This window comes from Stegostoma tigrinum, chromosome 1, assembly GCF_030684315.1.
Source record: "Stegostoma tigrinum isolate sSteTig4 chromosome 1, sSteTig4.hap1, whole genome shotgun sequence".
NCBI lineage: Eukaryota > Metazoa > Chordata > Chondrichthyes > Orectolobiformes > Stegostomatidae > Stegostoma > Stegostoma tigrinum.
In genome coordinates, this window is record NC_081354.1 from 15,475,418 (window position 1) to 15,547,506 (window position 72,089).

Consider the following 72,089-nt stretch of genomic DNA (forward strand, 5'->3'; position numbering starts at 1 on the left):
AGATGCATAAATGGGTCTTCAGGCTGGCAGAATGAGACAAGTGAGGTTCCACAAGGGTAAATACTAGGCCTTCAATCTTTTACAATTTATTAGAATTGGTTAGGATGAGGGAATTGCAAGCATAGGAGCTAAGTTTGAAGATGGCTCAAAGATAAGTAGGTAAGTATGTTGTGAAGATGACATCGCAAGGGTGGAGACAGACGATTAGTACGTGAGTGTTAAAAATCTGGCAGATGGAATATAATATGGGAAAATGTAAAGTTGTTCAATTCAGAAGAAAAAAACTAAAAAGCCACAGGCAGTCCTGATCCCCACTTTGGGAATCTCTGTTATAAGGTTTCTGAAGTTGTTAGGTGGCAGTGCTAAGTTTTTAAGTTCAATTTATTTTGTTGTGGGTACAAATGCAGCACTTTTCTGTCACCCATGGAGAGACTTACAGCATGCTGTTGTTCTGTGACCTTATTTTCAGAATGATATAACTGGCCCAGCCATTTGCCATGATTCTGAACCGGCAGCACATCACTGTCTTGCCACAGCTAGGGACTTTCACACACTAATCACAATGTGCCAATTAAGCTCACCATTATTTCCGCAGCAAACACTGGCTCAATGTGATTTGCAACACTACAGAAATCTGGGAAGGCAGAAATCTCTTCCTTATCCACAACAAACGTTTTCAGATAACACTGTTTAACATTGGATCAGACATTTAGTTGAATAATTGTTTGCATGTTTAACATGCTATAAAAGCAATAAGATTGATGTGGATTAATTAGTGAATGAATACTGGTACATGGAATACAATACAAAGATGTCAGAGCTGAGACTCAGGCAGGTCATAGAGCTGACAGCTGCCTTGTTAAAATGATAATGTACCAGTACCTAATAAAATATGTACGAGTTTTGGGGGAAAAAATGAATAAAATGAACAATACTTTGTGAAATGCCCATGACCTGCTCAGGACAATCTCACAACAGATGGAAACACTGTAATTGCCCATAATTTGGGAAGAACTCCCAGAGACACTGGGTGCCCTGTTTTATTGTGCATTTCAGATCTAACTCTCTTTAGTCTCTCAAAGTAATAGTTCCCAAGTCCAGACAACATTCTGCAGGAGCTTCTCACCCACAGCTTGACCGAGGTACATTTTAGGCTGAATCTTATGAGGTGCAGCGATCACAGTCAGATTGCCACACTGATCCTTTATATTTACCCTTCTGTAGAGACCTGGATTCCTGGCTCAAACCTCTGAAGACAGTCTCTGAAGAAACATGGAGCATATCTGATCTGCAAGACTTCCAGTGCAATGCAGAACCAGGACTGGAGGCTAAACCATGATCCTTTATCACGCCAGGAACTACCATACTCTGGGATTTGAAAGTCCAAAGGGCTCATTGAGAAACTATTGAGAGAATGTAAATAAGGTAACTGGGCAAGGGAGTAAGGTGGTGAGAAGGGTAGCAATTGGGTAAGGGATATGGCTAGCATATAAATGGGTAAGAGGGTTAAGGATGGTAGGAGAATGAGGGGATTATGGGGGCTAGGAAAGTGGGTGAGAAGGTAGGATAGATCAAGTAATGGGGGTGTTGGGCTGATCAGGTTGTGGGAGGGGTGGGTGTCAGGTGTATCGGGGCAATTAGGTGTCAGGAGACAGGTCATCTGTTTAGGGGAAGGCAGTGTGAGTAATGGGGCGAAAGGGATGTGGTCAGTTTGAATGACTGGGCATCAGTAGTATCATTAGCCAAGAGTTCAGAGTAAATGCTAACCCTAATCCTTCTAGATCTTTCTTAAATAACTGTTAAGGCAATTAAGTCCAAACCACTCAGAGTTTCTGACTCTAACTCAGTGCTGGAACCTTGTGGAGGCTTCCTGATGTAGCGAGTCTTTTAGAAGTTTATACTTCCTGGGCAATGATTACATGACCAGTGCTTCCAGACATCCGAGGGGCTCCTGTATTATATCTGTCAGGGCACGACTAATCTCTGACTGGCTAAAGACCAGAAGATCTGGGCTACAGTCTTCACAATGGATTGGGACTTCTGCTCTGTCCCAGCTATGCCACCTTACTGACGTGTATCGAGCACCATCATGATGTATGTTTCTGACATTAAACCCATTACTCTACATGTTGTGTCAATGATATCATCTTTCCAGGAATTCTGCTCATGTTCCGTCAAGGTTACAGAAGGAGTTATAGAACCTTTGCCCGATTTACGCAGGGCAATGAGTGTAATTTCAAACAAGGCACACTGCCATAGCGACTGATGCCACTTAGTTCCAGACCTGTGTCCATTAATTGAGAATTCAACTTGCTGTCAGGTTCATTCTATTTTGGTCAAGAAGATTGAGTGCAATGGTAATAAATGGTCATAACACCCTCTTAGTTTGCTGTCTGTGTGGTCCTGAATCATACTGACTTCATTCTGATCCCCAGGGTCTCTGCTGTGCCATCTAAGGTAGATGGAGCTGCAGTCATCGTTAGGTTAGAGAGAAAGAATTTGCGTTTATATTGCACCCCTTCACAAATTCAGGAAGCCCCAGAGTTTTGCTTTTGAGCAACCAATAAAGTACCTTTGAGATGCAGTCCCAGTTGTAACAGAACAGGTATCGCTGAGATAACAAAGTGTAGAGCTGGATGAACACAGCAGGCCAGGCAGCATCATTGGAGCAGGAAGGCTGACGTTTTGGGCCTGGACCCTTAACTGGACCAAGATCGCAGAATCAGCAGTGAGATACTGATTATTAGTTCTAAGCTTTGCTTGAGGGATAGGTATTGACTAGGTTATCAGGAGAACTCTGCCGTATTTCCTCAAATAGTATTTTGAGATCATTCAAGTCCAATTGAAAAAGCTGATGGAGACTCAGTTTATCATTACATCCAAAAGATTGTACTGAAGAATCATTCTTCAGTGGGAGTTTGTACACTTAGAACCCCTGGAAACATCATTCAAACAGAGTTAGCTTATTTTAAACTACCTGTGTTTGAGTTCTTGGAAAACCTGTCCATCATCACTAATGGAAGGTAGTGCTCGTGCAACTGAGCTAATTATGTAAAGGCCTGAGTGAATGATCTAGGTTCAATATGAGTTCAAATCCCACCACAGCAACAAATGGAATTTAAAATTTAATTAATAAAGCCTGGAATTAAAAGTTTGTTTCAATAATAATGACCACGTCACTATCACTGATTATGCCCTTAAGAAGGAAATCTGCTATCCTTACCTTAGCTGGCTTAAAATAACTCCAGAACCACAACAGTGCAATTAACTCTTACCTACCCTCTGAAATGGTCTAGAAAGTCACTTCATTTAAAGGTAGTTAGGAATGGACAACAAACACTGGTCTTACCACTGACACCCATGTCTCATAAAAGAAAAAGCATTGAACTAGTAATAATTGTCGCAATGTCCACAATGCTTCATACCTTTTCCCTCTGGCAGCAGCATAATGAAGAGGCTGGGGTAGCTTGCCAGCTAGCAGCAGCTAAACAACAGCTGCTTTGTTTTATTAATTCATGGGATGTGGGCATCACTGGCTAGGCCAGCATTTATTGCCCATCCCTAATTATCCTGGAGTCAACGAGCAGATTATTCCACTACAACTGTCACTCGACAGGACTTTCAATGACACTTTCCATCAATTGATGACTGAGACTAGACGGTGGCCAGGTTGGATTTGGCCATTTTTGTGCAGAGGGCATGCCAAGGCAATTTTCCATATTAAGATAATAAAATGTGAGGCTGGATGAACACAGCAGGCTCAGCAGCATCTCAGGAGCACAAAAGCTGACATTTCGGGCCTAGACCCTTCATCAGAGAGGGGGATGGGGTGAAGGTTCTGGAATAAATAGGGAGAGGGGGGGAGGTGGACCGAAGATGGAGAGAAAAGAAGATAGGTGGAGAGGAGAGTTTCGGTGGGAAGGTAGGGAGGGGATAGGTCAGTCCAGGGAAGACGGACAGGTCAAGGAGGTGGGATGAGGTTAGTAGGTCGGAGATGGAGGTGCGGCTTGGGGTGGGAGGAAGGGATGGGTGAGAGGAAGAACCGGTTAGGGAGGCAGAGACAGGTTGGACTGGTTTTGGGATGCAGTGGGTGGAGTGGAAGAGCTGGGCTGGTTTTGGGATGCGGTGGGGGAAGGGGAGATTTTGAAGCTGGTGAAGTCCACATTGATACCATTGGGCTGCAGGGCTCCCAAGCGGAATTTGAGTTGCTGTTCCTGCAACCTTCGGGTGGCATCATTGTGGCACTGCAGGAGGCCCATGATGGACATGTCATCTAAAGAATGGGAGGGGGAGTGGAAATGGTTTGCGACTGGGAGGTGCAGTTGTTTATTGCGAACCGAGCGGAGGTGTTCTGCAAAGCGGTCCCAAGCCTCCGCTTGGTTTCCCCAATGTAGAGGAAGCCACACCGGGTACAGTGGATGCAGTATACCACATTGGCAGATGTGCAGGTGAACCTCTGCTTAATGTGGAAAGTCAGCTTGGGGCCTGGGATAGGGGTGAGGGAGGAGGTGTGGGGGAAAGTGTTGCATTTCCTGCGGTTGCAGGGGAAGGTGCCGGGTGTGGTGGGGTTGGAGGGCAGTGTGGAGCGAACAAGGGAGTCACGGAGAGAGTGGTCTCTCTGGAAAGCAGACAGGGGTGGGGATGGAAAAATGTCTTGGGTGGTGGGGTCGGATTGTAGATGGCGGAAGTGTCGGAGGATGAGTCGGATTGTTTGCTACACTCCAGTATTGTAGCTGAACTGGAACAGCTTGGAAGCTGATTGCGCCAGGATTTATCTCCAGGCATGCTGGTAAAGGTAAGGGTGGGAAATTTCCTAGGCCATGAGGGTACAGATAGTTCAGTTCAATTCTGCCTGCAATGCCTTGAGGGTGATCAGCTTTGAGCTGCTAGATCTGTTCAAAGTCTGCACTTAATTAGCACTATAGTATTGCTACACAATTTGTCAAGGGTATGTATTCAATGTGAAGCCGGTACTTCATCTCCGCAATAACTGTGTAATTGTTTCTCCTACCAAAATAACGATGGTCAAATACGTCTGCAACTGGCAGATTGATGGGAATAAGGTAAACTCTAGTCTTCTCCCTTGTTAGCTCCACAATCACCACTTTCTGCAAACCTAAGTTAGCAGCTATGTCCTTTAGGACTCAGCAAGCTCAGTTTGTATTTGTGCGAACAAGCCACACTTGGTGATGGACATTGAAATTTTCCACCCAGTGCCCCTGTTCTGCCAGTTTGGGGACAGTGAAAGCTGGTTAGCAACAAGGGGTTTTCTCACCTGTGCTTCACCTGATGCAATGAGAACAGTTTTGAGGACTCCAATGACAGCACCTTTCCAACTGTATACAACTGTGCCACTGCCTCTGTCCTGTCAATGGGACAGAGCATAGCTAGGGATTGTGATAGTGTTGTCGGGGAGATTATCAGTCAAGTATGATTCTGAATAACATATTGAACTATTCCTAGACTTGTCTGCTGGATAGCACAATCAATTTTGGCACAAGCCCCTAAATGTTGGTACGGATGGACTTTGTACGATTGACCGGACTATTCTGGACTTTGTTGTACTTCAAATGATGCAAAGATTGTCTCTCTGGTTTCATTGCTTCCTGTGGGTTTTGTAGCAGTTTGGATAAAACTGAGCGACTAGCTGGAACATTTCAGAGCACAGTTATGAGTCAAATTGCTGTGGGTCCCAAGTTACATGTAGGCCAGTCTAGGTAAGGAGAGCACATTTCCTTCCCTAAGTGGCATTAGTGAACAATGTGGGCTTTTGTGATAATCAACCGTGGCCACGCACTCACAGTTGGGCCAACTTTTTTAATTCTAGATTTTATTTAGGCAAGGTTTGCCATTTGCCATGGTGCCATTCCCAAGAATACAAGTCCAGAGTTCTGAGTTACTCATTCAATGAAATCACCATCAAGCTATTGCTTCCCCCGGCAGTCTGCTGAGGTGCAATAGCTCTAAAGTATATTGCCCTTGTGACAATGCTCCCTTATTCCCTTCTTGATACAGTAGCTCAATGGTAAAGCTTTTCCATTAACTGAAAGTTTAAACCGCCTGTGCAGGTATTTTCTTTTAGTTTTGCTATGACCTGGAGTAATTGAAAAGCAATTGCATCATTTATGTTAAACTGTGGTCCAGAACCAAAAATCAGATCAGAAACATCCCTGGGCAATTTAACCTCATGACATTTCATGATGGATGTATCACTAACATGTCAAAAATGTAAATACAGAATAGATGGTAGTGGTGGTAAATAAGCATGAATAAAGATGTTATTGGATAAAGCGTTTGCTTGTACTGGAGACACGCTCCTCTCCAGCCTATCTGTTTGCAATATAAACATTTTTGGCCCACACAGGACTACCTATCCTTTAACATACTCATTGTCCAAGCTCAATCCACAATGAACAGCAATGAATTTGTAGCTCCCAAGTCAGTTAATCTGTACACAGCAGAGAATAAGGGCATTCTGCTCAAATTAAACATTGTTGCCCCTGTCTTGTGGCCTGAGACAGGCACATGGATAAGCAATTGATTAGGGCATAGGCCTGTCCCCCAGCCACATAGCAGGTTGGGCCAACACTCAATTGGTTGGGAAGGTTCATTTCAGATAATAAAATGTGAGGCTGGATGAACACAGCAGGCCAAGCAGCATCTCAGGAGCACAAAAGCTGACGTTTCGGGCCTAGACCCTTCATCAGAGAGGGGGATGGGGGGAGGGAACTGGAATAAATAGGGAGAGAGGGGGAGGCGGACCGAAGATGGAGAGTAAAGAAGATAGGTGGAGAAGGTGTGGGTGGGGAGGTAGGGAGGGGATAGGTCAGAGAGATGGGACTGGCAACCTCCTGCTGTGAGTTCAGGTCTCACTTCAATCTTGAACTGAGGTACCTGTGAGCATTGCAGACCTAGATTTTGAAACCTACGTGAGCTATGCAATACATGCATTGTATAGGTTCTGACTAGTATATCCAGGCCTTGACAGAACACAGTCGTCCTTGAAATGACCATGGAAAAATTGATAAAGCCCCAAAATTGGAACATATTGAATATATTTCGGAGTCATAAGGAGTTCTCCTTCTATGACAGGCCACTACCTTCTTCTATCTTCCCTTCCCACTCAGCATTGCCTTCCCTTGTCCAAACGTGGCTCTGCATTTTAACATAGAGAGAATTGGTGAGTCTCTGGTGCATCGTTCCCTCTACAGAAGATTCCAGTGTTATTCTCAATGTCTTTTGGCCCTTTAACATTATTTTCCCAGTCTTGCCAAAACATTAACAACAACTTGCGGTTCTACAGCCCCTCACGTTCTGCCTCTCCTTTCTGCTTCATTCATATTTCCATCCCAGGCTTGGAATCCACTGACGTTTATATTCATTCCAAGCCACTTCACAGGAACATAATTAGACAACATTTCACACTGAGCCACAGAATGTTAGGACAGGACAGAGTTCGATTTTAAGGAGTGTCATAGAAGAGAAAAGGAAGGTACGGGAGTGGGGTGGGAGCCCAGAAATAAATAGAGGGAGGGGTTGGGTCTGAGGATAGGGTAGATGAAATGGAAATAAGTAGATACAGGTAGGGGGTCATTGTGGTTGATCAGTGGGAAGGGTGGGGCGGATAGGTGAGTCTGAAGATGGATGCGTTATAGGAGGAGAGATTTTGGAGTTGGTGAAGTCAATATTCAGGACATTGGTATAAGCTCCCAGGGCAAATTATGAATGTGTTGTTCCTCGAGTTTGTGTTTGGCCTCACTTTGACGGTGGAAGAGGCCAAGGATGGACGTGTCACCAGGGGTTGGGCAGGGTAGTCAAATTACATGGCAACTGAAGGTAGGGTCAGTTGGTATGTGCAGAGAGCAGGTGCTTTGTGAACCAGTCCCCAAGCCTACTTTTGGTCTCCCCAATATAGAGGAGACCACATCAGGAGCAACGGATACAGTAGATGAGGTTAGATGAAGTGCAGGTGAATCTCTGCTGGATTTAGAAGGACTGTTTGAGTCCTCGGACGGAGATGAGAGGGGAATTGTGGAGGCAGGCATAGCACCTACTGTGGTTGCAGGGAAAGGTGCTGCGTGTGGTGGAGGGGTTGTTGGGGAGTTTGGAGTTGACGAGGGAGTCGTGGAGTGAACGGTCCCTCAGAAAGAAGGGAGGGGTGGGGAGGGAAATATCTAATTGGTGGTGGGATCTGAACTTAGTGGCGGGAATGTTGGCAAATGATGCACTATCTTCGTAAGTTGCTGGGGTGGTATGTGAGCACCAAGGGGACTCTATCCTTCTTGTTGTTGGGGGCCATTTGCACTGCATTACCTACCTATTAACTTTTACCTACACCCTAATCTCCACAACTGTTATCTCCACCATTACTTATTGCATTAAACTCCTACTATCTTGCCTATTATGCTGACCCACTCATCCCCATTTTTATCATTTCCCTACTGCCCATCCGATTATTCTCACACTGCTAGCAACCCAAATATCTATCCCATTATCCACACCTCTATATCCACACCCTATTACTCATATCCAATCTCCATACCTTATTATCTGCAGCCTATCATCCAAACCTTAGTTTCCACATCTATCATCCACACACCATCACCTGTACCCCATTACCCATATCTCTATATCCATACCCCATTATCCAGACCCTTTATTCAGTTATCAATACTCAATTATCTGCACTCCATTATGCATAAACTAGTATCGATACTTATTATTTACACTCCATATTCAAGTTCCTACTTAATATTTCATTATCTACATTCCAAATCCACATTCCATTATCTGGATTTGATACCTAGTCTCCATTGTCCATTTTCCATACTATATTCTCAATTATGTAGAACCAATTTTCATACTCCATTATCCACAATCCATTTTCCATTCCCCATTATCCACACTCTATTGTCCACACACCTTTATCTGTACCCAATTATCTGCATCCCATTATCTGTGCTAACAACAATAGCCCATTATACATAATCCATAATCCATTCACAACAACATAATTTTCCAAATTCTGTTATCCATGCCTCATTAACCACATTCCATTGTCCTCAGTCCATTGTCCTCCGTCCACTATCAACAATCCAGTGTCCACACTCAATTATCTATATTTCATTACTTACCATCACTTCCATCCACGTTCCTTTCTGCGCATCCATTATCCACACTTGATTTTCCACACTCTGTTATCCACATCCCATTGTCCTCGCTCCTTTAACCAAACTTCACAAAATGCACTCCAGTACGCTCATTCCATTGTCCAAATTCCATTCACCACACACCATTCTATTCTCCAAATCCCACTCTCCATCCTTCACTATCTACCCTTTGCTGTTCATATCCCATATTCCACACTCGAATATCAGCTAGCCTATTTGCTGGATCAAGTTCTTGAAAAAATAATACCCACTTTTCCAGATGGCTTTGATTAATTGTATTCCATTTTCATTTCTTAGTGAGTGCAGCATTGTTATTCTTCTTTTGATACTAATTTCATTTTCACATTTGGGGCGTTGTACATTAGACTCAAATTTGATGACTGTTGATTACCAGTCAGTGATTGCACTGCATTTATGGCAGATGAAGGGTTTATTTAAATATAACTAACCAGGAAATCTAAAGGTAAGGCCTAGCCTACAAATAGGATCTTTTAGTATGCATTTTCCCTACCTTGGAAATGCAAGATGTTGTTTGAGACCATTCAACAAATCCTTCATGACCCTGACTCTACATAGTGAATAAATGAGCCTGCTGTATTTTTCAGGCTTTAAAAAGAATGACAGATTGATTAACTAGTTTTCTTCAAATTTGCTACAAAACATTAGCTTCATTTAGATGAGATCCATGCTACTTACTTGCAAGCAAAGCTGTCACTTTGTGTTTTCTGTTTTCCTGGATACAATCTCTCCCAACTCAGTACAAAGGAAGCTTTGAGTCATTAAATTCTTTCTATTCATACTGATTAGGTACATGCTTTTTCCTTAGAGTTCAAAGCAAGGATCATTACCAGCACTGTTTTTTATTTAAAATCTCAAACACATTGCCCAAGAATTCATTAACAGTGGCAGTCTACACTGGAGCTGATCTACAATGAACCAGTGGGTCACACAGTATTAGTGATAATGGGAACTGCAGATGCTGGAGAATCCAAGATAATGAAATGTGAGGTTGGATGAACACAGCAGGCCCAGCAGCATCTCAGGAGCACAAAAGCTGACGTTTCGGGCCTAGACCCTCTGATGAAGGGTCTAGGCCCGAAATGTCAGCTTTTGTGCTCCTGACATGCTGCTGGGCCTGCTGTGTTCATCCAGCCTCACATTTCATTATCTTGGTCACACAGTTTTGATGTGTTGCTGAGTTGAATAGATTGCCAACAGGAAGAGGACAACTCACTTCAATGCCTTCAACTTAAAGTGCAAGGGCTGAAAAAATATGCAATGTTCCTCTTCCTATTCACTACCATTACTCCTAAGGTAATGATACGCAAGCATAGATGTAGTAGAGGATAAGGACAGCTTGAATTTGACACTTTTTCTGGTCAAATAGCTTTCCTATTCAGGCTGCTATGTGAAAAATAGTGAGATTGCATCCCAAGCATCAGTCAACATCAGTCATCCTGTTTAAAAGAGGAATTGTGAAGAAAATATAGGAATGGAGGACAAGGATAAGGCTAGATGTAGAAAACGTCACAGTAACTCCTCTCCCGCTGGAGAGAGACGTATAAATGAAGGCAAAATTTCATGATGACTTGGATATTGCTTTAAAATGACAGGGTTGAAAATCACATACCCAAATCACTCTTTCTTTTATTGTTTAACCTGTTAAATGGTCCCATATTAATTTCCTGAAATATTCAGTTTAATACTCTGCAAGATTTTTTATGAGCCGCTAAATAAAGATGATGGATGATCCATATGATACACGTCCTCTAATTTGATTAAACTGTTTTAGAAACACCAGACACTTCGTTAAAGGCCATGAATTGTCCAAAGTATAAAGTAAGGCATTTTTGAATGCATTATTTCTTATTAGCATGGTTTTTTAAATTTAATAGCCTTCACTCCACAATTTGGCAGTTTATTTTGCTTTTTCACATTCTACATATACAACATAATTTGCGTAAAACTCATTGCTTTTTTGACTGGGTAAAGCAATGTTAAATATTGACAGGTCACTATAATCACTATGCTCTGCTTAAAACATAATGCATTGTGGTAAGCCTAGACTGCATCATGTCCCAATGTTCTGCTCAACATACTATCTATAGTGGTCGACACAGGCTGCATCATGTGTCAATGTATCTAGCTTGCGGATTCAGAACATCAACCAGCAACCTTTTGTACAGTGCCTAAATTGGCATTTTCATAGATGGGTTTTGATTGAGACTGTCCATGATCTCAGGGAATATCACAGCAATGTCACCTCCCTATATAAACCTCCAATCTACATATACTTTCATAGTTTGAATCAAGAGATACATCAGAAAAGCCTTCCCTGTTCTTACGTGAGTCTCCTTCCTGGATCAGACATACAGGTGATTGCATGAAGGCGGAAATCTGCTCAAGTCTGGGATAACTGTGTACTCTATGAAAGTCACAAATTATTTGCTGCATTTACTCATTCAGCCTCCAAAGGATTATTTGTTTTTCAGGCAATTCTTGTGAAAATTTGCACCCTCAAGTTGGACAAAGTAAGCTCTGAGGAGAAAAGAGTAGCCCGGAACAGTCATCCAGCAAAATTTCTGACCTGCAGAGCACCTAACAAGTAATTCATAGAGTTGCGCTGGTCCATAATATTTCTGTTGGGAAATGCTGGACAAAATTCCTCCAGCAATATTGATATTCTGGTCCCTAATATCCAGTGCAGTTCCAGCATTACATTAACAGGATTGCATCTTTGGACAATGCAGGTTAGCAATCATTTTAATCTTCTTGTACTTCACTCATGATCTAAAATGCAAGCCAGATTCTGAAGAGGCTTGACAAGATAAGCACTGAGGAATGGATGGAAAATTTAGACCTCAGCTTCAGGATAGAGAGTTGCGATTTGAGGACTCATACGATGAGGACCCTTTTCATGGAGAGATTGTGGTTGCTCCCTTGTTAAACAGTTGTAAAGCTGGGATTGATAGATTTTGGGTCTCGGAGAATCAAGGGATGTGGGGTGCAGGTGGGAAACTGGATTTGAGGCAAAAGAACGCATGAGATTTTATTGAATGGTGGAACAGGCTGGAGGGTCTGAATGGTCTCCTCATGCCCCTATTCTTAGATTCTTAAGTAACCAATGAAAGGCAAATCCCATTTTGTACCAGATGATTTCCACTCTTTTTTTTTGGTATGAAGGTGTGAGGTAGTGAGTGTGGATGACCCAGAAGACCTGTGGTGGGGAGGCAATGGGATGAGGGTTGTTCGAGAAATATTTTCCTCTCACACAACACTTCTAGCAGCCTCAGTCCTGTGCACAGCTCAGAAAGCAAGCACTTTTTGATTTCATATCAGGTTTAAACCAGTGTCCAGCTGTAGAATGCATACTCAACTACAAGCCTGCCAAAGCCTTTGACCTCTTGATTACAGAAGCCTTTTCAGCAAACGCCTGGGTCTGTCACATCTCTTCAATGCACCCTGAACATTAAATGTTACCTAAAATGATTAATTGGAAGTTAATAAAATCCATCAGCAAAACAATGGGAAGGCAATGAGCTATGCAATCATTGAAATAGTAAATGAAATGATGTAAGCTGCTTCCATGTCCCTTATTGACAGTGATTGAGGTGTGGTGGGTCTGACTGACTCAGCTGTATTTTCTGGCTGGACAGTCAGCCCCCCAGAGCTTCACAGAATCTCTTGATGATCTTTAACCAAGGCAACTTCATGTAACAGAAGGCAGCAAATTGTATTGATTTAGAGGAGTAAATGTGCTCCGAAACAAAGCCCCAGATACATGTTTCAGAGCAGTTGTCAGCCAACCAGACAAGCAACAGTGGCAACCGGGGGTGTGTGTCTGCAAACAAGATTATTCTAAAAAGGATTTAGAATGTTGTTTTAACTAGATTTCACGGATTCAGAAATTAATGGTTGCTTAATAACGAGAGCTTGTCACCAAAGAATACGTTAGCCCCTTTTAACCAAATTAAATGCATATATTTGCCTAAAGGGGGCTGAGCTAAAAGGGAGGCTTGACACTTTATTTTTAACTCTAGTTTGTTTTGTTGCCTGGGTCACTGTGGCGTTTTTGACCACCAAGGCCCCAGCTGGCATGTGAAAGGTGGTAAGAGTCAGGCATGTGTGAATCCGAGCCTGGGCCTTGCCACAGTGAAGGCCCAGGCTATTCATCACTAGCTGGTGACTGACAGTGACTGATGGGATAGGCTCGGGTCTGGCACTTCACCAGCACAAGAATCATACGAGGCAGGGAGCAGACTGACAGCTGGAGCGCTGTGTCAAGTGGTGTAGAGACCAGAGCTATTAATAATCTGTGCCACATGATCCGCAGCACGGGGAACAATGATTTAGACTTTGGTTGGAATAAAGATTTTACATTTAGTGTCAGTGACAACTACAGTGCTTGATATATAAAGCTGATCTATTAATCAGATCTATGGAAACAGATTAGAGGGTGACGTCTTCGACTGTGAGTACGTGATCTTTTTGAATTAATGCTTGTTTATTTTTTAATATTAGAAATATTAAAGAGCTACTCTGTTTGTTCCAGGAGAAATCCATTCTTTACTTAACAGCTTCCAGCCTCCAAATTCCTTATGCTATTTTGTATCAATTTAACATGACCTGTGACCAACTATAATGATTATCCAGAGCTCAGTAATCCTTTAAGGATGCATAAGTACAAATGAGCCAGTCTGCAAAATTGAATTTTATTGGTCGGTGGGGTTAAAACTTAGGAATAATTCATTGCAATAGGATCAATCTGAGTAATAAACAGTGACTATCATTATTGACGAGAATCATGTGTTGTTACAGATAGCTAACCATGTAAACGACTTAAATGCACACCATCTGATCTGAGCTATACGGAATGAGTGGCTAACAAACATATTTTATTCTTCTCTATGAAATGATTCCACTGCTAGACCATGTAGAGGCAATTCAGAAAGTTAGAATTTATATCTGAATGTAAAAGCCAAACAATTTTGTACCCACTATTTTCTTGGACAAAAATACAAAGGGTTATGTAACTAAGGCAGACAGATGGAAGTTGTGATATGAATCAACTATTACCTATTTGAACAGTGGGAAAATCTTGAAATGCTGAATGGTTGCTCCTGTTCCTGTGTTCCTGAAGCAGCCACCTGCATGCTGATATGATTTAATCTGGTCAATCATACCTTGTGCTTATAGTTGTCTTGTGATCTGATGTGGATATTTAACACCTAGGCTCTGCTTCTCTTGAATTGGGAGAATTGTAGTTGGGAAACTTTGCACCATGCAGGACCCTCCAAGCTACACCGCCTCACCCACTCTATCCCCATGCACTCCATTCTGTGTTGCCACCATGTGCCTTCCCAAGACACATTCTGGTGCCATCCCCAGTCTCCATTTCTGCAGATACAGAGAGGCAATTCACACTTGTTGGTTGGGTTTAAGAGTATGGAGTGGAATGTGGAGGGGGAACAGACAGATAAGAAGGATGGAAAGATGAGGGGCACAGCTGGGCTGGGACATGGTGCCTAATTGGTAGATTGTTGGAAATAGGGTGGGAATGAAGTGTCGGGAATCTGAGCTGCACTCAGGAAAATGAGCCCTGCATACACTTTGCAACAAAAAGTAAGTTACGCATCTCTGGGTATACCGAACTTGGAATGATTTCTCCAGCCAGACATACCCGACCCTCTCAATTGCTACTGTCCTCATGCTCACACCTCACAGATATTAAGATACCTGACCATCAACATCTAGGTCTCCAGTTACTGACTGCCATCATCTCCACCCTGGATGCGAGATCACACTTGAGAATATTCTGAGATTGTGGAAGTCACTAGATAAAAACAAATCATTCTATCCTCTGTTTGGGTCCTTTCGGAAGAGTGTCAATTGGACTGGAGGGGACTGATTGCAAATGGCACGAGATGTTTCTTGCCATGCCCTTTGGGACATTACCAATCCAATTCATCCTGCGAAATTGTGGAAAATCACCCACATCCGCTGTCAACAACTGAAAAGTCCAATCTTTTACTTAATGTCTATTTTTACACAAGGCTCCCTTGACTTCGCTGTGTGGGGAATATTACTCATTCTAAAATTGATCATTTGATGGAGTGGATTGATGCAGCTTTCCAAAGTGATACATTGTCATTTTTATTAAAATTACATTGATGGTCATTCAATCAATAATAGGGAGGGGGTTTACAATTAATTAAATGTCTTGCTTCTCAGAATACAGTGACAACTCTTCAGCACCTCTACACTCCAGCAGTACATTGACGTTCAAACTCACACTCATGAGCATAATACAACCATTAATCAACAAGCACAAAATACATGACAATCATTTTGTTCCCTTCCAACTAATTTCAGGAACAGTGAGAAGAGGGCAACTTAAAATGTCAGTTCACACTTCTGTAAAATAGTTGTATTAGATAGAGCTAGCAACAGAACTTGCAGGCTACAGTGTATGCTTCAATGCTTTTCTTTGTTCAATCAGATACTTGTCTTTTATGTAAACTTTATGCTGCAATATTACATATGAATTTTGCAAACTTAGAAATGTATTTATTTTTCAATGACTGTTTCATTCAGAGCAAAGGATATCTCCCACTTGGTAAATGGTTACTGGAATAAAAATAGAAAGTGCTGCAAATATTTGGCAGGTCTGGCAGCATCTGCAGAGAGAAAGATACAGCTAATGTTTCAAGTTAAATGTTTCAAATGTAATTCTGTCAAAGAATCATTTTTGACTTGAAACATTAACTTTTTTGTTCTCTGACAGATCTGCTGAAATTCACCAGCACTTTCTGTTTGTTTTTCAAATTTCCAGCATCCACAGTACTTTGCTTTTTATTTTAGATAATCACTGGGCACTAAGCATGTCAGACGTACTTCATAAAAAATCAGCCCTAATGGCATTACTCATTGTATTTAACATGTAACAGCATAGCGAAGGATCTTGCACATTTCCAGTGCTGCAAGCTATAATCGACTACTTTTGTGTGCCTTATGGATCTTTGCTCCTGTTTTTCTTGTGAAGTCTTGACTGTTTTCTTCTGTGTGTTTTTTTGCACAGATTCAAAAATGAGTTTGGAAAAAATGAAAACTGATGAACACTGACAGGTAACTTTTAAATGTATCCCTATTGCTTAGGGATGAGAGGGAACTCCTGTGGACTCAAGCCAAGAGAATTAAAATCGGGAGGGTTTAATAAGCAATTGAGGAAGTTGTTTTCTTCAGTTGTGAATTAGGCGAGGAAGACTTAAATGTTTCCCGGCTATTCTATTTGTCCTCCTGTCTGGGTTCCATTCTTTACCCTTTGTAAACTTCGCTTTATCCGACCCTCTGTTGCAAATATCCCATTCCAAACCCAGTCCCATTTTCCCATACTTCCTTGACATGAATTTATTCCCTACCTCCCAAAGCTTCCAATGTAACATTCCTATCCTTACATTTAAGTGGCTCTGTATCCTTGCCCATCTCTGTATCTTTTCTTCAGCCTCACAAACACCTCACAGACTTCTCCTTAGTCCTACTGTGCCTTCCTGCAGACTTCTTCATATTTCCTTCACCCCATCATTGCAACTCTATCTTCAGTCAACCAGCCCACAAAATTTTCTCCTTAAGCCTCTTTACTTTCTTTTCCTCTTTTAAGCTCTACCTAAGAACCACTTATGTTAGCCACTCCTCATATCTCCTTGCTGGTCCGGGTGTAAGGCTTTTCATAAGTCAGTAAAGTTTTTATAAAATCAAGTGCAAAAAAAATCGCTAGTCATTGTTGCTTGTTTACCACAGGCATCACATCCATTCTCCATTTGAGCCCTCTGCCAAAAAATTCTCCTCACCGACCTCCCCCAGTGCTACTCTGTAGGTGAGGTGATAGTTGATTGTTTGGTGTCCTGTGAAGGTGTGACGGAGCTGTGAGATTCAGATAATTTGATAAAGCATTCCCAGGTTTTGCTCCTGCAGTTAATGATAGCACCTGAACCCCACTAATAGCAGACTTGCCAAGGTCAGTCCATTGCCAACTGTGAGATATTAGGAGGAAAAAAAGTGAGACAGATTGCAGTCTTATTGAATTGAGGTATGTTTATACATTTCGATGAAACGCACAAAATCACACAAATGTTGCTGGAAGGAGCTGAAGTCTGACAGAACTATGATTGTATTCCAAGTCTGGTAAACACTTTATATAAGCCAGGAATTGTTATTCAGCTGCTTCCGTTTTCCCTGCTTTTTAAAGCTCTGCCCAGAGATTGCTCCTTGCAGTTTTTCCGTTAGGCTTCAAAATTATTAACCATAAGTTGATATACCCAGCTTTCTTGTGGTACTGGTCTGTGTGCATACGTAGACACATTCGTCTGTTGTATATGTTATATATGCCAGCAAAACACATGTACACATATGTGCTTCTCTACGACAGTGCTGCAGAGGATACATCAGAGAGGAATGATAGTCCAGTAGCAGTTTATTAAAACATCTGCATTTGATTATATTTGTCAATTTTTTTAATGTCTCCTCTATCTAGATACATTACTAGCGTTTTCATTATTTATCTCAGGGCATTTTAACTCATTTTTATGTGCACTGTGATAAACATTTATAAATATGTTATTGTTATTTGGGAATTTGGATTCTAAAGTCGGGGTAAATGAATTGGTGTTTTTTGTTAATGAAAGAGACTTCTTTGAGAGGTCAGAAGGCAATTTGCAAATAGTGAAATAAAGACAGCTTTTCAAAGAAAGTATTTAACTTGAGCTACATAACTAGCAAGGTTTTTGTGAGATTAATTGCTGAATCTTTCACTAAACTGGTAATTATGATCAGAAGAAAAGAATAGATAATGAGAGTCACAACCAGGTTTGAGTTAAGAAGTGAAGATTCCATCCAGCAGAAGGACAGTCAATTTTATTGAAGTCTCCTGGCTATCAGAACTGCAAGGCAGTCTCTGAGCTGGAAAGAAATGCTTCAACTATTTTAGCAGGTCAAGTAGACAGTGACTCTTAAAGTTCAGATTAGAAATGTCTGAGAGTTTGCCAGTGCCAATGTACTTTGGGGCAAGACAGTGATGAAATCAATTAGATCTGGTGAATATGCAGCAAGCCCAAAATGAAACACTTGTAGCCTTGTCAGGTTAGTAGAATTTTTTTAAAAAGTAAGGTAAGAGTGATACCTCAGTGAGATTGAATGTCTGTAAAGGATATAGCCGGGCAAAAAGGATTTTTTTTTCTATTTGCTGTTTAAGTGATCGTGTTTCCAAATTGTCTTCCATATATTTGTAAATATTTCATGTAATAAGTTTTTTTTTCTGTTAAGAGCACCCTGGCCATCTTCTGTAGCTCAGTCCACTGACTGACCACCACAGTAACCAATGACAAAAAATAAAAGCCATAGCTTATCAAGTTGCATACTATTTTGCAGAATACCTCTGCAAAAATGTACCCAAGCTTCCAGTTGCTTGCCCCTTCAACACACTACTGTGTTCCCTGGCTAACACTTCTGTGACGGGGCTATTGCAGTGCTCCAGCAAAACTCAAAGCAAGCTGGAAGAACAGCAGCACATTTTCCGCTTGGGGAGCCTGCAACTTTTAGAACTTAATATCAAATTTAATAATTTTAGGGCCTGAAATCTTCCTCTGTCCATTACACTCCCCACTTGTCATTAAATGGGTTGCTTTCAATATAGCCAAACCATTTTCATTCATTTATGGTGTGCATTATCAGCTTTTCTTTATCCCCCAGCATACCATTAGCAATCTCAGTTTGTGTAACTGCCTTTCTCTCCCTCTGGGCTCTGTCTCCACCTATCCTCTCACTCCTTCCCCATCTCCCCCACTCCCTAAATTCAGCTTATATGCCATATTCTACCACCAACTACTAGTTCTGATGAAAGCTCAGTGTATCCAAAACACTCACTATGCTTTCTCCCCACTAATGCTGCCAGGAAAGCCGAGCTCCTCCAACATTTTCTGTTTTTCATTCACTCTGGAATCTGACTTATCCAGTGTTATCATCAGCTGGGATCATAATGCAGTCCCATTGTACAAAGCCTCTGCAAACTTATTTTTCTCTGTTTAGAATACATTTCTTGATTTAAGTTAGGGTTTTTCCCTGTCAGCATGGATTCTCCAACATAAAGTTTTATAGATTCATGCTGAAAGACTCCAATTTCTGAAAATATGGCTCCTTTCCAATTGGCTGTAAATGGAACTTTGTCTTGGTATTTCCCCTGCAGCTAACATCTCGTAGTGAACTGGTTAAAATCAATAAAGCCAGCATGGAGCAGAGACTGAATCTTGAATTTCCAGGGGAGTGTCACTTATACATGCACTGCCTGGGTAGATCACAAACATAGTGGATCTCCCTCATTTTCATCACAGTGAAATAATTTTCAGAGACCTTTCTGGGTTAACTTCACATAAAGTAGCTGAGTGCTGACCTGAGACTGAACTTGATGGGAATCAAGTACAAGGGTGCAGAGATAAACCTAACTGATGTATTATAGAATTAAACCATTAAACAAATAATGATTTTGCCAAGTTTTCATTCAGATTACAGCCAGAATGCTGTGGGGATCCCGTAAATTTTGCTGATGAGGTAAAAAAACAGTTCTGACATATCAATTTTCACATCTGGAGAAAGTGCTTGTAAAATGGGCTTTATTGAGATCATGCAATGCCTAAATAAATAAATCCAGACTTGTACAATTCATTTACGCAATGTATTCAGTTAACAGGTATTCATTAAACAGGTAAATAAATAATACTGCAGATGTTGGAAATCTGAAACAAACACAGAAACTACTGGAGAAACTCAGCAGGTCTGGCGTCAGCTGTGGATAGAAAAATGAATTAATGCTTTGAGTTCAATATGACTCTTTTTCAGAATACTCAAATAATACTGAGTCTGCTTTGTGTCTAATATCAGACAATAACGGGCATTTTCAGATTTGTGTAGCCATAGGTCTGAGAGATGGTGTATCTTGACATAACTTGGGAGTTGATTGAATATTAACTGGGTTGAATTATATGCAGGTCTTTGGCATTAACTAGGGATTTGCTTGAGCTTCTTAAAACAGATGTAGACTAAAATTTGGAATGAGTTATTCTGTAAAGAAATGCCAATAGACATTAATAGAAAGTGGTTGTTTAATGTTAAAGGATACAATCTAAGAAAAACATGGAACAGATGTTAAAATGGGGGAGATGGTGGCGTGCTGAGAATATCACTGGCTAGTAATCCAGAAGTTCGGACTCCTGGGTTCAAATCTCAGCATTTGTAAAATTTAATTGTAGGATGTGAGTGTCACTGGCTGGCCAACATTTATTCACTGCCCTTAGCTGCCCTTGAGAAGGAGGTGATGAGCTGCCTCCTTGAAGTGCAGCAGTCCACCTTCTGTGGATTGATTCTTAGTGCCATTATGGAGGGAATTCCAGGATGTTGACGTGGTGACAGAGAAGGAACAGTGATATATTTCCAAGTCAGGATGGTGAGTTGCTAGGAGACAAATTTGAAGGATCTTTGATGAATTTCTGCAGTGTACCTTGTCAATAGTACATACGGCTGCTACTGAGTGTCAGTGGTGGAGGGAGTGGATGTTTGTGGATGTGGTGCCAATCAAGTGGGCTGCTTTGTCCTGGATGGTGTCAAGCTTCTTGAGTGTTGTTAGAGCTGCACTTATCCAGGCAAGTTGATGATGGAACTTAATTTCCAGTTGATAAATCTGGAATTAAAAGCCACTGTTAGGAACAGTGATCATGAGGGCCGGCATCAATTGTCCAGGGGTGGAGAAACATCAGATTCGCTAATATCATTTAGGGAGGGAAATGTACTGACCTTACCTGGTCTGACCTACATGTGACTCCAGACCCCACAACAATGCGGTTGACTCTTAACTGCTCTCTGTAATGGCTTGAACAAGCCAAACAATTCAAGTGTAATTAGGGGTGGATAACTTGGCCTTGTCAACTGCTGCCAGATTCTGTGAAAGAATTTTTAAAATTCCCAGGGGAAGAATGACAAAATTGCACATGGATTGTTTGGGACTATCCTCTGTGGTTCTCAGGGTGTGAACAATTTAACCAGAGGAGGAATGAAGTAGAGATGTGGACACAGATTACAGCCTTACTAAAACAGAAGCAAGGAGTGTCCTGTTCTTGTTATGTTCTACATGGAATAAAATCTGCAATAAATTATTTTGAGATGATGCCCAATAGGTAGATAGTGGTAAACATTTGGACCCCCTACTGGAATCCTTAGATGAACTCTGCGAGAAAGATGACCTGTTAAATACCTATGAGGCATGATCAGACTGTGACAGATTTCAGAAAACAGATGGTCATTCCATAGAAGAATACATCATATGCTTGAACACATTGCATCAACTAGCACAAAAATTAACTGAGGATCTTGGATCATTACAATTGCTTCATTTGTTGGATGGAGGTAATGTATTTCTTAAAAACATTTCTAGCTGGTGTGTGGTTCTCAGCGAAAGTTTGGAGTTTATTCTGAGGTGTCACACAAGGGGCAACCAGCTTTGTCACATCGATGGATGTGTGCTGAAAAAGTCTTGTCAGATTGGACTTAAAAGGCTGAAATGAGGGTTGCAGTTGCTAGTGGATTGAAGAGCAACCGAATGATACAGGTGTTAACACAGACTAGCCCAGAAGTGGAACTGTAATCTAGAAAATCATTGCTTCTTATTCACAGGTGTCTCAATTGACAATAACAGCTGCATTTCTGTGAAGTGATAATTTTCACAAAAAAGTCATATTGAAACCACCAAATGAGACCTCACTTGGCTGAAGCTTAGATTAATTAAGGTTGTGTTGAAATTGCATCAAAAATTAGTGAGAATGCAGCCAGAGAGTTTTATGAATAACTCCTCAGCACTAGAGAACCTTACCTGTGAGGAATGATTGGATTGTGGTGCTGTTTTCTTTGGAGCTCAGGAAGCTGAGCAGACACTGAAGTTGTGTGTGTTAACTTGAGGGGCTTGGGTAGAACAGGAAAAAAGTATCTTTCCTTTAGCAGTGAATTCCAAAAACTGGGATATTGATTTTAAATAATAGGTAGAAGCATTAGAAGCAAGTTGAGAAGTAATTTTTTTCATTTGGTAGGTAGTGAAGGTTTGGGATTCATTGTCTGAAAATATGGCAAAGTCGGAAACCCTCACTGTATTTTAAAAGCACTTGAGTATACACCTTCACAGCCACAAACCGAGAGCTGGGTGATGGGATTAAACCAGTTAGCTCTTTCTTTTGTCAATATGGGTCAAATGTCTGTTTTCATTGACATAAATCTGAACATTTCTATGCTGAAAAATGATGCTGCCTTTGTTTCAATGATGAATTTTGGTAGTGTGTTCCAGAAATTGCAAAATTTCTCCTGCTGTCTGGATTAACCTAAGTTTACTCTACACTAAAACCCTCGCTGACTGAAGCCATTTTTTAAACCTATTCTGTCGTATCTCTTGATAATTTTGGTCAGCTGATAAATCATCTCTTCTGTCATAATTTTCTTCAGCGGAGAGCGGCGGGAGCCGGGCAGAAGTGAAGTCGGAGCCGAGAAGCAGTTGGGAAGGTAAGCGACCGTTATTTAAGCACTTACCTCGAAGCCCCATGTCTGACACAGTAGGGCCTCCCTCCTCCTCTAACCTAATTAAAAGTCCACAGACTCGCAGCAGGAAGAGCGGGAGCGTCGATCAGAGACCTACAGGTGGGTGAGTCTCTGCTTTAAAGATTAGCAAATACCTACCTTGACCGTCGGAGCCCTCCATTCCTGTTCCAGCAGCAGAAGGAGCGGGACCTCTAACCGCGAAGGACTCTCGTGTGTTATTAAGGTAAGGCTTTTCAAGTTATATCCTTGTGTATTATGTAATTTATTAAAAGTTTAATTGCTTAATTGAAAAAGAGTGTAGCAGAGAAGTACTAGAAGGCATTTAATACATAAGTTGTAAAAGTTAACTAAATAAGTAGTAATGGCTGGACAGGTGATGTGCTGTAGCTGTATGATGTGGGAGCTGGCTGATCCCATTGTGAATGGCAGAGACCACATCTGCAGCAAGTGCTGGTTGCTGGAAGAACTCCGGATCAGAGTAACTGATCTGGAATCTGAGCTTCAAACTCTGCGGCACATCCAGGAGGGGAGAGTTACCTGGACACTTCGTTTCAGGAGGCAGTCACACCCAGTAGATTAAATAACTCAAATTCAGAAAGTGTTCAAGGACAAGGTGTGACTGTAAGTGAGACAGGCAGGGGGATTCAGAGTTCAGGAGTGCAGGAGCCTCAGCCCTTGACCTTGAGCAACAGGTATGAGATTCTTGCTCCCTGTACGGTTGAGGAAAAGGACTGTGGACAGGATGAGCCAGCTGACCACGGCACCATGGTACAGAATGTCATTCAAGAGGGGTGGAGCAAAAAGACAGGTAGTTGTTATAGGGGATTCTATCATTAGAGAGACAGATAGTATCCTATGCAAGCCAGATCGGGAGTCCCGCATGGTGTGTTGCCTGCCCGGTGCCAGGGTGCGGGACATCTCCGACCGGGTTGAAAGGATATTGGAGCGGGAGGGGGAGGATCCAGTTGTTGGGTCCACATTGGGACTAACAACATAGGCAAAGCTAGGGTAGAGGACCTGTTCAGGGATTATGAAGCACTAGGAAAGAAATTGAAGTACAGGTCCTCAAGGGTCATTATCTCCGGATTACTGCCCGAGCCACGTGCCAATTGGCATAGGGAAAAGAAAGTTAGGGAAGTAAACACGTGGCTAAGGGATTGATGTGGGAAAGAGGGATTCCATTTCATGGGGCATTGGCATCAATTTTGGAACCGGGGGGATCTGTACCGTTGGGACGGTCTCCACCCGAACCGATCTGGAACCAGTGTTCTAGCGAATAGGATAAATAGGTGGTCAGTAGGACTTTAAACTAGTGAGTCAGGCGGAAGGGAAAGTGAAAGAGACAGGGAGTATGGAGTTAAATGGAAAGATAAGCAACAGGATAGCACGTGTACAGGTGGATTTAGGCTCGAGGCAGACTAGGAATACAGCAAAAAGGAAGGATAGCTCAAGACATCTTGGGATTTCCAACCTCTCTAATAATGATAAGAAAGCTAGCATGAAGACACTTTATCTAAATGCTTGTAGTATTTGCAACAAAGTAGATGAATTAGCAGCAGAAATCCTCTTGAATGATTATGATGTGGTAGGCATCACAGAGACGTGGTTGCAGGGAGTTCAGGACTGGCAGTTAAACATCCAAGGATTCACAACATATCGAAAAGACAGGGAGGTGGGCAGAGGGGGTGGGGTTGCCTTGTTAGTTAAGAATGGAATTAAATCTACGGCACTAAATGACATAGGGTCAGAAGATGTGGAGTCTGTGTGGGTGGAATTGAGAAACCACAAAGGCAAAAAAACTATAATGGGAATTATGTACAGACCTCCTAACAGTGATCAGGACCAGGGGCGCAAGATGCACCAAGAAATAAATAGGGCATGTCAGAAAGGCAAGGTCATGGTGATCATGGGGGACTTCAATATGCAGGTGGATTGGGTGAATAATGTTGCCGGTGGATCCAAAGAAAGGGAATTCATGGAATGTTTGCAGGATAGCTTTTTGGAACAGCTTGTGATGGAGCCCACAAGGGAGCAGGCTATTCTGGACTTAGTGCTATGTAATAAGCCAGACTTTATAAAAGACCTTAAAGTAAGGGAACACTTAGGAGGCAGCGATCATAATATGGTAGAGTTCAGTCTCAGTTTGAAAGAGAGAAGACAAAATCGGATGTAATGGTGTTACAGTTAAATAAAGGTAATTACAGGTGCATGAGAGGAATTCACGAAAATCGACTGGAAGCAGATCCTAGCGGGGAAGACAGTAGACCAACAATGGCAGGAGTTTCTGGGTGTAATTGAGGACACAGTACAGAGGTTCATCCCAAAGAAAAGAAAGATTATCCGGGGTGGGATTAGACAGCCATGGCTGACAAAGGAAGTCAGGAAATATATCAAAGAAAAAGAGACAGCCTATAAAGTGGCCAAGAGCACTGGGAAATCAGAAGATTGGGAAGGCTACAAAAACAGACAGAGGATAACAAAGAGAGCAATAAGGAAGGAGAAGATCAAATATGAAGGTAGGCTAGCTAGCAATATTAGAAATGATAGTAAAAGCTTCTTTCAATACATAAGAAACAAACGAGAGGCAAAAGTAGATATTGGGCCGCTCCAAATTGAAGCTGGAAGGCAAGTGATGGGAGATAAGGAAATAGCTGAAGAACTTAATAAGTACTTTGCATCAGTCTTCACAGTGGGAGACATGAGTAGTATGCCAACAGTTAGGGAGAGCCAGGGGGCAGAGTTGAGTACGGTAGGCATTACAAAAGAGAAAGTGCTAGAAAAGCTAAAGGGTCTAAAAATTGATAAATCTCCTGACCCCGATGCGCTTCGTCCTAGAGTTCTGAGGGAGGTGGCTGAGGAAATAGCGGAGGCTTTGGTCGTGATCTTTCAAAAGTCACTGGAGTCAGGGTAAGTCCCAGATGATTGGAAAATTGCTGTTGTAACTCCCTTGTTTAAGAAAGGATCAAGGCAAAATATGGAAAATTATAGGCCGATTAGCCTAACCTCGGTAGTTGGTAAAATTCTAGAATCCATTGTCAAGGATGAGATTTCTAAATTCCCGGAAGCACAGGGTCAGATTAAAACAAGTCAGCATGGTTTTAGTAAGGGGAGGTCGTGCCTGACAGACCTGTTAGAATTCTTTGAAGACGTAACAAGTATGTTAGACCAGGGAAACCCAGTAGATGTTATCTATCTAGATTTCCAAAAGGCCTTTGATACAGTGCCTCACGGGAGGCTGCCGAGCAAGGTGAGGGCCCATGGTTTTCGAGGTGAGCTACTGCCTTAGATTGAGGATTGGCTATCTGACAGAAGGCAGAGAGTTGGGATAAAAGGCTCTTTCTCGGAATAGCAACTGGTGACGAGTGGTGTCCCGCAGGGTTCTGTGTTGGGGCCACAGCTGTTCACCTTATATAGTAATGCTCTGGATGAAGGGACTGGGGCCATTCTGGTGAGGTTTGCCGATGATACGAAGATAGGTGGACAGGCAGGTAGTACTGAGGAGGTGGGGAAGCTGCAGAAAGACTTAGACAGTTTAGGAGAGTGGTCCAGGAAATGGTTGATGAAATTCAATGTGAGTAAATGTGAGGTTTTGCATTTTGGAAAAAAGAATACAGGCATGGACTCTTTTCTGAACGGTGAGAAAATTCGCAAATCAGAAGTGCAAAGGGATCTGGGAGTGTTGGTCCAGGATCCTCTCAAGGTTAACTTGCAGGTAGAGTCCGTAATTAAGAAAGCGAATGTAATGTCGTTTATCTCAAGAGGGTTGGAATATAAAAGCAGCGATGTGCTTCTGAGGCTTTATAAGGCTCTAGTTAGGTTAGTCCTCATTTAGAATACTGTGTCCAATTTTGGGCCCCACACCTCAGGAAGGGCATACTAACCCTGGAGCATGTCCAGCGGAGATTCACACGGATGATCCCTGGAATGGTAGGTTTAGCGTATGATGAACGGCTAAGGATCCTGGGATTTTACCCATTAGAGTTTAGAAGGTTGAGGGGAGATCTAATAGAAACTTACAAGATAATATATGGTTCAGAAGAGGTGGACGCTCGGAAGTTGTTTCCGTTAGGCGGGGAGACTAGGACCCGTGGGCACAGCCTTAAAATTAGAGGGGGTAAATTTAAAACTGAAATGAGACGACATTTCTTCAGCCAGAGAGTGGTGGGCTTGTGGAATTCATTGCCACGGAGTGCAGTGGAGGCCGGGACGTTGGATGCCTTCAAGGCAGAAATCAACAAATTCTTGATCTCAGAACGAATCAAGGGCTACGGGGAGAGTGCAGGGAAGTGGTGTTGAAATGCCCATCAGCCATGATTTAAATGGCGGAGTGGACTTGATGGGCCGAATGGCCTTACTTCCACTCCTATGTCTTATGGTCTTATGGTCTTATAATGCAGACAGGCTGAATTTCAAGGCATTCTTCACTTTTGTACTTCCTGAGGGTAAAGCATTAGGTGGGAAGATACCAATAACGAGAAACAATATTTGCCTCCAGTAGAAAAGAGATTCGGAGCAGAAAGGGATTGATGTATACATCCCTGTTGCACTGGGTGATTATTCTTGTTGGAGTTGAAATGATGTCCATTTTGTTTGCTTAGAGACTTTTGCCCTTCACCAAACTCATCAACATGAAACGTGTTATAACAAGGTGTAAAGCTGGATGAACACAGCAGGCCAAGCAGCATCAGAGGAGCAGGAAAGCAAATGTTTCGGATCTGGACCCTTCTTCTGAAAGGTTTCTGAAGAAGGGACCAGACCCGAAACATCAACTTTTCTGCTCCTCTGATGCTGCTTGGCTTGCTGTGTTCATCCTGTTATCTCAGATTCTCCAGCATTGGCAGTTCCTGCTGTCTCTAACATGAGATGTTTTGGTATTTTTTAGTATTTATACAGAAAACGTGAGCAGCATGGATTTTTAATCAGTGACTTTTATTTAATGGGAATGTACATTTCTGTGCAGGTGACTTTGCCCATTTTGAGTGACTAATTCTGGTTCAACAAAGAGTGCAGGAGGGCATACTAGAAGCCGTAACAGTCATACCAAAAGATAAAACGTCAACCACTGAAGCGACAAAACAGGAATACTTGAACATTAAACAGCAAAAACAGTATGTAATAGCAATGTGATCCCACATCACAAATGGTAGCCTGTAGCCAATTCACTCCAAAATATTTAGAAATGGCTAAAACCATTGGATATGGCAGAAGCTATGTGCCCTAACAACATTCCAGCAATTGTACTAAGGCACCATGCCCCAGAATGAGCTAACCACGATAACCACTTAACCAAAAGAACTGCAGATGCTGTAAATCAGGAACAAAAATAAAGTTGCTGGAAAAGCTCAGAAGGTCTGGCAGCATCTTGAAGGAGAGAACAGAGTTAACGTTTTGGGTCCAGTGACCCTTCCTCTGAACTGATGGTGGCTGGGAAAACATCAGTTTATATGCAGAAAATAGGGAGGTGGGTGGGATAGGGAGTAAACAATACGATAGAGCCCAAAGAGAGAGAAAGACAGTGGGACAGACAAAGGAGCTGTGAACGAAAACTTTGTCTATCCAACTGTCTTTCTCTCTCTTTGGGCTCTGTCCTATTGTTTATTCCCATCCCCACCAACCTCCCTATTTTCTGCATATAAACTGATGTTTTCCCAGCCACCGTCAGTTTAGAGGAAGGATCACCGGACCGGAAACGTTAACTCTGTTTTCTCCTTCGCAGCTACTGCCAGACCTGCTGCGCTTTTCCAGCAGCTTTGTTTTTGTAACCACTTAACCAACCTGTTCCAGTATAGCTACGATACTGGCATTTACCAGACAACATGAAAAATAGCCCGCACATGTCCTGTCTAATAAAAGCAGAAAATATCCAGCTTGTCCAATTACAAACCTGTCATTCTACTCTTGATCACCTGTAAATTGATGGAATGGGTCATTACTGTTGTCCCAAGTGGCACTTGATTAGCAATAACCTGTTCTCTGATACACACTTTAGTTTCTGCCATGGCCACTCAACTCCTCGCCTCATTATAACTGGATTCAAATATGGACCAAAAGATGAACTCCAGACATGAGGTGAGAGAAACTAACCTTGCCATCAAGGCAACATTTGACCAAGTATGGCATTAAGGAGCCCAAGAAAAATGATGAGAAGCAGATGGAAAACTCTGCTGTTTGGAATCATACCATGACGTACCATATTACAAAGGATATTGGTTGTGTTGTTGGAGGTCAATCTTCTCAGTCCTGGGACATTTCTGAAAGACCCCCTCAGGGTAGTGTGTTAGGTCCAACTATGGTCAGCTACTTTATCAATGACCTTCCTTCTATCATAAAGTCGGAGATATTCACTGAAGATTGCATAATGTTCAACACCATTCCCAGATACCAAAGCAGTCTGTGTCAATATACAGCAAGACATGGACAACGACTGGTTTGGGGCTGATAACTGGCAAATAAGTTCCAAAATGCAAGTTCAAGATAGAATGACCATTTTGTACATGTGGTGATCTGAGCACCTTCACTTGACATTCAAAGGCATTACCATCACTAAATTCCTATTTATCACCAAGCTGGGGTTTATCATTGACAAGAAACTTACCTGACCTGGCCACATAAATACTTTGGCTACAAGAGCAGGGAAAAAACTTGGAATTCTGTGACAAGTAGCTCACCAACTGTCAGCCAAAACCCATCCACAAGTTACAAATCGGTAATGTATTTGATTACTCTCCACTTGACTGGATGAGTGCAGCTCCAACAATACTGAAGAAGCTCAGTAACATTCAGGACAAAACAGCCCACTTGACTGGCATCTAATCCACAATATTCAGCATTCACTTCCTTCACTCCCAATGCACAATCGCAGCAGGGTGTACCATCTATAAGATACACTGCAGTATCTCACTTAGACTCCCTTCTAACCCACCTCCTCTGCCGTCTAGAAGTACAGAGGTAGCAGGTACATGGGAGTTCGACCATTTGTGGGATCCCCTCCAAATCACATACTATCTCAGCTTGGAACCGTATCACATTCCTTCACTGCCACTGGTTCAAAATCCTCAAAGATCAGCACTGCATGTGTACCTATCCATCAAAGATTGCAGTTGTTCAAGAAAGTAGCTCACCAACAACTTCTCATGGGCAGCTAGCAGTGGACAATAAGTGATCCTTGATGCTCCCATGCCCAGAGTTAGCTCAACAATGAGCCATCCTAATTGATCAGCAACACATCCGCCATCTTAAATATTCATCCTTTCCACCGGCCATGCATAGCAACTAGTGTTGACCAAAAACAAGATTCATGACAGCAACTTGTCAAGACTCCTTTGAACATTCCTTACAAACCCATAACCTCTACCACCTAGGGCAACGGCCGTGGATGCACTTAACACATTTAACCTGCAGGCTCAACCCCAAGCAGCACACCATTCTGATTTTGAACTTCATCGCTATTCCTTTACTGTCACTGTGTCAATAATATGCGATGCCCCTCACCAAAACCACTCTACATGCACCTACACTACATGACTAGTTTAAGCAGGTGGCTCACTCCTACCTTTGAGGGCAGTGAAGGATGTGAAATAAATGTTGGCCTAACTAGCTCTTATCCTATGGAAGATTAGACAAATGGAAAGTGGAGAGATTGAACACCATGCGTAATTAATCCACTGCCATAAACTAGGCTGTGGAAAATCATGGGGATCTACTAAATGGCAAAATGACTCAAAATTTTATAAATTAATAAGTTTGCTTCTAAAGGAAAGGAGAATTGGCGTGTGAAACAAAAATGTGTTTGGGTTGAGAGGCTGTAAGATAAATACTTGAGTATCAACCGGTAACAAGTGAAAACAAGCAACTGAAACATGGCTGACCTTTATTAAACTGCCAGAAAACCACTTAACCTGCTGGACAGGGCCTCTAAGGACACCTGCTGAAGCAGGCTAAACAAATAGCGATTCTTAACTGAAGAACACTTGGTTTCTTTCAGCCAAGCTCCCATCTGTTAACAGCCTTTTGTCTGAACTGTGTTCAGCTGCAGCAGCAGGCAGGATTGAGCTTTGAGCTGCCTTTTCTGTGAAGTCCTCTTTAGCATATTCCTCCCTTCCTTTAATGCCCTGATTTATTCATTGGTTTCACCCCTTCTCCCCTCCCCCGCGATGCTTTCGGAGTGCCTTCTTGTCTCCAGTACTCTGAGGGTCATGTCTTTTCAGTCACTTGCACAATACCTGGTGCCTGCATCTGTTTCCACATCAAATCAGGCATATTGTGATCACATCCTGCCTGAGAATTGTTCCCCCTTTTGCTAGGCATTGTCGCCAATTTCATGCCATGTATCGCTCCATGTTTTGTGCTTCATGAAGCTGTCATGGGCATAAAAGTTGCCTGACCAGGGTCGTAGTCAAAGGGGTGGGAATGAAACATCAGCGAAATGTTTATCGGGCCACCCACACTACAGTCCAGGAATTAATGGTAGCCAGCAGGCTTCATTATGCAGCCTGTAAGAGTCAACAGTTTTACAAGACCAATAAAGCTTCCTCTATACAAGACTTAAGAGCGTGGAAAGGCACTGCCTTTCACTTGGTCATGTACCGCCTGAGTACAGATACTACTTCTCATCTCAGCCGCAAACCTGAAGAGCGGGATTAGGCCTGATAACCTCCCAAATATTATTTTAAACCAATGCAGTTGGAATATCTTATTAACATGATCATTTATTTTTACAAGAGTTGGTTGGGTCAGATTGTGGGAGGGTTGCGGGGGGGAGAGCGCGCAAGGAGATTGTGATTAGTTACTTGCAGGAAGCCTTTTGACTGACATGAGACAGCTTTGTCCTGTGTATGTTAAACAATTACATGGACATCTGTCACACATAGTTAACTTTGCATTGCTGCATTTCAGTTTGGCAAGCTTATAGCAGCCCTCACTGATAAACTAGCTGGCAGTCAGCAAAAAGTGCAGCATAGCGAAGCAGGAATCATAAAACCCAGTGCCGTCCACCAATATCCAAGTTCATTCAGTGCAATGAAACCATGCGGAGGAGCTTTATTCCTGGGTAATTATCTGGAAACCTATAAGACAATAAAGCATCTGGTGGTCTTTCTTCCATGATACAATTTTTCTCAATATTGTGACAGGGAAAAGTATTGTATTCTTCCCTGGGTGGCTGATGCAGGCAGGGAATAAAAGCAAGGTTCAAAAAAGAGCAAATAAATGAATTTATATCTATCGCTTCTTTTTCTTTGGTTAATTCCACCAATATTGTTCTGGGTGACTTCTTCACTAGTTTTCAACTTGTGATTCTCACTGTGATCTCCTGAATAAATCTTTGTTTCCCTCTTTCCCTTCTCCTCCTCCCAAACAGACAATTGTGCAGTGTTTTTCTGAAAGGTAGTAATGCTTTGAAAGCATGGGTGAAAAATTGGAAAAACAAGAGTACAGAATGGGATATTTCAGAACCATTCAGCGATTAACAGCATCAATTCAACTTTTAATTGTGTGTGTATGTATTTGAAAGGCATCACTGAATCTCTTTAAAAATTATTACACAGAACCCACTCATAGAGTTTCGTTGGGAGACACCCATTGAAATGCATGTTTAAAATGGAGACAGGAACAAGCACATTATAAAAAGCTCATATGGGATCTCTGTAGAAACCACAAATAGCACTTTCTACATGTGCTTGGCATGCAATAGAATTATCATTGCTGAGTCACTCACTATTCACATGCTGGGGGTAACCGTTGGCCAGAAATTGAATTGGACCAGCTGTATAAATAGGATGGCTAACAAGTGTAGATCAGAGGTTGCAAATTCTGTAGCCATTAATTTACCTCCTGACTACCTGCCTACCATCTAAAAGGCACAAATCAGGAGTGCGATGAAATATTCCCCATTTGCCTGGGTGGGTTCCAGCAACACCCAAGAAACTTGGCACCATCCAAGACAAAGCAGGCCATTTGATTGACCCCACAACAGGCATCCAATCCCTCCACCACTGACACACAGTGGCAGCAACCTATACCTTCTACAAGATGCATGATAGTAATCCACCAAGACTCCTCCGACAACAAGCTCCAAACCCACAAGATTTACTATTCCAAAGGACAAGAGCAATAAATGCATGGGAATATACCATCTTCAGGTTTGACTCCAAGTCACACAATATTCTGATTTGGAACTATAGTCATGTTTCTTTCACTGTCACTGAATCAAAATTCTGGAACTCTCTTCCTAGCAGCGCTGTGGGTGACCTACTCCCCAAGGACTGCAATAACTGAATACGGCAGTTCACCACCACCACCTTCCCCAGTCAATTAAGTATGAGAAATTATTCTAGTACAACAAGCAATTCCTATGTCCCATGAACACCTTTTAAAAAACTCAAATGTGAAAATGGATGAGACTGACTCAGAAGGGAGTTGGAGTAAGATATCCTCTACAATTGGATTCTGAAAGAAACTTGATTTACAGTGTCCTCCGTATACAGGAACTACTTCTGATTTACTCAACAAATGAGCTTACGATTTCTCGAGTTTTGATATGATGAAATCACTGAAACTGCAGATGGGGAGGTTGTGGAATGGCAGAAGGAAAAGCAATAAACTAAAATTGCCCACCTGTAATTCCTCTTAAATCTTAATAAAAATCAATCTTGTTGATTGTGATAATTACAATTAATGGGAATGCCTGTAATTTGCACTTTGATGATAGCATCGTAAACCATACTCACAAAACTGCCGCAGCTTTTAAAACATTTACCTGATCCTGCAATCAATGTCAATTGTTTGATATGGTGCCCTATATAAGGGTATTGAGATTATACTATGGGCTATCAGGATGCAAATGATTAATGCATCCCACTCTTTTTCTTTGACAGGGCAGCCTCTACATTTGAAATAAGGATTTCTGTAAAACTGCCTTATGCATTTTTGGATTTAACCCATGGATTCCATCCAGATCCATGCTGTTTGATAGATAAAGGGAGGCCACGTCCTCTTATTCCAGCACATAAGTCAGTTAGACTCGACATTCTTTGCACAGGGGAATTGCTGATAACCTGCCAGCATTGACTTGAGTGACAAAATTACTGTGGATCTATCCGGAATGCTATAGCTGTTACTCAAATGCTCTAAATCTGAAACTGATCCTCTGTGAGATTGGCAATACCAAATCTGCAGACTGTCTTACATTTCTTTCCTTTCAATTGATGCTAAAATCGGGAAAAGAAAGAAGCTGCCAATTCACCATCGCTGGGCTCGGTTGGCACAATTGTCAAAGACAAACTTTACTCCTTTACTGTTCTGAGGAAGGGTCACCGGACCTGAAACGTTAACTGTTTTTTCCTTCACAGATGCTGCAGGACTTGCTGAGCTTTTCCAGCAATTTCTGTTTTTGTTATCCCTTGTACCTCGCTTAGTGTTGGGGAATCCATAGAGCTTCAGGAAGATACCCTCAGGTTTGTCAAAGTAAAGTGATGTGGTGGCATTTTACTGAGTATCCAAATTTGAGATAGGAACAAAAGGCTTTTGTTTTGCCTCATGACTTTATCATGAGAACATTCGCAACAATATAAATTTTTGATGAGCATTGACTGTTCAAATTCAGGAAACACTGAATGAAAATTGAATCAAGGCCCTCAAAAAACACATCAGAAATAACAAAAAATGTTATTAAATGCAATTCTTTCATAAGATGCATTCAATTGGGTTACCAATAATATGAACTGGAACTGAGCATGATTGTGAGCTGTATCATTCTTTTCCATTGATACAGATTAATATAATGCAGATACCAAGGAACTTACAGTAGAGTTGTAGTGTCACTATTTCAGGATTCAGGTCTCACCTTCTCTAGATTTGTCTCATAACATAACAGGTTGAGTAAAAATAATTATAATGTAGGTACTTAATTCATGGAGGGAGAGCACTGGGGAAATTGTCTGACATATACTTTTCCAACTATGTTGCTCATTGAAACTGAAATGGCTCTTATCAACAACGGAAGAGAAATTGCAGACCAGGGGGTGGGGTAGAATTGAGACAATGACCTGTCCTCAGGCTATGACGTGGAAGTTCCAGTTTTGAACTGGTGTGGACAAGATCAGAGATCAGACAACACCGGGTTATAGTCCAACATGTTAATTTGAAAACACAAGCTTTCGGAGCGTAGCCTCTTTGTTAGGTCCTGATGAAGGGGCTATGCTCTGAAAGCTTGTGATTTCAAATCAACCTGTTGGTCTGTAACCTGGTGTCGTCTGACTTCTGACCTTGTACTCAGGCCAAACATTTCAAATTGTTTTGTTGAATGCAACATGAATAGAGAAACTGAAGTCTGTATAAGGTGTCTCCTATTCAAGAGAAAAGTTAGAACAATTTATTTTTCTCTTAGAGGGTTGTGAATCTGTGGAATTTATTTTTTCCCATAGCTGGGTGGTGGTGAAGCCATTGAATACCCTTTAAAGCAGTAGTAGATAGATTCTTGACTACCTGATGTCCATTAGTGATTGGAGGTGGGTGGGCCTGTGGAGATGAAGCAGCATTCAGATCAGTCACAATCCTATTAAAGGGGGAAGCAGGTCGGAGAGGCCAAACAGCCTAATCCTGCTGCTAATCTGCATTGTTGCATTTTACCAATTCTGGAAACTGACAGCGGGCTTCGAGGAACAGAAGGGTGTGCAGTTCTAACAGTAGGTTAGCAACCAGAAGTGTGCTCCTTGTTTCTCTCTCCTGCAGAGTCTGCCTGACCTACTGAGTGTTTCTCTTTTATTGCTGAAGGCTATGGGAAGAGGGCTAGCTGAAGAGTTGTGGAAGGATGCTTGTGTGGAGCAGAAACCAGTTGGGCTGAATGGCTTGCATCAGTGCAATGTAATTCTATGTAATGTCATGTCCGACTGCCTTGTTAAAACACAACTGCATTGTAGAACTTGTGTGGTATTCCCACAGTGTGCTTTCAACATAGTAGGATGTCCCAATGTGATTCACAGGAGCCCTATCAAACCCAGTCTGTAATAGAAATATTACAGTACCTTAAATCAAATGACAACCAGATCTACGACTCATTTACATGTCTTAAAAAGCAAGCCATTGTGAAGACTGCTTTAAGAATCCTGGAACCTCGCAATAAAGAATTTGGTCTTTTTTTCTTTCCTTTTCTTTAACTTTCTGTTATGAACAAACCAAAAGCTTCCTGGCCTCTTGCTATTCACAAGCTTCTGCACATTCTCAGATATTTTCGGTTTTGTGCATAAGTTGCAATTGGCCTCTCTCTAAATTACATCACCAATAAATTCTGTACGAGTAGTGAGCCAGAACTCCCACAAACTGTCTGATGAAAGGTAATTGTGCTGGTCTCTTTCAATGGCATTTGATGCCTTCAGTAAATTTGAGTTTATCTTGCGCTCTGGTGATAGAGAATGCAGCAAAATGAGATGAAGCCTGGGTGTTTGAATGGAAGTCCTTAATCAGATGCATCTTCTTAGTTTTTCAAGTGCCTATCATATCACACAACTGCTCTTGAAGAGCCCTCCATTTACCCTCTCCCCCTAATTAAATGTGCACTTCATTAATGTAAATTGGGGGTTTAATGCTCTTGTTGAAATTCTGAAGAAAGTGCTGTAGGCTTGCGAAATGCTTGAGCATCATTGCAAATTAGATTAGGGACTGAGAAAGGCAGTAAAATTAGAATGATAATGGCTGATAGGGCTTCTGACAGGCATGACTATTCAGAGATCAATGCAAAGGAGAGCAGCTCCTATGGTCTAAGAAAGACAGAGTAACGTCAGCCTACAGATGTTGCTTTTGGAAGTACTTTAAATTAGTTTAATTTGGTAAATTGTGGAGATTTAAAGGACATTAGCTGGCTAGATACAAGACAGAGATACATCTAATCTCTTTTATTGAAACAGAAAACAGATTGGACAAATACATATACCAACTAGACCAAATGGCTTTAATTTAAAACTTAGTTAAGGAGAAATGGAACCCAATAAAATGCACTGTTCTATAGATATTTCACTGGTTTAAAAACATAGATTGACTGGATAGTAACATTAACACAGAAACTAAGGCAAGTTAAACATATTGATTGATTTGCACTATTGACTCATATTAATAACTGTTAATAATTCACAGTGGAACTATGGCTACAGTGTGTTTTTCTAAACTGCTGCCATTCTGTGCTTCAATAGTTGGTTGGGGTGTTGTGGATCACCATCATTTATTCAAGCTGTAAAGTAGCTTAAGCACATAAGAACATTAACGTTTGGGTTCCAATACCAGATTGACCCTTTATTCATAAAGTGCAAATGGTTGGAAGTAGAACAGATTGGTTGCTAGCGATTCCCTTTTATGTGCAGTTTAGTGTCCTTGATTTCTCCCCTTTCTTCCTTTAATCTGACATCAGTGGCTTAATAAATTTGCTCACTGAGTAAACAGGCCAGTGCAGGCCCTTTTTAACATAGAGTCAAGGGAAAGGGCGACATTAAAAGGTTTGCTCTGAGAATTAAACAACTTAAGAATGAATGAAAACACTGGCGCTGAATGGTGTTGTGTGCCAAACCATTTTGCATAACACCCGTGCTTTCTGCTTTACCGTCTGCTTCCAAACATTGCACAGATTGCACCTGTACACGAAAAAGAAGAATGCAAAGACTTATTCTCCCTTTCAAATTGCATGACCTTGCTTCAGCTAACAAATAACATTTCTTTAAAATAGGCACAGTTTAAGCTTAAGCCTTTCATGTTTTGGCTCTCGTACCTTTGATTAAAAACTTTACAAAAGCTAACATGACAATTTCAGCTTTCTTTTATTAACCGCTCGTATAATACACTTAAAAGCCAAAAATGAATATTAAAAATTTGTTTCCAAATACTTTGTGATGAAAGGAAACTTACTAGGCCCAATTCCCCACTCTCAAATGTGAACAGTTGATGTGAAGTAGCTGAAACTTAGACAGGCTTATTCAGAAGACATTGCGCCATAGATCCATGTAGCCAAGCTATTGATGGAAAGGCTGAAATCTGACGGTGTCTGGGGCTTCACAGAAGTCTCTGCCTGTTTGTAAAGGGCTTTGAGGGTGGAGGGGAGGAGGAATGGAGTGGGAATTCCAACTAAATAAATGATCAAATATTAAAATTGACCAAAGATAAGCCCTGAAATTAATTATGATGGACAGAAGTTGTAACTTTCATTTATGATCTTTTTTCCTTCAGTGAAAGCTGGCACTATGGCTACCAGCAACATCAATGCCCCAAGTAGCAAATTGTACCATTCTCCTAAACCCTGCATTCCAGTTGGACCAGCTATCACCCTCATCTTGGGCTAAGGTGGAAGAAGAAGATGAACAAGGGAAGGTATGAGGATCAGTAGTGTGGGAAGAGGACAGTGCTGGTTTCACTCTGAGACTTTGCAGGTTGTTCAAGGTGGCAGCAAGAGGATGCTCAAGCTGTGGAGAGATTCTTTTCTTAGGTTAAGGAAACAGTGCCTATGGCTCATGAAGTAACCAAGTGATTTATTCAGCAGTTCTCCAGAAACATCTGGTTATTTCCAGATCAAATTGCAGAGCTTCATAATACAGAGTGAGGGCATTCAGCCCGTCAAGACTGCCAACTTTCTGCTGGATTAATTCAAAACTAATCTCACTATCACTCTAGTGTCCTGTATCTTCCATTTAAAAAAAATAAATTCTTTAAAGATGCAATGATTCAACCCCATGATATAATAATCTTCATTTAAGATAACATGACAAATGTTAGTAAATTATTGACAAAGTTAAATTGATAATGCCTCAATGATTAAAAACAGTTCTTCCTTATCCTTACCCTGCCTAAAGTCACAGTTTAAAAGCAAATTCTCAATTAAATCTTTGTGGCAAATCCCAATTCTGTTTTGTTGGAATCAGAACGATTTCATATTCTGAATCCTGATCACTTTGAACATTTGCAGTGTGTTAAGATGCAACCGTAAAAGGTGGAGAAAAGCAGTATGCACCAAAACAATCAGATACAGAAGACTGGCTCAGTGCTAACACCAAGTTTTGCCTCATGCAACCATGTTCTCTCCCTGCCCATTCCATCAACGAGCTGAGGAGCAGTCAACGGAAAGGAAATAAAAACCAAAAGAACTGCAGATGCTGTAAATCAGGAACAAAACTTGCTGGAAAAGCTCAGCAGGTCTGGCAGCATCTGTGGAGGAGAAAACAGAATTAATGTTTCGAGTCCGGTGACCCTTCCTCAGAACTGATCAAATCTGAGGAAGGGTCACTGGACTCGAAACATTAATTCTGTTTTCTCCTCCACAGATGCTGCCAGACCTGCTGAGCTTTTCCAGCAACTTTGTTTTTGAACCGAGAAAATCTGATTATATTGTTGTTTCTATGCTCCTGTAGGTCTGTTGGGGAAGGCTGATTCAGAAAATGGAAAATACAAAACCGAAGTAAAGGACTGTGTAATTGTAACATTGAGTGTACACTATGAAGTGCCATACAAATGTGGTGACAACCGACAGCAGTGTGAAATTTATCTCATGCCACCCTGGCATCAGGTCAAGCTCAAGTCTGGCCTCCCATTTCAGTACTGACATAACTTTACCCAGATATTCAACTTGATTTGCAAATGCTATAAAACCATATTTTGTTTATTTTTTGCAAAGAATTCTTGACTTGCTGTTGGATAATGATTGCTGTAAGACACACAAAAATAGCTGACATTTCTTTCTAACTCCAACAGTTACAGTTACAGAGAGAATGACAAGACTTCGACAGAAGGTTAACAAGAGTCAAATATTATTTCAAGATTTAGATCTGAGTCTTCAATATTTGCCAAGAGGTAAACTTGTAGGTTTCTTTTTTTATTCATTTGTGGGATGTGAGTGTTGCTGGCTGGCTGGCCAGCATTTGTTGCCCACCCCTAGTTGCCCTTTAGAAGGTGATGGTGAGCTGCCTTTTTGACCTGCTGCAGTCCTCTTGGTTGACCCACAATGCTATGTAGGGAGGGAATTCCAGGATTTTGATCTAGTGACAGTGAAAGAACAGCGATATATTTCCAAGCCAGGATGGTGAGTGACTTGGAGGGGAACTTGGAGGTGGTGGTGTTCCCATGTATCTGTTACCATTGTCCTTCTAGATGGAAGTGGTTGTGGATATGGAAGGTGCTGGCTGAGGATCTTTGGTGGATTTCTGCAGTTCATCTGTAGATAGTATACACTACTACTATTGAGCATCGGTGGTAGAGGAAGCAAATGCTTGTCGATATAGTGCCAATCATGCGGGCTGTTTGTCCTGGATGATGTGGAGTTTCTTGAGTGTCACTGGGGCTACACTCATCCAGGCAAGTGGGGAGTATTCTGTCACACTCCTGACTTGTGCCTTGTAGATGGTGGACAGGCTTTGAGTCGTCAGGAGGTGAGTTACTCGCCACAGTATTCCAAGATTCTGGCCTGCTCTTGTAGCCACTCTGTTAACGTGGTGAGTTCAGTTGAGTTTCTGGTCAATGGTAACCCCCAAAATGTTGATAGTAGGGGATTCAGTGATGGTAACACCATTGAATGTCAATGTCTCTTATTGGTGATGGTCATAGCCTGGCATTGGTGTGACACAAATGTCACTTGCCACATGTCAGCCTAAGCCTGGATATTGTCCATATCCTTTTGCACGTGAACATGGACTGCTTCGGTATCTAAGGAGTCACGCATGGTGCTGAACATTGTGCAGTCATCAGCAAACATCTCCACTTTTGACCTTATATTGGAGGGAGGGTCATTGATGAAGCAGCTGAAGATGGTTGGAGCTACCCACCACCCTGAGGTCCATCTTACATTACAAGCAACAGTTCCCAACCTTTTTATTGTCAAGGGATATTTCAGTGAGACAATAATTCTACTGCATGTCTATTTAGTTCAACTGGATTGATTTCTCGCAAATGTCATTTATTTACATTTACTATGGTTATGGCCTTTTTGGAGAACTTTGCAACATAGTGCATACAACAAACTAAAAGAAGGATCAAAAGCATTAATGTTTCAAATCCAAACATAAAAATCATATTCAACAGTGAGCATAGAAACATTTTCAAAATCTGCTTGACTAAAATGTTTCTAACTATTCATGAATAGTAGTTCAGAACAAATCATAGAGTTAATTGCAATTTGTCAGGTTAGTGGGAAAGTTGTGTGTGTGCAGACCCTTTAGATTTGGCGAGGAACTGATAAGCGGGCCACCATGAGTTTGCTCCACCAACAAGCACTCCTCTTGTTGTTTTTCATGTACGCAAATGTAAAAAAATTGCAAGCTTGTAATTGGATGTGGTCGCAAATGGCAAGAGCACAGAAATACCATCATCAGAGATTGTTGGATATTCATATGCTGCACTTGGCCAAAACATGTACAAAGACACCTCTGCAAACTTTAGCTTTGCTATGCAATTTATCCATAGCTCTGCATGTTCCTTTTTCTGTGAGCATCAGCTTTTGTGATGAATCAAAAGCAGTGAGCGAAATGGATCATCTAACCAGTCATCATCTTCCATATTTGTCGAGGGGGAAGAAGAATTTGAACTTCCTCTTGCAGTGATTTGTGATTTTTGAGTATGAGGCTGGACACCTTGACAGCTACGTCTGCTGCTGATCGATAGATCTCAAGTGACCCCCCTGCCACTGTCCGTTTCCAAAGGCCTTGTGGTCACCTGCCTCTTGAAGTATGAAAATTAAATGACAAGTGGGTTGGAGGTGTAGCATCAAAGGAAGTCATAATGGGAAAAGTAAAGAAATAAAAAGATATTTATTTTTGTTTTGTTTTCCTCCACAGGTGCTGCCGCACCTGCTGAACTTTTCCAGCAACTTTGTTTTTGTTCCTGATCTACAGCATCCGCAGTTCTTTCATTTTTTAAAAAATAAAAGATGTGTCTAGATGAGGTGCGAATGCCACAATGATGAACAGCTCGATAAAAAATCCCAGAGAAAAATGAGTAAGACTAACACCTGCAAAACAAAAGCAAACAAAATGGGGGCAGGTTTTATGAGCTGAATTATTAAACTCAAGGTTGATCTAGCAGGTTGTAAAGCACCTAAATGAACCAGTTGGTACTGTTTAAGTTTTTGCTGAGCTTCCTTGAAATATTGCAGGAAGGCCTGTACAGAGATGCAAACATAGGTGAAAGGCGAAACATAAAATTGACAATTAACTAAAAGCTCACGGTCATGTCTGTCAGTTGAACAGAGGTATTTGGCAAAGCGATCACCCCACCTTCATTTGATCTATTCTGTAGAACAAATTACTGTATGAGCATTATCAAGAACAGTATACTGTTAAGGATGCTTCATGTTTAATATTTTTTGAGGGCTTGAGTTTGGAGGATTGTGGAGATGCCTAGATATATTTTTAAAAGGTCAATGCAGAGGTATATTGGAAGTTATTTTTTATACAATGCATTTCTTGGAAACCATATGGTTCCAGATAATTACTTGGTGTGGTTATTTGAACTCAGTTTAGGGAAAAGACAATTCTGCTGTGTTAATTTGTTCAGCACATGGTTCTACTGCCTAAACCCCACAGTTATAAGAGATGTTCATGAGCTCAGAAGGTTATACCTCTCATTCACGTCCTCGGTATGTAATTCTTCTTGAAATCTTTGCTCAGTTTTATCTTCTGGTCTATCTTCACTGATGACAGGGGTGTTTTCCAGACCTGACAATTGTGTATAAATTGCAGATTTCAAGGCATTAAGAAAGTTAAGAAATCTTTAATCTCTTTTCAAACCTCTGACCATCACAGCGCTGATTCAGCCCTGACTGTACCCTTAGCAATACCTAGGTCTCCTCAATATTTCTCTAATTTGTTTGTCGGCCAGTCTTTTTAAACGCTTTTGCAGTATTATTGTATTATTAAAGCTTCAATAAAGCTTTCAAATTCTATTTAATGATGTTCTGTACTTATTAACTGTTTGCAACCTTTTAAGTTCTGATTCACTAAAATACTGTCCCTGTACTGCTGCCTGGGTTTATCCCACATTTTTAAATGACCTTAACCAATATAAAGGGGAGATTATTTGGTGAAATGAATCTTCTCTCCTTTCTCCAAGGCCTTTATGGCATGTTATAAGGTGCACTGAGTGAAGGCCTAGAAAGTGGCTCTTTTTAGAATTTTCTACAGTCGATGACGTGGGAGTTTTTTTTATTGGAACATTTTTAATTAAGAAAAATTAGAGATATATTTTTGACTAAAATCTCCAAATGTAAGTCAAATATAAAAGGGGATACGAATACTTTCTTTGTGGGTTGCTGCTGAAAAGTTAAATGTCTTTTGGTGCAATGCAATAGATTATTTGCAGTATAAGAGCTTCACCTTCTTTATGCCTTTTACCTTAGCATTGATTTGACTTCCTTCAAATATTTAGCTTGACCTCTATTCTCCAGATTCAGCTACTAACATGCTGGACAAATAGAGGTTGTTACCAACTCAGGTTGCTGGCTGCTGGCAGAAATAGCAGGCAACTAGCCTGGGTATTCACTATTCTGTTCCTCGTTAAATATTGAAACACTTACCTGCAACAAGTGGGAGCTGTTGGCTGCTTTTTGTTGGCTCTCTTATTTGAGGGTGCCCTGAAGGCCGGTGGCAGGGAGGGCGGTGGGGGGGGGGGGGGGGGGGGGAGTCTCTTTTCCAGAACCTTCACTTGACTTTCAATTATATGGCCATTGCTGAACAGAGGGATTCTTTTCACAATCAGTGAATTCCTCACATTGTCAACCAGGCTTGGCCTTATTTTAAGTGAGATTAGATTCCCTACAGTGTGGGAACAGGCCCTTCGGTCCAACAAGCCCACACCGCCCCTTGAAGCATCCCACCCAGGCCCATCCACCTATAACCCACACATCCCTGAACACTACCGGCAATTTCGCATGGCCAATCCACCTAGCCTGCACATCTTTGGACTGTGGGAGAAAACCGGAGCACTGGAGGAAACCCACGCTGACACGGGGAGAATGTGCAAACTCTTCACTGACAATCGCCCGAGGCTGGAATCGAACCAGGGTCCCTGGTGCTGTGAGGCTGCAGTGCTAACCGCAGAGCCACCGTACCACCCAAAACCCGTGAGTGTTTTATTGAAAAGTTAAATATATTTTTAAGTAAATTTGGAATTGTGGTCCGTCATTATGACAATGTAGATGTGATACTCTTCCTTTCCAACCCTGACCCCACATCTCCATCCCCTAGTCTCACCACAACCATACTCTTATGACTTTCTCTTTTCAGGTCAAACATGGGTACAAGGGTGTGAAATGCAAGAGGAGCAGGACACTAATGAAGAAACATTGTCGCTCAATCTCAGAGCTCAGATACCGCACACCATGTGAACTTTCATGGGAAATCTTCAGGCAGGACCTGTAGGTCATGAACCATTGGGTAGTGGTGGTTTCCGAACACAGCAGAGGGAGACGGTGCTGTAAGATTCAATTTTAAAGAGATTGCAGGCAATACTAAAAGACAGGAATCCTTTAGCTTCAATATTTACATCCAGTTGTTCCCTTTCTCACCAATTATTGTTCGCTGAAGGAATGTGGTTGGATTTGCAGCTATCAGCAGCATTTAAGTGTGAGCATTCATCAGGTTAGAATATTTTCAGCAAGTGCTGCTCAGTCAAAAGAAAATTCCATTGGCATCTCTCACCAAGAGTACAGTCTAAATCACACACTCAGCAAGTCTGTAATGCCAGTGATGTCATTTTTAAATAGCTTATCAATCAAGAGAGGAAATTCATTATTTAAAATAACCTATAATGATTTTGTAAAGTATATTAAAATTTGTTTGATTTTAGCCATCAATTATAATCATTTTAGGGGCCATTTTCTCAATCTGATTGCTATTGGTGTAATGCTGTCTCCCTTGGCTATTATTTGATCTTGCTCTATCTTCAGAGACCAGGCTGCTTGTATAAAAGTTAAGAGCTGCCAGGCAGGCAGAAGTTTGCAAAGGCGTGAGGGAATATGGCAAATAGCAATACCCACCAACCTAAAGGGGGCGCCAGTGAGGATTAAAAGAAGCATAGGATGAGGTCGGGGGCAAATAGACTTCACCACAACTGAGCAGGTTAAAGCAAAGTCAGGAGTGTGAAGCCAAAATGTGAGCTGAGGGTCCAGGCTGTAAAACATCTGGCTGATTCTGAGATCCTGCTCAGAAAGGGAAATAAAGCCCCTGGTAAATGAGTGAAGCTTGTATTTTGGAAGCTGAAAATAATACCCTTGAATGTTGACCTGGACCAAGTTATAACACTTCTAAAGACTGGTTTTCAGAGAAATAGTTTACCATCTGTCCTGTCAATTAAGTAGCCAAGAGCTGGGCTGAGGGATCGAGTGAGCTGTCGAGTTTGTCTATGTGGAAGTTGGACCCATCGTGCTGGAAAATTGTGGGAATGTTAGTGAATAATGACACATTACTGCTGTGAAGCAATGAAAGAAAATGAAAATGTTCCTCCCAATGATCAACCGTTCAATCATTCGGCTTTGCTTTGATTAAAGCTGGTCATATGGAATGGTCTGAAAGGAAGTGAAGAGATACCAACTGAAAGCTGTGACTGAATTGATTGCTAGTGGCCAGTACATTGGGCCAAAATGGGCTTCGGATCTGGAAACCTGGATGAATTTCAGGCCCTCAACACCTCCCAACTGGCACTGAGTCACTCCTGCTGTTTTAAAATGCTAGCGCCCTAAGGAGGCAAGCTCATTGTCCAATTCGTGGCACTCTATAAGCATTTCCACAAAGCAGGATAAAGCCAGAAAGTGCATGTTTGGCAGTACCTGTGGTGAGAGAAGCAGAGCTTGATTAACAGAGTTGAATATCAGTATTCTTCAGGAGCTGCAGGATACCAGTGCCAAAGGCAAGTAGCAGATATGATAGGACCTTGCACTGCCTTGCAGCCCCTCAGAAGGCTAACAATTTTAAAGACAAAGAAATGTGGTATGTCACCAAAATAAAGTCTAAAAAAACAAAACTATTTAACCAAAAACAATTGAGAAAGCAAACTTTCAGATCGCCCTAAGATTTGACAAACCTAAGAGTTGGTGCGGACCAGAATCTTTGGAATCACCAAACTGAACATTGAAAATCCTGTCCCTGCTCTCCACAATCTCTTAACAAGCTCATTGGAGAGCTCAGTGGGCCATTCATTGGAGGCTAATGGGATCCCTGTATCCTCCTTGCCATTCTCCATTTGAAATCGCAGTGGATTCCAGGGGCATTAGCATCCAGAGACAATGTTCGAGAAGGTCAGAACTTATACAACATCAGAATATAGTCCAACACGTTTATTTGGAATCACACAATCTTTTGGAGCACAGCCCCTTCATCAGGTGCAGTGAGAGAGCAGGGCACGCAGACAGAGTTTATGGGCAGAGAGGTCAAGGGTAGAGAGATCAAAAGATCATACAATTGGTGCAAGTGGAGTATCAGATGAGATAAGATAGACAACATTGGCCGAGACACAAGAATCTGCTAAGAACATATTGGATGGTGGTCCCCCCATATGATGGTAGTATCCAAGTTGATGATCTGACATGTCTTGCAGAGGTTGCTATGGCAGGTTTGTGAGGTGCTGTGGTCGATGCTGTCTTTAAGGTTGGGTAGTTTGGTATGAACAATGGTCTGTTTAAGTTTTGGCAGTTGTTTGAAGGACAGAGGTGATATGGAAGATCTTGGTGAAAATGTTCGTTGTCATTGATGACATGTTGAAGTCTGCAAAGAAATTGGCATAGTTTCTTAGCTCCAGGAAAGTACTGGCCGATGAAGGGTACTCTGTCGGTCTTATCTTGTGTCTGTCTTCTGAGGAAGTCGTTGAAGTTTGTTGTGGCATTTCGGAACTGGCAGTCAATGAGTTGAGCATCGTATCTCATTTTCATGAGGGTGTCTTTCAAAACTTTCAGATGTCTGTCGTGCTCCTCCTCATCTCAGCAGATCCTGTGAATGTGCAGGGTCTGTCCATAGGGGATGCTTCTTTAATATGTTTAGGATGGAAGCTACAGAAGCTCAGCATCGTGAGGTTATCGTGGACTTGCAATAGAGTGAGGTACTGAGGTGTCTGTCCTTTATGGAGATGCAGGTGTCCAAGAATGAGACTGATTCCTGGGAGTAGTCCATGGGAAGTCTGATGGTGGGATGAAACTGGTTGATATCACCTTGTAGTTGTTTCAGTAATTCCTTGCCTGGAGTTCAAAGGAAGAAAATGTATCTGGTATATAGCCAAACAGAAGGCTGGAAGACCACAGCAAGCCAGGCAGCATCTGGAGGAAAGGAGAAGCCAAATGTTTCAGGTATTATCCTTTTTCAGGACTAGATGTGGGGGTAGGGGCGTAGGGGGTGCCCACCAATACCCTCCTCCACCCTCGGCAAACTAATCCTCATCCTCAATAAAACTTTTCCATCAATTCGTCCCACTTTGTCCAAATCCAAGGGGTTGCCAATGGGCACTTGCATGGGCCCCAGCCACGTCTGCTTCTTTGTTGGTTATGTTGAACAGTCCCTCTTCAGTACATAGACTGGTTCTATTCCTCAGCTCTTCTGCCATCACATCATGACTGCATCATTGCTGCATTTTGCACCCAGGCTAAGCTGGAGCAGTTCAGTTCATGGACTTCACTAACAACTTCTACCCCACCCTCAAAATTTACTTGGTCTATCTCAGACATCTCCCTTTCCTCTCTTGACCACTCTGTTCCCATTTCTGGTGACAATTTACAGATTGACATTTATTATAAACCCTCAGACTCCCAGAACTACCTAGTCTACACCTCCTCACACCCTATATCCTTCAAAATCTCCATCCTATTTTCCCAATTCCCCCATCTCTTGTGTCTGCTCTGGTGAGGAGGCATTTCACTCCCAAGCATCCCAGATGTCCTCTTTTCTCAAAAAATAAAGTTCTTTCCCCCACTCTGTCATCCAGACAACCCTCCTCCATTCCCTGCTCCACAGCTTTAAATCACCACACCCCTCCAAACATAAGAATAGGGTCCCCCTGGTCCTCACTTTCTACCCCATCAGACCCCGCATCCAACATATCATCTCGATGACCGTTTCACTGAGCATCTTTACCTGGACTGTAATGACTAGCCTAACATCCCGGTCATTACTGATTTCAATTCCACCCACTCCCCCATCACACTGCCTCCAACGTGTCTATTCTTGGCCTCTTCCAGTGTTGCAGCGATTCAGAGCACAAATTTGAGGAACAACACCTTATCTTCCACTTGGGCACTCTACAGCTGGAGGACTTACCCATTAAGTTCTCTAATTTCAAATAACTTTACCACCCGTCCCTGGTTCCCTTTCCAGCACCACCTCCTCACTTTCCATTCCACCTACTGATCGACCCTTCCAGCTACCAATTAAATTCATTCCTTCAATTGACCAACCAGGTCATACCTACTACCAGTGTCCACCAATCATCACCATTTCAATATTCCCATCCATTCCCCCTCCCCTTTATCCGCAGATCCCCCTATCCCCACATCCAGACCTGAAGGGTAATACCCAAAATGTTGACTTTTCCTTTTGCCCAGAAGCTGCCTAGCCTGTGTTCTTCCAGCCTCCTGTTTGTCTATCTTGGATTCCAGCATCTGCAGTATTTTTTGTGTCTGCCTGGTGTATAGCGTTGGTCAGAGATCTTGCACAACGAAGAAGTCTTGTTCAAATTTTTACATGAAAATGTTGGCATACTGGGGGGCACGTTTGGTCCTCATGGCTGTTCTGTGTGTCTGGATGAAGAACCGGTTGTCCAGGGTAAGGACGCTGTAGATGAAGTGGATGAGTTATAGGATGGTTTCTGGAAATTGGCAGTTGTTGATATTGAGTACTGAAGCTGTTGCAGCAATGCTCTTGTCATGGGAGATGCCAGTACAGAGTGCCAAAACATCCATCCTGACAAAGAATGTTCCTGGTACAACTGCTCCATTGGGAGCCACGTTTCTGCAAGAAATCTGTAGTGTCATGACAGGAGCTGGGGATTCGCTGTGCAATGAGTTTCAAGAGGCTGTTGACATAGCCAGAGGTTCTCACACAGGGTCCCATTGCCTGATACGATTGGAATTCCAGATGTGTTGGCTTTGTGTATCTTCAGAAGGCAGAAGAAGTCCCCTACATGAGAAGTACGTGGGATAAGAGTGCATCGGACTCTGAAGGGCTGGATCAAAAGGCTTGATCAGTCTGTTGATTTAATGGGTGTGCTCTTTGGTCAGATTGGCAGGTAGTTGTCCCTAGTTGTTCAGTTGTTGATCGACTTCCACAAAGAAGTGTTTCTGTTCTATATGACAATGGCCCCTCTGTCTGCTGGTTTCCTGACAACATTGCAATTGGTTGAGAGCATGGACGGCATTGTGTTGTGCTTGGGTGACATTCTGTGCTACCTTGTGATCACGGCTGATCAACCTGGCCTTACCGCATCTCCTGATGGCTTGAGGCTACCATATTGAGCCTAGGGAAGCAGCCTTCCAGAGAGGTCCAATTTGACTCCTTCTTTGGTTGCTGCACCACGGATCTCTTTGTTGACTGTTCCGGCTCATTGGTTGAATCGTTGGGCTTGTTGCTGACATCATGGGGTTTGTGGAAGAATTCCTTGGAACATCATTTGTCAAATTAATTCCTCAGTGTCTGCCACAAGGCCAATGGAGTCTATTTTGGTAGTGGGGCAGAAATTGAACCCTTGTCTGAGAACTTGGATCACGTCTGGTTAAAAAGAGGTGTTCAGATAAGTTGACAATTAACTTCCCTGTAGTGGTACCGTTTTCAACCATGGTCCCAGGGGAGGCTCGATTACTGCTGGTTGTGATGCTGAGGTTCTCCACTTTCTTGTTCTTGGTGTGCATGTAGGTGGTGTGGTTCTGTTGCCTCGTCTGTTTGGCAGTGTCTTGTAACTGTTCCGCTGTATTCTGAGCGCAAGCTGACAATCTGGACTCTATCTCGATTCCTAGGTTGCAGTGCCCGCTGTTGAGTTGGTGTACGACATAACTGAGGAGTTTGTGAGGTGCGATGGCAGAGTGTCTCAGCATAGTCTGAGTTGTAGGTTAATTTGTAGGTTTGTGATCTCTGTGAACGTGATCATTTGAGAAGGTGACTCTTCTGTTGTGTCCGAACTTAAGCCCAAAACTTGCTGGCAAATTGAAAAGCCAGCCTTACGTTATTAGCTGGATGCACATGCCTTTGTCATTGCATTCCAAACCTCTACAATTTAATCACCCCAAAAAATGCAGTCAGTTCCTTTGATGGTTGAGTTGATCAGGTATCGTCAGTGACAGTACACACTGTGCAATAGCTGTCCTCAGATGCCCACAATCTCCCCAAGATGTCTTATTTCATTTTCTGGCAGCACTATCAAATAAGGTACATTAAGTACTTCAGTACTGGTGTAAATTTTGCTTCATCTTGCCAACTACACCGTACTAAGTAGCCTATATGTCAGACCCTTTCATTCTTTCCTTTTTCGAGAAGTGGAGGGGAAAGTTACGGGAAGGGCAAATATTTGAGTGAGCTAGCAACAAGGGACATGCATCACCAAAAAAAAACTTAGTCCTGGGTGGGAAGTCCATGGTCTTTCTCCCTGATCCACCACCAGTTAAGGCCCTTGAACAGTCACATTGATAACAAACACTCACATTGTTCATGGCTGTTGTTTGTTTCTGATTTGTTGGGGCAAGACATCATAGAACATAGGACATAACACAGTCCAGTACAGGAATAGGCCCTTCAGCCCACCACGTCTGGGCTCCAATGATGCATTCTAAACAATCCCATCTGCTTGGGCATGGTTTGTATCCCTCTATTCTCTGCTTATTTGAATTTTCTATCTAAATGCTTCCTAAAGCAGGACGGTGGCTCAGTGGTTCGCACTGCAGCCTCAGTACCAGGGACCTGGGTTCAATTCCAGCCTCGGGCGACTGTCTGTGTGGAGATTGCACATTCTCCCCGTGTCTGTGTGGGTTTCCTCCCGGTGCTCTGGTTTCCTCCCACAGTCCAAAGATGTGCAAGTTAGGTGGATCGGCCATGCTAAATTGCCCGTAGTGTTCAGGGGTGTGTGGGTTATAGGGGGAGGGGTCTGGGTGGGATGCTCCAAGGAGCGGTGTGGACTTGTTGAGCCGAAGGGCCTGTTTCCACACTGTAGGGAATCTAATCTAATCCAAACTTTACTAAAGGATCTCCTTCTACCACCTCCCTTGGCAGCAGGTTCCAGGCACCTACAAGTTCTGTGTAAATAAAACACTTGTCTCAACTCCTTGAAACTTTCTCCCTCTCATGTTAGACCTAATGTCCCACCTAGTGTTTGGCATTTCCACCCTGGGAAAAAGATTGACTATCCACCCTAACCCTGCCTCTCAATTTTATATACTTCTGCCCAGTCACCCCCTCAGCCTCCTACACTCTTGCAAAAACAATCCAAGTTTGTCCAATTTCTCCTTATAGCCAGTACACACTAATCCAGGAAACATCCAGATCAACCTCTTTTGTACCCTCTCCAAAGCCTCCACATCCTTCCTATAGTGGAATAATCTGAACTGCATGCAGTACTCCAAAGATAACCTGGCTCAAGTTTTATACAACTGCAACATGACTTGCCAACTTTTATACTCAGTGCCTCAACCATGAAAGCGAGCATGCCATGTGCCTTCTTTACAAGCTTATCCACTTGTGTTGCCACTTTCAGGGAGCTATGTACTTGCACCCCCAAGATCCAGCTGTATATCACTGCTCCTGAGGGTCCTACCATTTACTGTATACTTTACCCTTGCAATTCACCTCCCAAAATGCATCGCTTCACTTGATTTTAACCCCCACCTGTCATTTCTCCATGCAACTTTCTAACTGATCCATACCCTGATATATCCTTTGGCATCATTCCTCACTCTCCACAACCTCACTAATTTTTTTTGTGTTGCCTGCAAACCTATTAATACGACTACTGACAATTTCACCCCTCTCTGTCCCAGGAAGTGATTTTTCAAAAACCCTGTGAAATAATTTCACAGCAGCCCAGTATCACGTCAAAAAGGTCATTCTTTATTTATGTGTGACCAGCCACCTTGGAGTCAGTCCCTGAAGTCAGGAGACTCGCAATCCATTGTTTATATCTGTCTACCAGGGCTCCCTGATTGACCCAAAGTTAACAACCTCAATCACTCAGTCAATAAAGATCCACTTGGTTCCAATCACTACACAGTGAACACTTAAATGCATCATACACAGTAGATCCAATGGGCTTTCTGTTGGTGGATCTAGGGAGTGACATCTGTTCCCATACATAAACTGCGAAATGTAGACTCCTGGCCTTGGAGTCATATCAATATTTATATTGAAGGACTTCCTTTGTGATTCTCTTTTTTATTTATTTGCTCCTGTCGCTTTGCAAATGCTTCATGGGTGAAAGCCTCTGAGCTGGTGCATAGGAGTGAGAATGAAAGTGACTGCAGGACTAACCTTTGAGGGAGTGAGCCAGAGGAACCTGAAGCAGGATTGTGCTTCATGGACACAGATCTTCATCTTGGTCGTTGCTATCGGGTTCATTGTCCTCAGTGTGGAAGAATTTTAGGCTAGGTTGCTCTTTTGAATCATATTTCATTTGTGATCCAGTGTTTTGGTGGATTTGCAGGAGCAAAGAGGGTAAAGAATTAAAAGGATAAAGGATAAGATGAAAGACAAAAGGAATGAAGGAATTCACATTACTGCAATACTTTTCTCAGCCCTAGTGATTGTGATCATGAAACCATCATTGATTGTTGCGAAAACGGTTTGGTTTACTAATGCACTGTAAAGACGGAAACCAGTCATCTTTACCAATCTGTCTTAAAAGTGACTCCAGATCCACAGCAACATCATTGACTTATAATTGCACCCTGAAATAGACGAGGAAGTTCAAGGATAATTAGGGATGGGCAACAAGTGCTAGCCTTGTCAGTGATGATATGGGCAACCACAAGAATACAGAACAAAGAATGTACAAAATCACATCACTGCCATTTAAGTACTTCGGAAGGACACAGGAAGGTGTTGAAATTGCAAGTGAAAGAGAGAGATCCAATCGCTCAGTAGAGGGCTAAGTGAGGCAATGTAAACAAAATCCTGGATGTCCACTCAAAATTCAAACACATGATTTCTTGCATAGTTTGTAAATGTTTATTTGCAAAAAAAAAGTTCTCAGTAGGTCCATTTTTGAATGCCTTATAACCATGGGTGATAGGCTGTGAAGGAGTTGCATTAGTTTAAATTAGTTAAGGACTGCATTTTCAGTCATACTGTGAAAATAAATGGGATCTACAGATGTGCAAAGACAGGTGAGGAGTATAGGAGCTGCATGGTCAGCAAGCTAGCAATAGCCTTAGGTCAGATGTAGGCAATGTCTGTGAAAAACTGTTGGAAAACAGAAGCTAATGTAATATGTTGAAACCTTTGATTAAACCTTCGGAGGTGCTTGTGAACCACCAGAGTTAGTTCACGGTGATAAGACTGACTCCCTGTGCAGGCATGAAATAAACTATTGTTAACCTCATTTCCTAAGTCCTCTTATCAATTCGTTGAGTTGTTCAATAACCTATAACCAAACCCATAACACTCAGTGAAGAATTCTTAGACACTCACAAATAAATAACTCTTTTAAAGTTGGATTGCCTTGGCATAATGTCATGAGCAAATCATCAATAATTGATTATTAGGAGAAATAAAACTGGTGAAGCAGATTGTAATTTCACTGAGAGGAGGGGACTTGTTGTAGAATGAGAAAGAATCAAAAGGTTTCAGCAAAGGTTGGAGAAATATGGCACTGCTTTTTTTTTGAAAAAAATCTAGAAAACTTCAGCTGCAGGTTGTTATGAAATCTCCCCCTGCAGAAATCCCTTTCCCAATTTGTCTTCCAACAGACAGCCACAATGAAAAATGCGAAGTACTTTTTTCCCCCCCTCGCTGGTCATGAGCAGCTATGCCTTGGAAGTTGATTGTCCATTCTAAAAAGGTTTGTATATTTGCATGAGGCTTTCCCAGGGAGTGCAGCAGCAAGTCCTGATGGCAGAGTCTGAAATTCTCCCTGGGTTTCCAGCCTGGAAGCAACTGAAGTTGGAAGCTCTTACAAGGAGTGGCTGGGAGGAATTCATATACACTCTACACGAGGAAATGGGGGAACCACAATGGGAGTTAAGGTAGATACAGGGGTTTGGAGCCTTGAAGATCCGTAAATAATAAGAGCTTGACTAACTTTTGGGAGGTGGGACAACGGAGGATTTAGAGGGGACATGAGGCATGGAGAAAGTCCACAGAGGACTGATGACTGGGTGGGGGGTGGGGGGAGAATCAGTCAAACCACAGATTCACATTCAATTTGTTCAGATTAGCCACTTCAGGAGTTCCAATGGACCAGCAGAATGGCTCAAAACAGAGAGAATGAACAAGTACTTTTATATGAATGGAGCAACAAGTTGTAAACTTTTACTGATAGTTCTATAGTCCTTGCATTTTTGTGCTCCGAGATATGCGGTCAGGAATTTATGCTGAGCAGAAGTAAAACCTTTGTTGCATTTCAGAGAAGAAGCTTTTCATGTCTGCTGCTAATGCAGTTTCATCAGCTTTGTTTCTGACAGTGAAATGTTTTAACTGACAGGTACAAATTATTGCAAATTTATCAAAATCAATGCACTGTTAGGGTTGAACAATGTGATGGAAGTGCTGTTGAAAATACCGAATCAGCAAACTTTAAGTGGCATGAGTAATTACATCACTTCTTATAACATGCATTTCTCTGTTACATTATGTATTCTGGGCCACTCATTGACAACATCTTGTAAAATGTGGTACTTTTGAGATATCCACGAATTTGTTGTTCTTGTTCCAGTATTCTTGGTTCTCAATGGGTAGTTTGACATTTACATCTGTTCTTTGGAGAAACTGTATCAATGTTATAGGTTCTTGAAACATAAACAGAAAATAAAATGCTGGAGAAAATCAGCAGGGCTGGCACTACATGTGGAACCAAAGCACAGTTAATGTTTAGAGTCCTGTGACCCTTCTTCAGAATTGAAGACGGGTCACAGGACTTGGCACTGTTATCTGTGCTTTCTCTCCACTGCCAGACCTGCTGAGTTTCTCCAGCAATTTCTGTTTATGTTTCAGATTGCCAGACGAACAATTCTTTTGTTTTATGATAGGGTCCGAGTTGTGTTGGAATAGTCAGTCCCATTTTAAATTTGTTACTTATTCTCATTTTCCAGTGCTCATTTCAAAAGCTGCCCCTACAAAAGATTATTTGGTGAAAAAAAGGTCAATAAATGGGGAATAAATTACAGACTCTAATAGTCTTTTCCCAGCCATTATTTTTTGACATGCAACTTTAACTTTTGTGCTGGTGGCATTTAAAGTCGAGTTGGAAAATCTATTTGCATTACAAACCTCTATTTAAGTGCTGGAAACAGAAAAGAAAAATATTGCATCAGGAAAATAATGGCAAAGAAAGCACGATTAGAGATTGTAAATTCTTCCCAGAATCGATTTTTCCAAATAATTCTTTCTAATCTTCATATTAGAAGCATTTTAAATTCAGATCAATCAAAAGAAGGCAAGGGAGAAGAGATGACACTCAAAAAAGACAGCAAATGAATTGGTGCAGTGTCCACACTTCTAATACATAACATTAAAATTCACTCCAGTTAATTCAAGCTTTAAGCACTAAATTGCCACCTTACTGCACTATTTGCATTGACGTATTTGAATTTTTGTCATGCAAAAGAGCAATTTTAAGTTACCAAGCGTGGAATGTATACTAGCATTGCAGTAACAGCAGTCAAACCTCACTACCAACATACCGTTAGCAAATCGGATGTGTGGGATTAACAAGAAATATCAATGTGATAGTGAATTAGCTGTAACCTACCTCAGGATTTACAAATCACTTTAATCCTTTAAATGAAATTTATTTCTCTAAGATATGCATTGCAATCGACGCTCAGAATGGTTAACTCCCATTTAAATATTAGAACATCCATATTATCATACTATTTATCAACAGTTCAATATGATATTACTCATGGGTACTGCTCAAGGGGATTCAGGATACGGGTACAGGACCAAAACTTAAAATAACGTGAATGGACTGCAATGAAACATCTGTTCCACTGGGCACTGGGACAATGTGTGTATCGATGTCTGAAATGTCATTAGGATGGAGATGGAAAGTGCATTTTTTCCCCCAAAATGGATTCTTACCCTTCATGTTTTTTCATAGTTTATGGGTACTGTTTATTCTGTTCTTTAGGGCACTAGCTTAATACATACCATTAACAGCATGCCATTATGTAAGCATCATTAGTGCAAAACACTAACTTTGTAGCCCACCAGTGTTATATTGTATATTCTTGTACACCAATATTGCAGCATTGTTCTCGCACACCATTATCTCTAACAAAAGCATTTCTAGTCCGCTAATATTCTAGGACGCTAGTATCGCAGAAATCAAAATTGCAGCACAATGGCTCTCGCCCTGATTTATTCCAACACATACATATGGACACTTCCATTCTTCTAGCACACCAGCATGCTAGGACATTAACATGTTCTTTAGCATAGCAGCATTCTATCACACCAACAAATAATCCAGTGAGAATGTTAGAATGCCATAATCCAGGCCACTAGCATTCTCAAGCAGAAATATTCCACAAATCCCACATTCCAGCATACCAACACACTCCTCATAAACAAACAGCACATCATTCCAGTACACCTTTACTCTAGTTTACCCGTACAACATTCTAATTAACTTTGTTCTGCTAGAGTTTTGGAATTCTCAAAAAAAGTTCTTGTACCTGGACATTCTAGTTCATATTTTCTCCAGAACAACAGAACACCCATTTTTAAAATAAAATATTAGCCCTTAAAAAGTCTAATGCATCAATCTTGTAGCACATCAAAATTCCAAAACACCAAGATGTTAGCACACCAGGAATTCTAGCATGCCAATATCTCAGCCTATTATCTCATTAACACAAAATACTTCAACATGCCACTTTTGTAGAATGCCTAAGTACACCCTCATTCCAACAAACAAACTTCTGGAGGACCAATCCTCCAGCACTTCAGCAAACTAACACACAAGAATTCTATCACAAAAATACTTTACATGCAGAAATCTAGCACACCAATATTCAAGATCATTGACATTGTTGAATGGCAATATTTTGCACACTGACATTTTAACAAACCATCTATCCAGTACACCATTATTCCAGCTCGTTATTCTTGAGCACCAACAATCTAGCACGAATAATTCCAACATTTTGATTATTTGGCAAAACACCCTTATTCTGGCACATTCCTTTTCTACTTACCTACATTCCAGCCAAGCAAGAAGCACATACTGATACTAGCACACAAATATTCCAGAACACCGTAATATAGGATAGTCTATTAAATATTTTAAAACAATAAAATTCTCAAACAAGCATGATAACACATTACAGTACTCTTAAGGGCATCAGCATTATAATACATTAATTTTTGAGCATGCCAGATTTGTGGATTACCAAGATTCTGGCACAATGACACCTTTACTACACAAGAATTCTACTGCACTGATTAACCAGCAAATTTGACAACATCATTCTAACCAGAATGTTAACTCATGTTTCTTCTAGAACACCAGAGTTATAGAAAACCATTGGCATTCTAGACCACTAACGGGCCAATAGTCTAGCACATTATCATCATTGTAACACATTCGCAAACACTGATATGTTAGAATACTTACTTTGAGTCTCATTTTTCCAATGCTTCCGAAATAACATTGTAGGACACTGTAGGGCTCTTGCAGAATACTAATAGTCAGAAGACAAATATTCCAGGGCACCAACAGTCCATAGTACCAACACCTTAGTGACATTCTAGGGTACGAGATCTTCAGCATACTTGTGTTCTAGTGCACATATTAGCACATCAGCTAACACACTAATATTCTAGAATCCCAACATTCAAACACTGTTATTCTAGCAATCTAACATCCCATCACAAAAAAGACTTACCAAAACCCAAGCACACTAACATTATAGCATGCACTGTATTTTACTGTGTTTTAGCCTTGTTGTGATTATACCAACATTCTTGCACATCAGTGTTTTAAATGATAACTTTCTGGAACATCAGCATTTAAGTGCTCTGTTAATTTAGTCTGTCAGGCTCTGCAGTCTGTCAGCTGTGGGTAATTTTAATTACCTAGCTTCAGTCCCAATCTCTAACCTATCAAATGTTACTGATTCTCATTATTTATTGCACTAAACTTGAAGGAGTAGAATTTAACATGATCTTTAGTCAGTTTCCTCAAGATTGGTCAACATTTCCAGCTAGTCCATGACAGTGGCAGGTACGCCAAAGTTCAAGAGCAGATTTTGTAAATTTTTCTGACTGGAGTCCCTCTCCAAATTTGAATAGATTACTAAAACATGAGAGGTTTCCTCGCTGACCTTGGCTTGTAGCGCATGTGAGGGTCAAAAATCCATTGATGATCCTGCTCTTAATTAGCAGTAATGGGTCATTAAAGAAAGAAGCACGCAGTGATGGAAAGCTTGTCAATGATACATGATGCTAAGTTCCAACTACTTGTTATCCTTGACATAGAAGGGTTAGGACTGCTACTACACCAAAGCAGAAGGGCACTATTGGGGCCTGAAAGTCAATTTTCAGTTAATGTAAAGCCGCAAACCATGTAACTAGTGATAGCTACCTGAGGAAGTATGGTCACTGTAGCTCCTAGTGTCTGCCTCTCAATAGGCGAGATATTTGTTGGCACCATGATAGGGGTAAAAAGTAACTAGACTTCCCAGTGTTTCTCAATTTTCCCATTGTGCCCATAATCCACCCACATACTTGACTTAGGAATAGTCAGTCCCATTTCAAACAATATCTTACCAATTTGCTGACACAATCTTCAGTGTGCCAAAGTTGTGTGACTCCCTTGTCTCCGAAGTGACCCAGCAAACAGATGGCAAAGCAAGCAAATTAAGAAGTGCTTCCATCCTTCCCCAACTCCCCCCCCCCCCCCAACCCGGCTATCACACCGAACAGCATCATGGTGGCATCCTGGTGAGAACTGCCAACACTCTAGTGTTGCCCTGGAGTCTCTCCAAGTAAAAAGCAATTGAAGATTAATCTCCAGGATGCTGCTCTTAGCTACCTTTGACAAAAAAGACATTGTTTCGTCAAATGTTCTTTAAACACTTTTGATAATTAGTTGTACAAATATTGGAGATGGAATGAAAGATATTTGAATAGCTGCCAAGTACCATGCAATTGAATAATGAAGAGTTTGCCTGCTTACAAACAGAAAAATTATGCAAAGATTAAAACGGTGGTAAACCAACTATTGTAATGGGACAGTGGGTCTTGTGTTTAGATAGCAAAGCAGGTTAGCATGGTGTCTCAGTGGTCAGCACTGCTGCCTCACAGTACCAGGGACCTGGGTTCAAATCCAGCCCTAGGTTGTTTGTCTGTGTGGAGTTTGCATGTTCTCCCTATGTTTGCATGGATTTCCTCTGGGTGCTCTGGTTTCCTCCCACACTCCAAAGATGTGCAGGCTAGGTTGATGGGAAAATGCAGGTTTGTAGGATGGGACTGGGCAGGATCATCTTTGGAGGGTTAATGAGGACTTGATGGATTGAATGGCCTGCTTCCACGTGGTAGGGATTCTATGAATAAGATCCATCTGTTAAATCAAAATCACCACCCGAGATTGCAACTTTAGTTATGGCTGATGCCTATATAACATGCAATGATGTAACTCTTCTACCTTACACTACCATTCATAATTCAGTAACTTGGTTGGCGTAAGGAGTAAACTTGCAGTCATGAGAACCTTATTAACTGATAAAATCCAGAGCCCTGTTCAGCTAGTTTCTCCTCTACAACAAAAGAAAATCTTGCCTCTTGCAGCCATGGCATGTATCAGCTTCTTAAACTGACAGTCACTAGATCAGCCTGTGTATCAGTGATTTACAAGGAAAATAATTTATTTTCAATGACATTGGGGACTGTAATATCCACCACTTTGGTCATTTGAAAGTCAGAACTGTTAAATTGGTTCCAGTCCCAGTCTCCAACCTATCAGATGTTACTGGTTCTCATTATTTGCAGGAGCGGACCTGAGGGAGTATTATTTAAAAGGACCTGTACGTTACTAAGAATTTCACTTACAGGTCTGCTTGTTTAGGGTTTACCACTAGAATAAGATTATAATTGACAAATAAGCAACTAAAGTTCATGTTCCAGAAACTTTTTCTTTTCCTCTAGGGTGATTATTTATGGCATACTTGTCTGGCAGTCAGCTTATTCAATTGTGTATTTTCCTCACTGCTAGTTTCAAGTGAATTACATGAATTTCACTTGACAATTGCTGTCTGATACTTGAGGAATTGCAAATGGCTTAAGCCACATAATTATAGTAAGTCAAAACTATCAACTATTGAACAAAGTCAGGTGTCAAAAATCAAAAATGTTTGGAGGCAATCAGTCCAGGCTCTGCAAAGGCTTGTTTTCAAGCCCCTAGCACTCACACCCACCATTAAGACAGTTCTGGATCTGTGCAGCACAACGAAAGTAATGCTATTCTGAATATATCTGCAGCATGCATTATGACAAGTCCATATCCCACAGCACTGTCACTATTACTCCCTGGTTTCACATGCTATAAATTTCCTGAAAGTTGCTCCCTTCCCTGCTGCCACACCTTCACCAGACAATCCCATTTACAGTTATAAATCGGGTTTCCTTCATACTTCAGGTAAAGTTAAAGCAATGGGGAGAAAATGGCTCCAAGTAAATCCAGAGCTGCCAACCAGCTTGTGTTTGTTTTCTGGGTTTGGCACATTGGCTCTTGTAAACTTGGAAAACTGGTGAATGAGACATAGTGGTCTGACTCATCTTGTGTACTACAAAATGGAATTCCAGGATCACCAATAACTTATTTCCAAGTTTAGCTGTGTTTTTCCTTCTGAAATAATTGTCATTTGCTTGTTATGGCTGTCACCTGGCAGTTTGCTAATACCTGCGTTTGCACTGAAGGCTAGACTTAGGTAGGTCATAGAATAGAATCCCTACAGTGTGTAAACAGGTCATTGGACCCATCAAGTCTATACTGACCCTCTGAAGAGCATCCTGTCTCTGTAACCCTGCATTTCCCATCACTAATCCACCTAGCCGGCTCATCCCTGGACACTATAGGCAATTTGGGTTGGCCAATCCACCTAACCTGCACATCTTTGGACAGTAGGAGGAAACTGGACCACACAGTGGGAACCCACGCAAGACAGTTTCTTGAGACTGGAATCAAACCTGGCTCCCTGGTGCTGTGAGGCAGTAGTGCGAACTACTGAGCCACTGTACAACTCTACCTCTTTTGTTATCATGAAGTGAGGTAGTGATAATAGCTTTCCTCTGCCATTTTCAAGTAGGAGTAACAAGATACATTGGCAGAGATTGTGGGCTATAGTCATGGAGCATAGTCAAAAATATCTTGCACTTTGTTGCCCCATATGAATACCTCTTTCTCACCTCAGTTGTGTGGTGCATTAGCAAACTGTTTCGGAATTTCCATCTATTGTCGTTGTTCATTACGTCACATCAAAGCCAGCATTAAAACTGAGGGCCCAGATATTATGGTCCCCATATCGGGCATGATTTTGACACAGGGTGAGGGATGCATGTAAGCTAAGATTGGTGATCATCTCACCACCTTCCCATGCACCACCCAAGCTGTCCCCTATGATGCTGTGGGTGGGACGACAAGAAAACACTCACTATTACCAAGTAAATTGATATTATTAAATTTTGAGCTTGATACTTGGGAGAATATCATGCTGTCAATGCCATAATATGGCTGGCACGAGCATAATTGAGCAGCCCTTCCTTTGTATGGAAGTAAAATTGGCAGTGCGGCATGGTGGGGTTCATCGATCCAAGATGGGAGAGGTTGTCCCTTGTTCAACATGTACATACCCCTCAAACCTCTCAATCTGTTCCCACCTGCCTGACCTCCAGAACTAGTTCACCCCATCCCTTCCCCACTCCTCAATGACACCCCTTTCTCAGCTGCCAAAGCCCTCCTACCTTCTAAGGACTCTCCTCTCCCTGGCATCCAAAGTTCTTTGTGGGCCTGCTGGCAATCCCAACAGTGCCTACATATTGATTGTTGATGCTTTGGCGACTGCCAGGACAGCAGGAGAGCTGGCAACTGTCGAGGGCAGAATGTCTTCCCATTGAGTAGTGCAAACCCTTCTTGACCAATTTAGTATGCCAACCACCCAAAAGGACAGTGTGGTGAGCTTCCTTTTGGTGTGTAGCTCTCAATAGTGGGATGAGGGCATAAATGAATGTTTGTAGAAGTGGAAAGGCAATAGTAATCACACAAAGGCATCTCTATACCAAGGCACACTCACCTTGACATGATTTAACATCAGTCAGGCTTGGTCAGAGTCATGAGGAATCTCATGACCCGCTGCTGTCAGAACCAGAGGCAGCAGCGCCATCAACAGCGATGGGCACTGCCAGTAATACAGGAGGATTGGGGTTGGACCTTTCCAAGTGTAAAGTGAATATCGGGCATTAACTCGGGCCAGGCAGGAAGGTTCTGGTGACAGGCCAGCAGATGGTCAGTGTTTAGAGCAGGCAGGAGTCTTCACCCATTTGTGGCCCATACTTCTAGCCAGAACCTCAGTTGGGAATGGGCTGTCCGACTAAGAGAGACCTCAACCAGCAAACTGCAGGCTTGTCACCCTCAGGATGTGGCCTCCTTCAGCAGCTGTTTAAATATCAGCCTTGGTATGATGAGGCCCTTAAACAACCACAACAGCCTCAATTGGCTTTTGGCAGGAATCAGGGTGATTCAAGAAGGCAACGGTGTCTTCACACACACACAGCTTCTCGCCTGACTAAATGGACCTCCTGTCTCCCAAAGTGTATCCAGGAAGAGAATTCTGCCCTGAGTCTAAGTAAGGGCCACAGGACAGAAGCCAGAAACTCAATCTGAGTCACATGTTAAACAAAGCGAGGTGGAGAGATGGACAAACCTAGGGGCTGTATTCCAAACCTTGGGGCCTAGGCAGCTGACAGCAAAGCCAGCAGATTAAAATCAGTGAGGTGCAAGCAGCTGGAACTAGAAGAATGCAGAGGTTTAAAGGCTTGTAATGGATACGGGACCAATAGAAGTCTAAAGGGATGAGGCAATGGAAGGATTTCAATCACTCTTGTGTTCTCTGAATTTGTGGTCTGTCTTTTCTCACTGCATGGACCAGTGCAAATTTTTGTTGCAAGATGATGTTTGAGGTTGACCTGCACAGTATAGAGTGTGCCGGTGTCATGCTGAGTCTCTTGGGCCTGTATATCACTAAAGTGGTTAATGCAATGCTCGCCCTAGGGACACGCTACATATTGTCATAAAATAAAAGGCAGGGGAATTAGTTAATGCACATGAAATGTGTTGTTATAATACTGCATGCTCAAAATTGCACCATGATTTACAGTGTGCATTTTAAAAAAATGCTTCTATTTAATAGAGAGATGAATGGGCCTTCGATAGCTTGATTTAAACTGGTTCTGCATTTGACACTTCAACACTTTAACACTCGAGTGTAACAGAGAAAGTGTGGACGTCCTGAAGAGCCTTTATCTAACCTTTTTTATAGATCATTTAGTTTACTATAATTCTCTTCACATGGCAGGAATAGATGTCCCGTACTTCAAGGAATCAATTGTAAAAAGTGAAATTAGTCATTCTAAATCATTTGGTGGTGGTCGAAAGGAGCTCTTCTAAAAATCATTAAACAATCATGTATTCTTATTGATTTATTCAAAATACATTGAAGGAAAGCAGATTAAAAACAAGGCAAAAGGAAGCTAATGCAAATTAAATGGATGAAAGATGGGCTGGTAGCTCCCTGGGTAGGTTTTGTACTAATGAGAGGAAAATTATATGTACACCATTAAGAGGATAAAAGGGTCTATCATAGGTCTTTCACTTGACATATTTATGCATTTAAAATACAAATTTGTGTAGTAAATTAAGATTATTAATAAAACATATTATTTATGCAGCTTATGTACATATCTAGACAAACATTACTGGGCATTTTATTGCCAGATAATCACATAGGGAACCAGCCTAGACCTTGACCCAAACACATGCATTTGTCAGTGTAATACATTGGTGAGGCAGCCAGAAAGGTCAGTTCACCCCATCCAAAGCAAGCAAAACCACCCACTCCAGGGACAGGGTGGCACCTTCACTGGCACAAGATGTTTATGTCTCAATAAAAGTAGTTGATGATCTCAAGCAGAAAATACTATGATATTTGTTTGTTGAAAATCTGGTTGATTGACTTGATAATTAACGTTGTTAAAAGGTTTCTGTCTGATGCATTCGGAAACAATGCTATTGGAGATATTATGTATCTTATATGATTGCACCATGAAAACAGTTTTTGAGGCAACTATACCATTTGCATGGATCGGGATGAGCTCAAATGCAAAAACATGTCTATTCCATTGTCAAGGAACTGTAGCTTCCCTTCATGACATTAGTCAAGTACAGTCCTTGATGAAACATTGAGTCACATGTAGCAAAAATACAATTAGGAAATATTTCCACGCATTTGCGTAGTGGAAATTTCACTTGCCACTTGTTAGCCCCAGGTGTGTTTGGGGCTTTGGATATTGTGGAGGTACAGGGTCCCACTTGCCAACCTCAACTAAATGCTTTCTCGTGAAGAACTCAGCTTGGGAGAGAAAGCTAAATTGCAACTCTTATGTTACTTGTTCCATTACCACCTCCTTCCAATTTGCATTATTGCCCCATTTGACTAGTAATCACTCACATCTCTCATTCAATCACAGACTTTTCATTTGTTCATGGGATGTGGGCATAACTCACTGGACCTGCATTTAGTTCCCGTCCTTAGCTGCTAGAGGACTATTAACACAATCACATCACTATGGGTCTGGAATCAAAACACACACACACACACACACACACACACACACACACAGAGATTTCCTCCTCTACAGGAAAGTAGTGAACCGGATGGAACTTTATAACAACAGGCAGTAGTAACTATAGTCTGACATTTTTTTTCCAATATTTTCATTGAATTCAAATTCCACCATTTGTCATGGTAGGATTTGAAACTACACCCCAGAACATTAGTGTAGGGATATGAACTACAAGCCAGTGAAATTACCTCCACTTTTGCTCTTTCCACTCCTCTCCAAGTTCAGGAACGCCTATAAAGCCACATGAGAATCCAGCTGGCCTTCCTCTGGAATCAAGAGACTGGGACCAGATGTCCAGCCCAACAGGAGCGCCTGATCCATCCGAGGGAGCAGCACTTGTGCTCAACATCACCACTGAGGACAGCTGGGGACCCAGTCTGTAGATAAGCAACATGGTAGAGGGGTTGGTTTGCTGGATGGGGACCATAGGGTAACAAAGGCAGGGGGATGATTTGAAGAAAAACTGCAAAAAGCTGCAATGCAAAGGAACTTGGGAATACTTGTACACATATCACAAAGCTGGAATACAGGTAAAACAGGTAATCAGGAAGGTTAGTGGAATATTGGCCCTTATTTCAAGAGGTTTGGAGTGGGGAAAGTCTGTTTCCAATACCTCTGCTCTCTTACATCCAGAAAAACTCCTCTTCCACTAATATTTTGACAAGCAGTCAGTCACTTACTCTACAATATTAATATAAAAGCAAAACACTATCAATTTTGGAGATCAGAAATACAAACAGAAAGTCCTGGAGAAACTGAGCAGGGTCATAAAATCTGTGGACAGAAAAATAGAGTTGACATTGAGTCTGTAATGACTCTTCTTTGGAATGAAGACTGTATATGAGTATATCTAATCAGCTTGGAATTGCTACAGAAGAAACTGCACCTGCAACATCGCATAATGTCCAGAACAAGGCTCAAAGCATTCTACCCTCCTGCAATGTCAAAGTTAGAGGTTGCTTGAATAAAAGTCCTCAAGGAGAGAAAAGTCCAAAGGTAAACCCTCTTCAACTTAAATTACTTGAATACACCCTTCTTAATTCATAGTTTTTACTTTTATTCTGTGGTTACTTACAATATTTCACTCTCTGCACTTGCACTGTGATCAGATCCCAACTTTAGAAATCTTCACTCTTTCTGCTGTACTTTCTAGATTGAAAGAGGTAGTAATTCACTGGTGACTTGTAAGCACAAGACTGAGTTAAATGACAAATTCCCCAAATCGAGTCCAAACTTCATCAGTGAACATGTGAGTTTGGTGACTTTGTTCTGCTGAAGAACTGCATTTTATAAACTTTTAACAAACAATATGTCTCCTCTGATGAAGGGTCTAGGCCCGAAACGTCAGCTTTTGTGCTCCTGAGATGCTGCTTGGCCTGCTGTGTTCATCCAGATTCACACTTTATTATTTTGGATTCTCCAGCATCTGCAGTTCCCATTATCTCTGTCTCCATCTGTATTGATTTGAGAGATCAATCTTGTATTATAAAGAAGGGTGGTAACAGCATCCAAACATAACTTATAAACCTTGCTAAATCCAAGATGATTGGGGCAATGCCAGCAAAATAGTCATCACATGTTTCATATCTAAAGGATTTCCAACGCACAATTTACTTAAACACACTTGGTCACTGACCTGTCAGAATTTCACCCATCTCCCATTTTAATAGAGGAATATAGACAATTGGTTAAAGCAGCTCATCCAAATCCAAGTGGGTTCTTAATTGATCTTTGGACTGTCAAATGTCATCGGGCTTCAGTGACCACTTTACCTTGGACTCAGCTATAGAAGTCAATGCATCAGCCCCACCTGCTGAAGGGCTGTGTGAAGGCAACCGAGAAGCTGAGGAGACCCTGCAGGTAAGCTTTTTATTAACATTTCTTTCTGGAAGCCGGAAGGCCCAAGATGTGTCCTTCAAACTGTTCCCTTTCCTGACTTGGATGGCTCATATTCTCTGCCACGAAAACCCCAGAACACACTTATCAACAAACACCCAAATCTCAGCAGGTAACAAAGTGCTGCTTGATTTTTCTAGTGGTTGGCAATTGTTTGATACTTCCTGCTTCACACTAGATGCAATGGTTACTGAGACTCTATAATTAAAATGACACCAGCCCCATTATGCTGCAAGTTAACTGCAAAGAATGGTTACATGCATCAGAAGTGTGCTGACAATTAGACCCACTCCCCCACATATTCCTGTTCCCTTTAGCTCCACAGTGCCGTGATATCGAGCTATACCTAATGCCTCACCTGGTAAAGAAACAGCAAAGCTGAAATGGTTCAAAGAGGGCCTAACCAGAGATGTGTGTTGAATGAAGCCTTGGAAGGCTTTATGTCAACAGACAGCATTTTAAGCAACGACCATAACAAGGCCTCAATCAGAGGATGAGGGAGAGTATGTATTATGCAAGATCCCGTCTCCGATTTCCTAAGTTCACACACCATCTTTTTACATGAACCAGATGAGGTTGACCTGGTTATCAGTAAAGTCATCATCATATGCCTTTTCAAAAGCAAGAATTCTCATTTATATAACACCATTTATTATCTAAGGACATCCTAAAGCACTGCAGGGCTGACGAAATATCTTTTGAAGTGAAATTACCACTACAATGTCTAAAAGGAGATGGCAACCTGACGTATTATCACTAGCCATTAAACCAGAGACTCAGGTCTGAGGAAGGGTCACCGGATGCAAAACATTAACTCTGTTTTTTCCTCCACAGAAGCTGCCAGATATGCTAAGCTTTTCCAGCAACTTTGTTTTTGTTCCTGATTTACAGCATCCGCAGTACTTTTGGTTTTTTCTAATGCTCCGGATATGTTTCAGTAATGGACCCAGGTTTGAATCTGCCATGACAGATGGTGGAATTTGAATTTAATTTTAAAAAAATCTGGAATAAAAGGATCAATGTCAATTATTGGAAAATCCCTACCTGCTTCAACAGTATTTTTTAGTGAAGGAAATTGCCATCCTTCACAAGTCTGGCCTACATGTGACTCCAAACCCGCACCTTTGTGATTAACTCCTGACTGTCCTCTGGTCAATTATGAATGGGCAATAAATACTGGTCTAGCCAGTGATACCCACATCCCATGAATAAATAAAAACCAAGGCAACTGACTTGCACAGTCTCACAGATAAGGCTAGTTTATTAATATTGATTGAGGGATAAATATTGGCTCAGGAAATTCAGTTCCCCATCTCTAAATGATGATCTTTTAGACTACGTTCCCTCTAACTTTTCCTGCAGCTGTATGGACCTCCTACATACTTATGCAGCAGCTAGAACCAGTTAATAAGTCTGCCTTCCCACTAGCGTGAGCTGAGCCTCCAAATTACTGCACAGGCAAACAACTGAAAGGGAACATTACTTTTAGGTATTACTAATTACCCCATTCAGATGTTTTATGGCACACCTAATGAGTGATGGGTCTTGAATCATGGCATCCTGACTCAAAGTTAGGTTCATACCAGTGTGCCAAAAGTCTGCCAAACAGTGACATTTTATTATTATCTCAGACCATCAATGGTGTGTTACATTAATGTTTCATCCAAAAGGTGGTATCTCTAACAGTACTGCACTCCTTGCAGATACTATACAAGATTGTCAGGCTGGAATATGTACTCAAGTACTTGGTGTGTACCCTTTAAAAAATGTGTATAATCTACTATTTTAATAAAATATTGTTAGTATTTAATAGCTTGTGCCATCCAATTTTAACATTAATTTGAAGTATACTATATGGGTATATTACCAAGAATTAACATTTGTTTGAAGACTACATGTCAGCTGGTGAAAAGGTTCAAAATGCTAATCAATGTCACAACAAATCTTCTTTTGTTTGACTAACACTCCTATGGAGTGCCTCTGGATATTTTGCAATGTTAAAGAGACTACATACACGCAATTTGTAGCTAGTTGTTGTTGCATCTAAATATAATGCATCTCACAGCCAGAATGCCAGGCATGACATATCAGTGCCTGATGGTTCGCACTCACCCTAACTCTGAAATTAACTTCTGCAGTGGCAGTCAGTGAATTCAAGGAGTTAGAATGAGATTTTCAATAGCACCTTTCCTCATCACAGGATTCCCTAAAGGAGCCAACACCTAATGAAGAACTTTTGAATCGCTGAGATAACAAGGCGTAGAGCTGGATGAACACAGCAGGCCAAGCAGCATCAGAGGAGCAGGAAGGCTGATGTTTCGGGCCTAGACCCTTCTTCAGAAATGGTGGTGGAGGGGAAGGGTGGTCTGAAATAAACAGGGAGAGAGGGGGAGGCCAATAGAAGATGGATAGAGGAGAAGATAGGTGGAGAGACGACAGACCAGTCAAAGAGGTGGGGATGGAGATTACGAGAGAGTTGCAGTGGGAGAGAGATCCACTGAAGTTTTTCCAGAGGGAGGAAGGTAACTTCTTCAGGGTAGGCATCCTTAGAAGAGGCTTCGCAGTGGGGTTAAAATTGTTTCAGAGATAGTAGGAACTGCAGATGCTGGAGAATCTGAGATAACAAGGTGTAGAGCTGGATGAACGCTGCAGGCCAAGCAGCATCAGAGGAGCAGGAAGGCTGACATTTTGGGCCTAGGCCCTTCATCAGAAATGGGGGAGGGGAAGGGTGTTCTGAAATAAATAGGGAGAGAGGGGGAACCGAATAGAAGGTGGATAGAGGAGAAGATAGGTGGAGAGGAGACAGACCCGTCAAAGAGGCAGGGATGGAGATGCTGTAATGTAAGAAACAGAGCAACCAATTTGCACTACATATGTAGATAAAGTCACTAGACCATAGGCTACTCTATCATCAGCAAGGAGATAACTGATGGTGGTTTAGCCTGAGGGTCACCACACCTCAGCCAAGGGGAGAGATTGAGAAGGAGAATCCATAATAGCAATTTAAGCCAATGCAAGACTTGAAACATACTTTTGGCATCACTATGTCATAAACCAGCCATTCAGCTAATTGAGCTAAACTGACCGCAAGTGCCGAGATGTAATGCGATTGAATAATGTTGGGTCAATGATTACCATTGGCTGGAAGTATATGTTGAATAGTGGTCATAGCAAATTTATTTGATTGGGGAAACTGTTACAAAGACCATGCAATAATAAGCCTTGTTTCTCTGTGATCTAGACAGCTGTGGTTACATTTAATATTTCCAATGAGGGTATAGGATAGATTTTGAAGAAACAAAAATCTGAATATCCTGCTGGCTTCTTCCCCACCCCCCACCCCCATCCTGCTATCCCTGTGTGATTTCAGCATGCCACTCATGCTGAGTATGTGAAAAAGGATTTGTACAAAAACAGACTGAAGATAGAGCAGAGGCCTGTACTGTTTGCCAGGGTCTTACTGGGATGGTCCATTTCATTCAGTTATAATGCCCTTTTGTTGACATAAGTAAATTGATGACAGTCAAGAGAGAAGCATTTGCTGCAAAAATTCTGTTGACCCTGCTCAGATTGAAGTTCCCACTAATCAGGATACCAACAGTTGCGGACGTGATAGATTATTGTAATGACCAGCCGAATGGCCTTTAGTCATGTTTAAATGGCAATAAATTTTACCAGGAAGAGGGCAATTTAACTACTTAAGGGGAGAGAGGATCTTTTCTGTTTGAGGTGTAAATAAAGTACGGCTCATTAAGAGCACACATATTACATGGCTGGCTTATTGATGGACCTGTGATTGTTAATATTTAATTTGATTCTTCCGGACCTGGTTTGAGGTTCCCTGCACAGAACACCCTCAAGGAACAAACATGTTCCCTGACAGCAGATAAAAATGAAGCTGACAGCTTCATCCTCTGTATGATAGACACTGATCTGAAGATATAGTAAACAGTCTATAATAGTATGTAAATGAAGTAGCCTGTGCCAACAAGTGACTTTTCTTTTCATCATGAATAAATATTAGCTGTTCTCACCCCAAAACTTCCTAGTTTATCTTCATTGTTTTAAGATATGCAATGTCTTCCATGTGCAGAATGCCCCCAACCACCTTCCCCCACCCCCAAGCAGTCTTTTCACTACACTTCTTATTGAATTCCTCCTCTGCAGTACAAGATGTAAATATTAATCTTGCCTTTAAAGACAACATAAAGCAATTGGTTTGGTGTCTGACCGCATCAGTTTGCCACTCTCAGAACCAAACGCCAGGAAATTGTCCGTGATTTTGGGGAGAAAAACAGCAAAAGATTTCCAACGAAAATAAAAGTCAAGCACTGTGGATGCTGGAAATCTGAAATAAAAGCAAAAATTGCTGGAGAAATTCGGCAGAACTGAGGACGTGTCATATCAGACTCCGAGCGTTAACTGTTTCTGTCTCCACGGATGCCGCCAGGCCTTTCTGAGTTTCTCCAACATCCTTTGACGTTATTATCAATGTTTCTGACTCCACTGATAATAAAACCAAGGAATACTGAAGACGTTCAGCACGTCTGACAGCATTTGCGGAAAGTAAAACCGAATGGATGTTTTGAGAGATAGCAGGAACTGCAGATGCTGGAGAATCTGAGATAACAAGGTGTAGAGCTGGATGAACACGGCAGGCCAAGCAGCATCAGAGGAGCAGGAAAGCTGATATTGAGTCTGATGTGACTCCTCCTTAGTTCTGCTGAGTTTTTCCAGCGTTTCACCTGCCTGGAACACGTGATGTTATCAGAGTGTGACCCACAGTAACGCCGTGTGAGCATACCTCCTGACAAGAGGACTCCAGTACACTAAACCAGATCTGACAAATGTCTGGATCCAAATATCCTGAATCTTCCAAACTCGACCCTGTACTTACTATTCGTGACAATGCATTATACAGTTTGCCAACGTTTGCTAAAATCTCACTCACCAACCATCAAAATTTCCCACTCCCGCCTCGCCAAATTTACCTCTGATTATAATGTCTCCTGCCTTCTCAGAAATTCTCCTAATTCCAATTGTCATTCAATGCCCTCCCCTTCCCTTGTGAAGGATCATGGGATGTTGTGCCACATTGAGGGCAATGTCTGAATGTTTTGGCGTTCGGTTCCACGTGAATTTCATTGATTCTTCCGAAGAAACCTGTTCAGAGATCTATATTACACCTCCCTGGAACAGGGGGGACTTGAACTCGAGACTACCACCTCAGAGGTGGGGATTCTACTGCTACGCTTCAAGAGTCCTTGCAGATATGAATCTGTAACTCGCTTTCATAGATCATAGAAGATCATAGAATCCTTACCTTACAGTATGGAAACGGGCCTTTTGGACCAACAAGCTCACACCG

General features: G+C 41.8%; 1 long non-coding RNA gene across 1 annotated transcript; it reads left to right on the plus strand.

Moving 5' to 3' along the window:
- Nucleotides 1-13,511: 13,511 nt before the first annotated feature.
- Nucleotides 13,512-38,926, plus strand: LOC125458103 (uncharacterized). Its single transcript, XR_009446668.1, has 5 exons — nucleotides 13,512-13,645; nucleotides 16,249-16,295; nucleotides 22,701-22,757; nucleotides 25,629-25,700; nucleotides 38,001-38,926. It is a non-coding gene; the product is annotated as an uncharacterized LOC125458103 (long non-coding RNA).
- Nucleotides 38,927-72,089: the final 33,163 nt, after the last annotated feature.